Genomic DNA, 72,089 nt, shown 5'->3' with positions numbered 1-72,089 from the left:
GGCCTGGGTATGACTTGGCTGAATGTACGTCTGCCTATGGGAGTCCCATGTTCTATTCGACTGGAGTGGTCATTGTCACTTGAAGAAAGTGATGTGTTGGTATCCGTGAGGGAGGTTGATGTGGAATGATCTAAAGGAGAGAAGTCTAAAAGAAATAACAGAACTGTGACATGCCTGAAATGTAGCATTTGGTGCTTTCCCAGACACAGGTTAAAAATCATCATCAAATCAAACCTGATCCCACATTTCCAAACTGTTTTTGCAACTAGATACAGATCTTTCTTTAAAATATAAATTTTGATAATGCAATTTGTTATAGTAGCCAAGGCAGAGACATGACATCTCAAATGATATTTGTGAAGCAGAAAACCCCTGAACACTGATTACAACTAATTTTATACCGAGACATACCTTCCTCTGAAATTCCATCTTGTGTGGTTGGACTTGGACCAGGATCAAGCTGTATCTCAAGAACGATGTTTTCCTCCAGTGTCTGAGCTGGGTAGTTAGGGTTAATAGATTTCATGTGATCAGAATCAGGTTACAAAAAATAACTACACTTTCAAATATGATAAGAAGAAAATACAGTTAGATTATAAAGCAACACTTAACTCTTTAAAACACAGCTATTGTCAAGACATGAAATAGTATATAGACTTATGCCAGAGGTTCTTTTAACTGATTGGTTGATGATCATGTTCCAATGAATAAAGTAAGACACTCCCCACTTTTTACTGATGATGACTTAACCAAAATCTGATTTAACCAATATCAATGATTTATGGATGACAGAGAAATGTATGTACCTGCATCAGGAATTCTGTCATGTACTGTCAGGCATAAATCCGGACTGGCCTCTATCAGTTCAGAAAAGATGTCTTCCTCGACTAATGTGTTGGTTTCATCAAAAGCATCAAGTTCGGTAGCATCAGGAAGCCCAAACTTGTATTTGACTGTAAGATAACCATGAAAACAGATGTAAAATTGATACCCAAATTGAAAACCAAAATAGCCATCCTAAATACATAAATCCTTGTGTTTATTTGTTGTGAAGGCAACTTTGAGATGGCTACTCACCTTGAGCAATGAAATCCAAAAAGGTGAACCCTGACAGCAATCGGATGTCCTTCTTGGTATTCTGGTACTTCACCTTGAGCAACATTGCCACATCTTTAGACTGCACCTTGTAGAATATGTGGAGAAATATGACTGTTAAAAAGACTTCATCAGGTTTTAATTTTTGAGACTGAGATGGACGCATTGTGGTCCCTGGCCTGTAGCAGTGTTTCAGCCGCCACTCTCGGTTTGGGCCCGCCAGTCTTTCACAGTAAAAAAAAAACAAAAACAAAAAAAACTGCCGTCTCTCTCGCATGCAGTCGCACCACATGTGCACACACACATACATACACAGATATGGGTGCATGGAGAGGTCACGCTCGGCCGCTAGAAAACGGTAAATGCGATATATCACGCTAATTGTAGGGTTGAAATTACAGCCGAGTGAATGTTGTCCCTGCCTGATTAAACGGAGACGCCACCACCCCTCCCCCACATTGTTGCACAGTTTTACATTCGACAAAATACTCACCATCAACGTTAAGATTAATCCACCTCACCTTAATACATTTAAAAACATTTATTTTATCGTAATATTTAATATTTGGCCGGATACTTTGCCACTGGATAACTTGTTTCAAGCAACCACTCCTTGCCAGCTAACGTGAATGAATTAAATTAACAGCCTGCCTCAATCAGCGTCAATAAAAACTCAGTTGTTTTAAACCCCATGATTTTATCACAACTTCATACAGCGATTACCATCCAGTAGACGTAAATATATTAGGTTCTTACCTTCTTTAAGCCGTGTAACGTTCATCCACACAATCCACACAAAGTTTTTATTTTCTGTCGAGTGAAAAAGGCGGGCTGCGCACGTCCAAACCAGATGTTGTGATCAACTCCGCCAGGAGTGAGTGCAATTCAGTCACAGGTGTAAACATTTAACTCGCTTAATTGACAACGCTCGCAGAGCTTTATTACCACTACAAGTGTTAAAACAACACCAAAATCAACACCCACCGACTCAAATTTATTAACACTGAAAAAACAACACTACAGATTTTGCTGTGTACAATACATGACCATAATGATCCTATTGGTGTTATAAAATAAGGGTTACATTGAATAAGAATTACAGGGTGCCTCACAATTTGGTTGTCATGAGGAGCTTATTTTCTCTCATATTTTAAGGTTGAAAGGTATTTTTCAACATACAGACACACTGTAATCTTATACAGTGTGTCTAGAGGTTCACATCACTGCATCTGCTGGAATACAGATACCTCATACTCTTGTTAATTGGATCTTTATTCTATGAATCGCTATGCTATTAATCTGAACAGTCACTTACACCAGGTAGGGTCAGCGCTCTTGCCTTGTTGGATGGGAGAATGAAATTTGACATTGTCACAATCACATTGATAGTTGCTGACAGCTAAGATTACCTCATTGATTCTAGACTCAAGAACAGTCAGTGTTTATAGTTATCAGAATTATCTGACTCAATTGGCCAGATTTTGTCATCAACCTTTTAAAGCCATCTTTATGTAGCCTTAATATTATTATTTGTAATTATTTAGTACATTGTCTGTCAGGTCCTGTTAAGTTTAGTTTTTTCCACTTCCTGTTTTATTTTGTTTGGATTCCCTCACTTCCTGCTTGTGTTCTCAGTGTCTTTACTCCCTGTGTGTGTGATTGTTCATTGCCTTCACCTGTGTCTCATTATCCCCTGCTCCTGTGTGTATTTATACCCCTCCTCTCCCAGTGTGTCTTTGTCAGATCGTCTGCGTGTTTTGTCCCAGCGTTCCGGCTCTGTTTCCCTGTGTTTTGATCCCTCGTGTTATACTGAAGATTCCGATTCCTGGTTCCTGTCTTTTGCCTACTGATTTTGTACTTCTGCCTGGTTTGACTGACTTCCCGTGTACCGACCCCTTTTTGGAATAAACTGTCTACTGCTAAGCGTCTGCCTCAGCTCTGCTTTTTGGGTCCACTGCCTGTCTGCTCAGTTCGTGACAGTACGATCTGACCATAACATGGACCCCGCAGATGCTGACCCAGTTCGTGGTGCTCTGAGAGTCCAAGCTCAGCGCATTCAGATGCAGGACGAACAGTTGGCTTGGCTCCGACATGAACTGACTGAGACCAACAAGCGTCAGGAGACTCTTCTCTCTGATCTCACCACTCAAATGAGTCAATTGGCAGATCATGTACAGAACAGCAACACCGTGCCTTCAACTGGAGCTGATCCACCTACCTCACAGTCTCAGGTTCCAGAACCTCTGTCGTCTGTTTCTTCAGCTGAAAGCCCACACCTGCGTCTGTCCAGTCCCGAACGTTTTTCTGGAGAGTCAGGTGACTGTCGACCCTTTATCACCCAATGCGAACTTCACTTTGAGTTTCATGCTTCCTCTTTCCCCTCGGATAGGAGCAAAGTGGCGTTTATGATGTCCTATTTGACCGGCCGGGCCAAGGATTGGGCCGCTGCTGAGTGGAATCGTCGCTCAGCCATCTGTAACTCTCTTCCACTCTTCACTAACACTCTGACTCAGATTTTTCAGACTGTCACTCCTGGCCGTGAGGCTGCCAAGGCTCTTGTCGCTTTACGCCAGGGAAGGAGAAGTGTGACAGATTACGCCATCGATTTTCGTACATTAGCTACTGATAGTGGCTGGAATCAACTGGCTTTAGTTGATGCTTTTTTTAATGGACTTTCTGAACGTTTAAAAGATCACCTTACCCCTTTGGATCTGCCTTCCGAGCTGGAGGCCCTCATTGCTTTGGCATCCCGGATTGACAAGAGACTGCTCCAACGAGAAAGGATGAGGCCTCATCCTGTCTCTCCTCGCCAGGGATTCGTCTCCCCTGGGCCCTCGTCACCACATCAGGCATCTGCGTCGGTGACACCGGTCACTACTTCACGGGAGTCTGAGGAACCTATGCAGATTGGCCGCACTCAACTATCACCGGAGGAACGTCTCCGCAGGCGCAATGAGGGTCGTTGCATTTACTGTGCTCAGCTGGGTCACTTCCTCAATAACTGTCCTGTTCGTCGCCAAAGCTCATCACCCAGAAACGCCGTGCTGGTAAGTCCTCTCCTCAGTAAGCACGGGTCTCGCCGGCAGTATATTAATGTATCTATTTCTCATGCATCTCATTCTTTTTGTCAATCAGCGTTAGTGGATTCTGGTGCCGATGCTAGTTTCATGGACAAGACCCTGATAGACAAGCTTCAGCTTTCTCTCATAGCTTTAGATTCACCCATGCCCGCCACTGCTTTGGATGGGCGTCTCCTGTATGCAGTCACTCACCGCACTTCACCCGTTACACTCACCTTCACTGACTCACACACTGAGGATATCTCTTTTTACGTTTATGATGCACCACAACACCCAGTCTTGCTAGGTTATCCTTGGTTAGTTGAACATAACCCTCACATTGACTGGTCCACCAGCGAGATCATGTCTTGGGGAGAGAACTGCCAGTCACGCTGCCTGGCGGCTGTGAGGGAGCCCATTCAGGGTGGGATCTACACTTCACCGGAGGATGTGGATGAGGAGTATTCCAACCTGTCATCTGTCCCTGATTGTTACCTGAACCTTAAACAAGTGTTTAACAAGGCCAAAGCTACCTCTCTTCCTCCTCACCGCCCTTACGACTGCACTATTGAGCTTCTTCCTGGTTCCACACCCCCTCGAGGACGCCTTTACTCCCTCTCCACTCCTGAGCATCAGGCCATGGAGGACTACATTAACTCTGCTCTCAAATCAGGTATTATTAGACCGTCTTCCTCTCCTGCAGGGGCAGGATTTTTTTTTTTGTAGGTAAGAAGGATAAGACACTCCGTCCATGTATTGACTACAGAGGACTTAATGAAATAACTGTCAAGAACAGGTACCCTCTCCCCCTCATTTCCGCTGGGTTTGAACTTTTGCAGGGTGCCAAAGTATTCACCAAGCTGGATCTCCGCAATGCATATCATTTAGTCAGGATTAAGGAGGGGGACGAGTGGAAGACTGCATTTAACACTCCCACGGGACATTATGAGTACTTGGTAATGCCTTTTGGGTTGACTAATGCCCCTGCTGTGTTCCAAGCTCTGGTTAACGATGTGTTACGTGACTATCTAAACAAATTTGTGTTTGTATACCTGGATGACATTTTGATTTTTTCTGCTGATGTCGAGACCCATATTCAGCATGTTCGTAAAGTGTTAAAGAAGTTGCTTGATAACCATCTGTATGTCAAAGCTGAGAAATGTGAATTTCATGTGTCTACTGTTTCATTCCTCGGTCTGATAGTATCTGAGGGACAGGTCAGCATGGATCCTGTCAAGGTCCAAGCTGTTCAGGACTGGCCTACTCCTACTTCCAGGAAGGAGGTGCAGCGCTTCCTGGGGTTTGCTAATTTTTACAGGAGATTCATTAAGAACTTCAGTCAAGTTGCCTCACCCTTGCATGCTCTCACCTCTTCTAAGTTACAGTTCTCCTGGTCCCCAGAAGCAGATGCTGCATTCCACAGGCTGAAAGAGCGTTTTATCTCAGCCCCGGTTTTGGCTCTTCCTGACCGGTCCCTGCAGTTTGTGGTGGAGGTGGATGCTTCTGACTTAGGAGCAGGGGCCATTCTTTCCCAAAGGTCAGTGAGGGACCATAGACTACATCCCTGTGCTTTCCTCTCGCATAAGTTTTCTGTGGCAGAGAGGAATTATGATGTGGGGGACCGAGAGCTATTAGCCATCAAGATGGCTCTGGAGGAATGGAGACATTGGCTGGAAGGAGCCGAACAACCGTTTCTGATCTGGACCGATCATAAGAACCTAGAGTACTTGCGGTCGGCCAAACGATTAAACCCCAGGCAAGCAAGGTGGGCTCTCTTCTTCTCCAGATTCAATTTTTCATTATCATTCAGACCTGGTTCAAAGAACACTAAACCTGATGCTTTGTCAAGACTGTTTAAAGACTCTGGAGAGAGGTCCACAGAAACCACCATTATACCTGATTCATGTATCATTGGAGGAATAACCTGGGAGATTGAGGACAGAGTTGCAGCTGCCATTGAGGGAGTAGACATCCCTCCTGCAGTACCTGAAAATAGACTGTTTGTTACCCCTGATCTCAGGGGACCTGTTATTTCTTGGGCTCATAATTCTCTTGTCTCCTGTCATCCTGGTATCCGCAGAACTCTGGCCCGGATTCGAGAGAGGTTTTGGTGGCCCAACATGAGGAATGATGTTGCTGAATATGTGGCTGCTTGCCCTGTGTGTGAACGCAATAAGAGTAAGTCAGCACCCAGTGCCGGACTTCTCCAGCCGCTGCCTGTGCCACAGCGCCCCTGGTCTGACATCTCCCTCGACTTTGTGACTGGTCTGCCCCTGTCGGAGGGTAACACCACTGTGCTCACGGTAGTTGACAGATTTTCTAAAATGGTGAAATTCATACCACTACCTAAACTGCCCTCTGCCAAGGAAACGGCAGAGGTGCTAATGCATAATGTGTGTCGAGTCTTTGGGTTTCCTAGGGATGTCTTATCTGACCGGGGCCCGCAATTTGTGGCACAGTTCTGGAAGGCATTCTGTCACCTCCTGGGCGCCACTGTCAGTCTGACCTCAGGCTACCACCCTCAGTCCAATGGGCAGACAGAGCGGTTAAACCAGGAACTGGAGGCAGGACTCCGCTGTCTGACAGCACAGAACCCAACATCCTGGAGCAAGTCTATTGCATGGGTTGAATTTGCTCATAACACACTACCTTGCTCCTCCACGGGGATGTCCCCCTTTCAGTGTGTGTTTGGGTATCAACCTCCCTTATTTCTGGCCCTGGAGAAGGAGGTTAACGTTCCCTCTGCCATGGCCATGGTTCGTCGGTGCAGGAGGACGTGGCTGCGGGCTCGTCAGGCTCTTCTGAAATCCTCCCAGGTCTACAAGAGAAATGCTGACAGACGGAGAAGGCCGGCTCCCCACTACCATACCGGACAAAGAGTTTGGCTCTCTGCACAGGACCTCCCTCTCAGAGTGGAATCCCGTAAGTTGGCTCCTCGTTTTGTTGGACCATTTCCTGTATCCAAGGTTATTAATCAATCTGCTGTGAGACTGAAACTCCCCAGATCTCTTCGGGTACACCCCACCTTTCATGTGAGCAAGGTCCGGCCTGTGAAGAATAGTCCGCTGGTCCCTCCCACCAGACCCCCTCCTCCACCCAGGTTCGTCGACGGGGGCCCTGTTTATACGGTGAAGAAGCTGTTGGCTGTTCGCCGCAGGGGCCGGGGATTCCAGTATTTGGTCGACTGGGAGGGTTACGGGCCGGAGGAGAGGTCGTGGGTGTCCGCTGGTAACATCTTGGACTCTTCCCTCATCCGGGACTTCCATCGTGACCACCCTCATGACCCTGGGCCGTCGGGGGTCGGCCGTAGAGGGGGGGGTACTGTCAGGTCCTGTTAAGTTTAGTTTTTTCCACTTCCTGTTTTATTTTGTTTGGATTCCCTCACTTCCTGCTTGTGTTCTCAGTGTCTTTACTCCCTGTGTGTGTGATTGTTCATTGCCTTCACCTGTGTCTCATTATCCCCTGCTCCTGTGTGTATTTATACCCCTCCTCTCCCAGTGTGTCTTTGTCAGATCGTCTGCGTGTTTTGTTCCGGCTCTGTTTCCCTGTGTTTTGATCCCTCGTGTTATACTGAAGATTCCGATTCCTGGTTCCTGTCTTTTGCCTACTGATTTTGTACTTCTGCCTGGTTTGACTGACTTCCCGTGTACCGACCCCTTTTTGGAATAAACTGTCTACTGCTAAGCGTCTGCCTCAGCTCTGCTTTTTGGGTCCACTGCCTGTCTGCTCAGTTCGTGACATTGTCGGCTTTTTGGGCTGTTATTATTTCCTTGTGTATTACTGTAAGTTACATTCTTTAGCTTGTTTTTGTGAAAAATGATACAGTAGGGATGGGTACCAAGCCCTGGTATTGAACGGGCCCCGGGGCTAAATTATTCAAGACTGTAGTATCAATAATTGAATGAAATTTTTTTTAAAAATTGTTTTCTTTTGTGTTTTTTTTCTCCGCTAGATAAACCTTTTATTTCACCAACTCAAATATCCTTCTATGTATGTAAATTTTTGTTATTCTCACAGAAGACGAGAAATCTGTCTCTCTCTCTCTCTCTGCCTGCCTGCTGTTTGTGTGAGTGGAGGGCAGGGGGCAGGGCTGTTGTTCCAGTGATAAACACACACACCAGACAGTGCAGCGCACACACCAACTCAAGCTCGTAGCCTACCTTTAGAGTTAACTTTTTACTTTGTCCTTGTCCTCCACCCTCTACATCACTGATTTCTTACCCTTGGTAGTGTTTGTTGATAAAAACACAATGTATCACTGGGGAAGAGTAAGAAATATAATGTTACCTTAATCATCCCTCCTCCTGACACAGACCACCTTCAGTAGTCGCCCACCTTTTTTGTAAAAATCTTTGCATCCTGTAAGCCATTGATGGAGGTCATTAAAAGAAAAACAGTTGTACTTAAAAGATGTCGGAGATACTCTCCACTAACACAGTATTCCTGTCATTTTACACTAAGGCTCATTCTGTTAACAGAGTATGTCGCATTCTTTGACAGTTGTAGTGTAAACATTGAACTCACTAAATTTGACACAAAAAATTTTAATAGTTGGAATATGCCCAAGATCAAGTCATGACCCACAGTGACGTCACCCATTGGGGTGTCTTTTTGAAGCCTCCAGTTTGGAGTTAACTTTAATATTCTAGGTTAACTCTACCACTAGCTGTAATCTTAGTAGCTAACTGCATGTACATGTTGTATATCACGGCAGCTCCAACTTAGCACCATCATTTATTTACATTTGAGCATTTTGAACTGCAAATATTTTTTTCACCTCCTGTTATTGTCTACACACACTGTTTCATTATTTTTTCTGTTGGCTAATGTTAACTAGTCTGACTGACCCAGAAGTAATTTGCCAGTTGATGGATTCTTAACAGATGTGACACACACACACATCACATGAAAGCTTCTCTCCACAATAGTCCTGAGTTAGTCCAAACTCGTGCCAAGCACAGACCCATCCCTTTGACCAGCTTACCCTATCTCCTTGTGTTCATGTTGGACATGCTGTCTGCCCCAGCAGACTGCAGCATAAACAAGTATGCTGGCCACCACTGACTGATAAAACATATGCAGCATTGAACTGCAGACATCAAAGGACCCAAGCCTCCTGAGGAAAAAGAGCTGTGTTGGGACTCATTCAAGAGACCAGATGTTTCTTTGCTCCACAGACAAAGGAACTCACTTCCCCACAGTTCCTCACTGTTCACACCTGGGGATGACCCTCCCCCAGGGACCTCACTGACCAGTCAGTGTTGGTCAGTGTGTGACATGTGACTCCTAGGGTGTCACCAAACAAAACCAGATCTCCTTCTCCCTCTTCTCTCTCTCTTCAAGGGGCAACAAGGTCCTAGCCAAGGTCAGCCCTGCTGGCTGAGACAACAGCTCTCTTGCCAACCTGCTCACAGTAGCCTGCAAACTCTCTTCTCGGCTTGCTCAGGAGAGCAGCTCCTGCGCTCCCTTCTCGGCTCTTCAAGGAGCACCAAGGACCCAGCCCAGGTCAGCCTTGCTACCTGTGAAACCAGCTCTCTTGCCAGCTTGCTCACAGCAGACTGCAACTCGCTTCTCCTCGAACAGCAGCGACCTGCTTAGGACTAACGGAGAGTGAACCAAGTTCAGAATCAGCAGCTACAACACAAGGTCAGCCAGCTGATTTCCCAAGCAACAGGAGCCACAGCAGAGTTAGCATGGAACAACTAACTCTGTGAGGAGAATAAAGACAATTAGCCTATTAGCTTAGGCTGGTGACCCCAAGAACTTTAATTCATTTTAAAATTATTATTTGACTGGCTGACTGGTGAAGGGATATGTTATGTTTACTATTGTATGCATTGTATGATTAAAAGGCAAATCAGCCTTAAACTGATGATTATGATTGTTTATGAACATTGTGACATGTGAACATTGAACATTGTGACCCTGATTGCCGTTTGAGATTGCAGAATGACGTACAGGCACAGACAAAAAAGTACAAGTATCAGATCAGTTCAGGTCAGAGTGGTGTGAGGAGAGAAGAGAAGAAGAGAGTGACCCTGTTACACAGAGAATGTGTGTATAAGAATGAATGTCTGAAACAAGAAAGTACTGCATGCTGCTTAGACAGGTTAGACGAGAGCAGGGTGGTCCAGAGCTCTGTAAGCAATCTCAAACTTATATGCTTGACTATACTTTTAATAAATTAGACGTGTTGAACTTTATCTGTTGTCCTGCATACTTCATCAAACAAATGCGAGAGTCCTATTTGGTTATATATGGACCTGGACTCAACAATTTGGTGACCCCGACGTGATAGTGCAGTATATCAACCGTTTTCATTCACAGATATGAACTGTCTGTTAGAAAGAATGCCTGCACCCACATCCGGTGGGGGTCCATGGATGAGACAATTTTGCCAACTCACCATGGGTTACATACTAGCTATAGGAGATTGGAGAGCTCTTTTGGGGCAACAAGTTGGAGAACATTAAGGTCAACAGGTTGAAGCAATCAGCAGTATCGGTTTGTTACCTCCTGAGGCTCCATTTGCTAGACAAGCGACAGTAATAGGGTCTGCCATGAGAACGAAGTACCCTGTACCACAGGGGGCAGTGCACGCATTGGTGTTAAAAATAAAACAAGAGGAGGATGTCCCCTCATTTCTCATCAGGTGTAGAGGTCAATGGTTAGACATGACAGGTGTGCATCCTGATATAGATGCTCTTCAAACAGGCTTGTTCAGAAAGGCAGTGGTGAAAAGTATGCCAAAGGCTGTTAAATCGGCATTGGAGGCAAATCCTGACATCCCTGGGTGTGGCAGTGATAAGTGGGAGAAGCATGTGGCCCATCATCTTAATGCTCATAGACTAAAAATGGACATGGAAAAAGCTGAATCCACCACTAATCAGTCTCAGCTTGTAAAAATACAGCTAGATGCAGCACGTAAAAAGAATCAACACTGATAAAAAAAAAAAAACAACCTAAACAAATGGTACAGCAGTCTGGTGGAGTCGCAAACGACTCCCCTGACCTGTACCCAGTGCCTGATTAGGGCACCTCAACCGCATCATCATCATCAAATGGTCATGGCGGGAGGAAATGGTGGAGCTGGAGGTTACTGTGGTCGCGGTGGGGGTCCATGAGGTGGATATGGTAGAGGTCAGTGGAGACACCCGGGGTCTCAGGAGCCATGCTGGATATGTGGCCATTTGGGACATTGGTCCAGGGACTGTAGAGAACAGTCACAGAGGGGAAGATATCAGCAGGACAGAGGACAGTATCATCAGATTCCAAATGCCAGTGTAGCTCCGGGAGGACAGTTTCCCAACATGTACCCTCCTGAGTACTGACGGGGCCCAGAGACACGACACCTGTAGGGCTGGCAAATCCCTACATGGCTCTGAAAGTAAATTGCACTGAACTGCCTTTTCTTGTGGATACTGGTGCTAGATATTCCACTATTGTGGGGGATATGACATCAACCTCACTCTCTAATGACTCTGTGCACATTGTCGGATTCTCAGGGAAAAATGAAGCTCTGCCATTGACCCAGCCTCTGACGGTCCAAGTGGCCGGTCAAACCTTTCATCATCAGTTTGTGAATTCTCTGACCTGTCCTGTGAATCTCATGGGAAGAGATTTGCTAGTAAAGTGTGGTGCCTCTGTGTTGTGCAGTCCTGGCGGTCTGGTGGTTACATTTCCGAATGGGACTTCAACGAATTGTTCTTTACCATCTATGTCTACCACCTCGCATATGATGTTGGCGGCCGAAGTGACACTACAATCCACCATGTGGGCTGATATCTACTGGGGACTGCTATTCCCTGAGACCCCTAGTTCTGCGGGCATTCTTTCTGTGTTTACCGAGTGGCATCCTTGGTTGCAGGCTTTGGGCCCTTATGCTCCTCCCGTTGATCCTTACCATGTTACATTGTTTTATGATAGAGGTTGCGCTGAGGTGTACCAACAGGCTTTCTATTCTCAGATGGAAGGTCATAATTGGCATATTACCTCCCCTGAACTTCTAGTTGGACCAGAAGGCGTAGCCATCCTGGTCTCTTTGACCCCTGACCAGCATCAATGGTATGAAATGTCTGAGGAGGCTCTCCCGCATGTCACACTCCTGGTACATGCCGATCATCAGGCAAAGGACCTTGGTCCCATGTGTAAACGCCTGGCTGCTCTTTCTGATTGGCAGAGAACACAGATTCCCTCCCTGCAGTACAGTGCGTCAGCTAAAGCCTACAAAATAATACATCACCCCACAGATGTAGTTGCAGTGTTGTAGGCAGTCAGTAACTTTCCTCGGTCGAGTAATCTCGGCTACAGGAACATCCATTTCTGGTCCACACCACTCAGCTATTCTCAAACACCCCAAGCCTGTCACAGTAAAAAACATTCTCTCATTTCTGGGTCTTGCTGGATTCAGCAGACATTTTCTGCCTCAGTTTTGGAAACTCACCACACCTTTGCGCGCTATGGTCAATGCTCAGGGCATGTGTAACCTCAGTGCCCTGTTAACATGGACCACAGAATCTGAACAATCTTTCATTGCACTGAAAACTGCGCTCTCCCAAGCCGCTGATTTAGCAGTTCCTGACTACTCAGCCTCGTTCTTTTTGGATGTTTCTGTAAAAGCACACATGGCTGATGGCGTGCCTTTCCAGAAAAAAGGGGGAGGTAGGCAGGTATTGATGTATGCAAGCGCAACTCTGGACCCCACTGAAATCAGACATCCACCGTGCACAAGACATGCAGCGGGGGTTGCAAAACTGCTACAAAAAACAGCACAAATAGTCATGGGACACTCACTGACGGTACTGACAACACACAGCATAGTGGCTTTTGTTAACTCAGCCATTTTCACAATGACATTACTCAGACAGAGCAGGCTAGAAAAACTTCTAGGGGCAGCACACATCAGACACTCACATGAAGGCATCAACATAGCCGACAACATCACAGAAAGAACACCACATGCATGTGAAGAGAGAGTGTCTTAATTTGTACACAGATGGCTGAAACAGGCAGAGGGCAAAGTGGTCAACATCTACACAGATTCAGCTTATGTGGCAGGAGCTGTACATGTGGAGCTTGGTCAGTGGAAAAGAGCAGGGTTTAAAACAACGACAGGTTCCCCAATCAAACATGAAAAAGAGAAGCAGAACCTTGCAGAGGTATTGATGTTGCCCAAAGCGGTATCAGTGATCAAGTGCAAAGGAGATGATAAAGCAGACACATTTGTGGCAAAAGGCAACAATGAGGCAGACAGAGTGGCAAAAGCAGCAGCAGGGTACAAACCACAGTATAAGATGCTACAGGCAGGGCCAAGTGTAAAAGAAAACCTAACAGCATGTGATGTAAATATGTTAATAGATGAGCATATAATATAATCAGCTTTGCTATATGAGATCCGCCCTGGGTATCTCAAGGCTCTGGATGTTGTAGGGCTGTCTTGGTTGACACGCCTCTGCAACATTGCGTGGACATCGGGGGCGGTGCCTTTGGAGTGGCAAACCGGGGTGGTGGTCCCCATCTTTAAGAAGGGAGACCAGATGGTGTGTTCCAACTACCGTGGAATTCCTCAGCCTCCCTGGTAAGGTCTACGCCAGGGTACTGGAAAAGAGGGTCCGATCGATAGTTGAACCTCAGATCGAGGAGGAGCAATGTGGTTTTCGTCCTGGGCGTGGACCTGTGGACCAGCTCTTTACCCTCGCTAGGGTGCTGGAGGGAGCATGGGATTTTGCCAATCCAGTCCACATGTGTTTTGTGGATTTGGAGAAGGCTTACGACCGTGTTCCCAGGGGCACCCTGTGGGGGACGCTCCGGGAGTATGGGGTGGATGGCCCCTTGTTAGTGGCCATTAAATCCCTGTACCAAAGGAGTGTGAGTCTGGTTCGCGTAGCCGGCAGTAAGTCGGACCTGTTCCCGGTGAGGGTTGGACCCCGCCAGGGCTGCCCTTTGTCACCGGTTCTGTTGATAACTTTTATGGACAGAATTTCTAGGCGCAGCCGGGTGGTGGACGGGTTTGGTTTCGGTGGCGGGAGGATCTCGTCTCTGCTTTTTGCGGATGATGTGGTCCTCCTAGCTTCATCGAGCGCCGACCTTCAGCTCTCGCTTGGGCGGTTCGCGGCCGAGTGTGAAACGGCTGGGATGAAGATCAGCACCTCCAAGTCTGAGGCCATGGTTCTCAGCCGGAAACGGGTGGATTGCCCGCTTCAGGTCGGGGGGGAGGCTTTGCCTCAGGTGGAGGAGTTTAAGTATCTCGGAATCTTGTTCACGAGTGAGGGTAGGATGGAGCGGGAGATCGACAGGCGGATTGGGGCGGCGTCAGCAGTGATGCGGACGCTGAATCGGCCCGTTGTGGGGAAGAGGGAGCTAAGCCGGAAGGCGAAGCTCTCAATTTTCCGGTCGATCTACGTTCCGATCCTCACCTATGGTCATGAGCTTTGGGTAATGACCGAAAGAACGAGATCGCGAGTACAAGCGGCCGAAATGAGTTTCCTCCGCAGGGTGGCCGGGCTCAGCCTTAGAGATAGGGTGAGGAGCTCGGTCATCTGGGAGGGACTCGGAGTAGAGCCGCTGCTCCTCCATATCGAGAGGAGCCAGTTGAGGTGGTTCGGGCATCTAGTGAGGATGCCTCCTGGACGCCTCCCTGGGGAGGTGTTTCGGGCATGTCCCACCGGGAGGAGACCCCGGGGTCGACCAAGGACACGCTGGAGGGATTATATCTCTCGGCTGGCCTTGGAACGCCTCGGGATCCTCCCGGAGGAACTGGTGGAAGTGGCTTTGGGAGAGGGCCGTCTGGACCTCTCAGCTGAGGCTGCTGCCCCCGCGACCCGGATAAGCGGGAGACGACGAGACGAGACGAGAGCTTTGCTATAAAAAAAAGGGCAAGTTAGGCTAAAGAATAAAAGAAGGTCATAAGCTCTCTGTGTTGAGCGCAGGCACACCTCACATAGATACATAAGGTTAGGGAAAGAACAGAAGGGAAATCATCTAATCAAGCAACATCTGGGTTTTGCATTAATTAAATTGTTCAAATAAAATGTTTGGTTCTTGGAGGACCCTGGTGGGTCTCGCTGTGATTGCTTTTTCTATTGTGTTACCTTTGCTCTTATGTGAACGTGCAGGAAACCACGGAGACCAGGAACAGGTGCGTCGAAAGAGATCATATTCCAACAGAAAAGGTAAAGCATCACCCGACACATGCTTGAACACTTATGGAGGTATTGAATTCTTAATGACGAGATGGCCTCCCAAACAGGTATAAATTATCCTTTCAATGATATATTTGACAGTTGGTTTGGCAAATGGCGCAGTAGTCTCCTCAATTATTGCTGCTACTGGTATGCTTGTTTTGTGTGGTTGTTGTTGTGTTCCCTGTATCCATTCTCTTTGCATTAGACTCATCACCACCACAATTGAAGGGAAGGCTGCTCAGCCTCCGCCCTATCAGATGCTGCTCTTAGGAGCACCACAGGATGAGGACGAGGAGGTTGCCGCCCCCATGGCGGATAGTTTGAATTAAGTGTTTTCAGCTGTGTTTTTTGATTGATCTCAGAAGTGATCTGAGATCAAAAGGGGGACTGAAGGGATATGTTATGTTTACTACTGTATGCACTGTATTAAAAGGCAAATCAGCCTTAAACTGATGATTATGATTGTTTATGAACATTGTGACGTGAACATTGAACATTGTGACCCTGATTGCCGTTTGAGATTGCAGAATGACGTACAGGGACAGACAAGAAAGTACAAGTATGACATGTTTAGATAGCAGGTTCAGGTCAGAGTGGTGTGAGGAGAGAAGAGGCGGAGTGACCCTGTTACACAGAGAATGTGTGTATAAGAATGAATGTCTGAAACAAGAAAGTACTGCATGCTGCTTAGACACGCGACACGAGAGCAGGGTGGTCCAGAGCTCTGTAAGCAATCTCAAACTTATATGCTTGACTATACTTTTAATAAATTAGACGTGTTGAACTTTATCTGTTGTCCTGCATACTTCATCAATCGAATGCGCGAGTCCTGTTTGGTTATATATGGATCTGGACTCAACGCTGGCTGACTGGCTTCCTCTTGATCTCAGTGCACACACTTTTCTGCTTGCTCCCGCCTCCGTTTGCATTTTTTCTGCTGATATTCTTGTTTTTCTTCTTAGATAAAGTATGAGCAGCGGCTCCTGGGTACTTATAAATCACTGGGACTAATTTTTTGTAGATATTGTAGGCTATTTGCTATATTTCAACATTTTTATGATATTACATATCATATCGTATATATACAATACTACGTGAGTGAGGCCTAACAGCAGCACAAGCCTGTACTGCAGTGACTGGAAATGTGGCACTTAGGGAAAGGTTATTAGCAGCAAGATGCCTCCATTCTCCATGGATGACTACCACAGACTTCAACAGAAGATTGAAGTGCTGGAAACCAAGATTCACTGGTTAGAAGTGAACGTGGAAGTGAATGGACTATGTGGGAATGACACCACCTTACCATGGACTCAAAACAGTGGACAAGAGCATGCTAACATATGGCTAATTAACACCACCAAGACTACCAAGACACACGAGAGCTGTGAACTGGATTATAAATCTACAACTGGTAGTCCTCCCTGGAATTATCTTGGAGCAAAGCCTAAGAGTAAATCATTTCCCAGGGAAATGGGAGGACGTGTAACAGGCAGAGCCCAGCTCCCTGAGATTTGTGATGCAACTGGCTGGCCTGCATTACCATCCAGGCAGAGCACCTCTCTTCAACCAATGTTCTTAGTAGGACACAGCCGTGGACAGCTGTGAAAGGGAGAACTGACAAAAAACCTCCCCAACAACCGATTGTGCAACTGGAGAACAGATCTGGATAACCTCTCGTCTTCACATAGCAGCACATCTTTTATAGCACATCTTCTACAGCACAGTCACCCAAAATCTGAGTTTGAGGCGCGGGCGTTAGCTTTCCCTGTAGCCTTTTACTTTCTGATTCAGTCTAAGGACCTCTCTTGGATCTCAGTCAATGAGCTTATAGATAATTTCAGTTCTAAAATTACAAATGTCATTGATGCCATTGCACCCACTAAGGTGAAGGTTGTCTGATAAGAAAAGATCTCCATGGAGAAATGCCACACTGGTCAGAATGGAAAAAAGAGAGTGTGGAAAAGCTGAACGCAGGTGGGGAAAAACAAATATCCAGGTTCATCATGACATCTATAAAGAGACACTTCACATTTATAATTTGGAACTGAGAAATGCAAGGCAGTCCTTTTTCTCTGATATCATTGCCAAAAACAATAATAATGCATGTGCCTTATTTTGGTACTGTCAACAGGCTCACAAATCCTCCTGTATCAGTAGCCCCTGAACTTCTACCCACCAGGGCCTGCAATGAATTTGCCTCCTTCTTGACTGAAAAAATTCAGAAAATTAGACAAGCAGTCAGTGCCTCCATATCTGGTACAGGATATGTTTTGTCCCTGTGTCCAGTTAAGATCAATTTGAATAGTATGACACAATTCCATCCGAGCATCCACAAAAAACCTGGAGGACATTATACATCTGAAATCCTCCTCTTGCTGTCTTGATATTCTGCCTACAGGCTTTTTCAAAACTGTTTCAAACTGCATGGCCTCAGATCTTCTACAGTTTGAATCCTACTTAAAGGACAGGGATTTCTTTGTGTCCTTAGGTAATTGCACATTTGAGCAGACAGAAATCACATGCAGAGTTCCCCAAGGCTCCATTCTGGGGCCTCTTCTGTTCAATATCTTCATGCTCCCACCAACTCAGATTATGGAAAACAACAAAATATGGTACCACAGTTATGCAGATGACACACAAATTTACATAACCATATCACCAGGGGACTATGGTCCAATACAAGCACTGAGTAACTGCATTTAACAAATCAATGATTGGATGTGCCAGAATTTTCTTCAATTAAACAAAGACAAAACTGAAGTGATTGTTTTTGGAGCCAATGTCAGCACTCAGCTCCAATCGATAATGTTAAAAACTACAAACCAAGCCAGAAATCTTGGTGTAACCATGGACTCAGACCTGACTTTCAACAGCCGCATTAAGACAATTACAAAGTCAGCCTACTATCACCTTAAGAACATATCAAGAATTATAGGACTTATGTCCCAGCAGGATTTGGAAAAACTTGTCCATGCATTTATCTTCAGTAGACTTGACTACTGTAATGGTGTCTTGACAGGTCTCCCTTTTTGTCTACATGTGCAATAATTTAACTTTATAAGCCAAGTCAAGACCTACTGAAGCAAAACAACAGAAGTGCCTCAGAGTAATTTTGTAACTTTTAATTATTATCAAGTTTTCCTTTTTGAAGATTTTTGACAGTTGAGTAAAGTCAGTAGAGTCATCTGATCAACGCCAGTCTCCTCTAATGTTATCCAGCCAAAGTGAAGTGCCTTAGAATTTATTTAGCATCAACCCGCAAGAGACACCAGCAGATAACACATCTAACCACGACTGCCTGCAGAGAAAGCTACCAGAAATCAAGAGTGCCCGAGACAGAAAGTCCTCTGAAAGTCCTCTATTATTTTCATTTTATGATTATTATACCTTGCATTTACTCTGTAAATAGTAGTTTAGTTAATACACTTGTAGCGTTAAGCCATATTTTAGGATTTACTCTTGTTGAAATGGGGCACCAGTCCTCTAGGAGGACAACAATGAATTACTTCATTGCCAAATTTATCAATCTCATATCGGAAGCCATGACTTCTCAATTCAATGGATCTCCAGTCTCTACGTCAAAAGAATACAACAGGACAACAACTGGGTGTAAATAAAGGAGTTTATTTAACTAAAGTACTATCTACAGAGTAAATGCAAGGTGCAATAATCATAAAGATGAAAATAATAATGAAATGAGCAGTGTGATGAGTTGGCAATGGTGGGAGAGAATATGTTATGGCTATACACTATGGCTATACAGCTAATGATACTACATCTACGAATTAGGTTTGATGATTAAATATTGCTATATTTCGACATCAACCCAGTCATGAGCAGAGTGTTAAGACCGGCCTACTGTGAGTTGTGCTGTAGCTGGAGACCCTCGGTTGGAACCCAGGTGGCTGTGGTTGCCGTGGTAACCCTGGAGACGCAGGATCTAGGTGGATTCTCCTGGAGGCCGTGTCCCATTATCACGATGAGGGATTCTGCCAGGAGACTTTCTATTTTGGGCACTCTTGATTTCTGGTCGGCTTCTCTGCAGGCGGTCGTGCAGATGTGTCTCTGCTGGTGTCTCTTGCGGGTTGATGCGGAATAAACTCTAATGCTCTTCACTTTGGTTGGATAACTTGCCTGCAAGCAACTTGACTGCATTGACCAGATGACTCTAAAGTTGTCAAAATCTTCAAAATGGAAAACTTGATGATGATTAAAAGTTACAAAATTACTCTGAGGCACTTCTGTTGCTTTGGTTCAGTTGGTCTTGACTTGGCTTATAAAAATAAAAGATCGCGCATGTAGACAAAAATCATGTTACTTGCAGCTTGTGGCGAAGAAAAATAAAAGACGCGAAAAGTGCAAAAATGACTAAGAGAGTTTGTGGCGAGCCGCTTAGAGCTAAGAGTTTACATGGCTACAGAGCCGGGCTTTGAGCCGGGACTCTGAGCTTTGAGCAAAGATCTCAGCTTCTAGTTTCTGCATCGTTTCTCGCTTCTTGCATCTTCTTGTCATCTGGGTTTCTCTGACTTTTCTTTCTCTTCTGGACTGTGAACTCTGAACTGATTTTCGGGGCTTCTGACCATCTGACCTGACTTAGGCAATGTGTGAATTGTTCACGACTGTTTAATCCCCTGGGGGCTGCCGCATGTTTCATGGGCACCACCCATCTTCTCCTGTGTTTCCACTTGGAGAAGAGAGTAATTTTCCACTGAACTTTAGAATAATTTAAATCTAGAGTTTACTTATAAACTTGCACATCCTTCTTCCACCATGACCACAAAATGAAATAACATAAAACTACTTGCACTAATAATAGCCGAGAGGAGTAATAGGAGTGTTGATTTCATATTACATCCTTCAAACCTGGAATTAATTATGATACAAGTGGTTAATTGATCAAAAAACAATATAAACATTTCCCAAAACTAATGGTCTATCCATATGGATTACACAGCAGTTCTTCGACTGTAATAATAATAATAATATGGACATTCTGGATGTCATGTAGTGTGTTACCTTGTGTGAAGGATGCTGACAGTATGGTCACATGAAGAACATTGTATTAAAATCTACATGTTACATTTCCAACATTCTATGGGATAGAAGTTTGGGGTTGAACTATTACATAGGAACATCTCATGAGTTAGAGAACAGTTAGATATTTAATTTTACATTCTTCCACAGATCTGTGTCTGTGAAGAGAGTTCTGCTGGTCACTACCCAGGATTGGAATGTGGGTTGTAGTTTATGACTCTTATCTAGAGAGGGACAGAGGAAGGGAGGTTGGGGTGTGTGTGCGTGTGTGTGTGTGTGTGTGTGTGTGTGTTCATGCATGGCACAGACAGGCCAGGATTCACACCTTAGTGTTAATCAGTCCTTTTGTTGTTACTTGTCCTATACAAGAAACAATCAAATATCTTAAGACAAAGTCTTATTGTTACAAACTGGAGATTTTGCCTATATTCTCCAGTTGTCTGGTGTCCATTGGTTGATCCTCTGGAGCTGACCCTTTGACCTTTGGTCTGGTTCTGTGTCGTTTGGACATGCTGAAAGCATGGTCTGTTTGTGAGATAAGGGTCCATGGTCTCTGTTTCGTATCAATTTGATAGTTTGATGGTGGGAAGAGTCGCAAAGTGTCAATTGTGGGTCAGTACTCTGCATGTCCTTATAATGAACTTCCTTAATGGCTTGTGACTGATGCCAGGCCACGTATGTACGCTACACACTTCTTTATTTACACCCAGTTGTTGCCATGTTATTTTCTAGAGACTGACGATCCGTTGAATCGAGAAGTCATGGCTTCTGATATGAGATTGATAAATTTATCAATGAAGTAATTCATTGTTGTCCACCCAGAGTATTGGTGCCCCCTTTCAACGAGAGCAAATTCTAAATTATGGTGTTAATACTACAGCAGGAAACAGGAACCTTTTGAGGAATTATGCATGTTTTGGCTGCAGGAACCAGGGATTAAATTTAGTTCCAGGGTAACTGATTGACCCCCAAAAAGGTACCTGGTCAGGGGTGATAGATAGATACTTTATTTATCTCCTAAGGGAAATTCATGTGTCCATTAGCTCATTGTTGATAATAATAGTAATAATAATAATAATAATAATAACAGTTGATTATAAATAAACAATAATAATTAGATTAGTCCACTTCCTTTGGCTGAGGTGTTGTATAGCCTGTACGGAGTGGGAACAAAGTATCTCCTGAACCTCTCTGTTCTGCAGCGCAGTGAGATGAGACGTTTGCTTCACCTGTAGCTGCTCTGTCCTGCCAGAATGTTGTGGAGAGGATTGTTGTTATTGTCCAAGATAGCCTCCATCTTACATTGCATGTGTCTCTCCACAATTGTCCTGAGTGAGTTCTGAGTCCTGCCAAGCACAGACCCAGCCTTTTTGACCAGCTTGTCCAGTGTCTTTGTGTTCATTTCTGACATGCTGCTGCCCCAGCAGACTGCAGTATTAAAGAGTACACTGGTCACCACTGACTGATAAAACATGTGCAGCATTTTACTGCAGATTTCAAAGGACCTGAGCTTCCTGAGGAAAAAGAGCCGGCTCTGCTCCTTCAGGTAGATGGCATCTGTTATAAGGAAGATATGCAGTGAAATTATAATAGATAACAAACAAAAGTGAATAAATTGTTCAAGAATCGAGAGAGAATTGTCACCTCAATTTTCATTTTAAGAGAAGGTGACTCAGTTTAATCAGTAATTGAGCAGCCCTAACAAAGTGGTGGTAAATGTCATGACATTTCTAGTTTTTATTTTTATTTTGTAACTTAGTGGAATATGCAGGTACTTTACCAAAACTTTTTACTTCACACTTCACAGTGATTTTTTTTCACATTATTCTGCTCATTTAAAATCTATATGAAGCACTGTAAGCTTTTTTTTTGTGTATGTGTGAGTAATTTTTTTTAGAGACCATGAAAAGGAGCGAACCTCTGTTAACAAGTTCTGGAGTGAGACGGAGAGCTTGCATTGCTCTAGAAAAACAACTGAATGATATTGCAGAAAGTTTTCTGTTAAACTCAGAGCAAACAAACAAAGATGACATACATTCCACTACCAATGACATAGAAAGCCGCAATGACTGCAGACTCTCTCAGACAGCTCACCATTTAGATGCCCTTTGCACAGATGACAGTGGAAGAGTGGCTGAAAGACCAAATGTTTCTGAGTCTGACTCTGCATCGGAGTCTGAGTTTGTTGATCAGCCAATCAGCCTTGTTGAAAGCCGAGCCAACTGGTCTGTAAAGTTCATTATTTCATTAGTAGCCCTCACAGCCCTCCTTAGTTTGTTAAGCGTCTACCACCCAGAACTGCCCAAGGATGCTCAAACCATCCTTAAAACAAACACTGAATATAAAATCCAACAAAAAATATGGTGGTTCGTATCATTCAGAGATATCCAGACAGCAAAAACCCTGACCCAACTAATCGAGAATGTTGCAGATTGCTTTACTTTTAGATTACAGATAAATATTGATGGCTTGACATTGTTCAAGAGCACAAATGTACAGTTATGGCCGATTTTAGGACTTTTGCTATGTGTCCCAATGAAAGAATCTGTTGTTACTGGCTTTTTTTGTGGTACAAAAAAACCAAATGCCCCTGATGAATTTTTGAGAGACTTTACCCATGAATTAAAACAGCTGTGGAGGTGATGAGGACCATCACGATGATGGATGACATGGATTTTCTGGTTTAGATGGGGCGTGGTAACTAGATTTCTTCTAGATTACATGTACCTTGCATGTTTAGGTGTCACTTGTAGACTGTTAAATATGTGACTTGAGGGGCCCTTTGAAATTTTGCTTGTCCTCCAATCTTGAGATGATTTCTCAAAGTCTAATTCAGATGCACACTGTTGGAATAATTGTATATATATATAGTTATCTCATATTTGATAAATGAACTTTTCTGCCTTGCTGTTTAGATCATATATGTGGTTAGTCTGTACCTTGCCCTTAACATGAACTTGCTCTGATTTATTGAAGTTAGTATGTGTGTAACGTAAACGTGTCTTTAACATGTTTTACTACCCTAACTATATATGTAGTTGTTTTCAGAATGAAGTGTCTTACAGGATGCAGGTGATGGAGAGGACCACAGGCGGACACGAGCGTTGTACAGAACAGACTGGGATCAGTCTGTTCTACTTCTATACCATGAAATAAACATTTATACCATGTATCACAATCAACCCCATATCATATTCACACATCATATTAATTCATTATGTTCATTGATTATGATCACTCATTGTATTATGTTATTCGTTGTATTACCTTTGACATACTTTATGTTACACTGGTATGACCTTCAGGCCTTTGAGATAAACAATGTCTTGCTGCTGGAGGAGTGTTTGGAATTCTTTGTGTGATAATAAAAAGAGAGGAGACGGTGGAGTTTGCTCAGAGCGGGTTTGGAGATTGTAACTGAGCAAATCTCTGTCCGTTCTCCTCGCGAGTAAGAAATAACGCCCTTGTCTTTCTCTTCTGTGTTTCAGTATTAAATGTCTTAGGTGGTGTAAACCTGACACACACATATATACCAGTGGAGTTTTCAAGGAAGCCAAGGTCTGTGAGAGAACTAGACCAATGGAAAGCAACTGAACTAGGACAGTTACTCTTGTACAGGGGTTCTGTAGCTCTGGCACCATATTTGGATTCTAAGGTAGATAACAAATATGTTATTTTATAGCCGTATGTCCATACTTGTTAGGCCGCAGTTGCGCTCTTTGTCCTGTAATTATGCAAACACACTGCTCAAAACATTTTTCAGTCATTTTGGAGAGCTTTATGGCAAAGATGTGTTAGTATATAGCGTGCATGGCTTAGTCCACCTCTCAGCATTTGCCCAACTGCATGGTTGTTTGGACTCTATCTTTGCTTTCCATATAAAAATTTCCTCCGTGAATTATAGAGGTTTGTGAGAAAGCCTGAATTTCCACTTGCACAGATAATTAGATATTAAAATATGAATATGAATATGAATTTTCTTACCTTACATTTCCATGCAATTCATTTGCCTTGCACTCTGCCGAAAAAAAGGATGTGATGTCACATTTGTGATATCATGTAAAAAATAAGATATTCATCAGAGCAACTACAACTTTAACAATGTATAAGAGTGATGCTACAGTTTGTACTCGGGTGTGTGATAATGTCCTGTAAATGATGTGGAAAAATGATGGAATAATATCTTAATTTCCAAACATCAAACAGCCAGGTTACTATTGGCTGACTGAACACATTTGCTCAGAACAAAAGGATGAACTCTGACCTGCAATTCTGCCAGAGCTGGATGGAGATTGCACTGAAACAGGGAACATATGCTTGTGTATGTTTATCGTTTAGGCTTTAATAGAAGTGAATGGGAAGAGGAGCAAATATTTGTTTGTTTTGCAATGACTAAAAGCGCATAACTCAAACAATTAGCTCTAGTTGCATTCAAAGACAGAATAAGAACATGCGTTCCTATTGTTTATTAACTATGCATGTATATGTTTGTCATTCAAGAGGAAAACAAGCATAACATAACATACAACTATCGTTGTTCAGGCAGATGACTTCTAATCAATTTCCACTCCTGTGTTTTGAATGTAGGTCATGAGGCTGCCCTTTTGTTGTTTCTGTTAATGTAAAACTAAAGTACACAAAAGAACCCCAGTATGTGAATTTATTAATGTGATAATACCATACTTATGATGTGCAAGTTTAAGATCACTATAAAAAGTGCAATGTTTTAAATTATTCCTTCTTTCTTGTACTATTTGGTCTTAATATGAGATGTGAACCTAATACAGACCCTAAGGAAAGCTGTGCTGCCTTTTATGGTATTGATTAGTTCTCTTTCTGCCCTCCAATCAGAATTTGAACTTTGGGACAACCTCCCAGGCTTTTCTGTGTTTGTGTACCTCAGGTACTCAGCAGGGCCTCCTTGTCCCTCCCTGAGGGACAGGGAGGGCCTTTATAAAAGATTTGGTTTAAGGTGTTTTTGTATTAGTCAAGACTGAGAGTGCTAAAGAAAAGAGAAAACTATTTTTTATGGCCCATGATGGGTTATAGGAAGCTGTGTCTGTTACTGCTGCTGAGCAGCTACACATTGGCTCGTAAGTAGGAATCCATTTTGATTCAAAGTATTAGGATAAAATTTGAGTCTTAAAAGCATTTTTTTTAAATTGTTTGTCATTTAGAGTATATATATATATATATATATATATATATATATAATAAGTGTGTTACTGATAACAATAAGCATAACTCTGTCGCATGCTGTTCTGCTAGTGAGCCATGACAGTGTGAAAATGAGCCAGTATGAATAATACCAGGAGCCTGAATGAAAATGGAATATTTTCACCTCTGTGTGTTTATTGGTTTGTTTATTTGTCAGCAACGTTATGCAAAATGTCTACTGATTTGCACCAAACTTGGTGGAAGGATGGGGCATGGGCCAGGGAAGGCCCCATTCAATTTGGGGTCAGATCCAGATCATTTACTATGATTTTGAATCTTGAATGAGTCTGGTCATTTGACATTGGCCATGGTGGAGATCTGTGCTCTCTAAGTGCCTTTGTAGTTTAACTAATTACACACGTATACTGTTCCATTAGTATTCTGAACTATTTTGGTTTGAAAAAAAACATCTTCCATTTTTAAAAGGTGTGATAGTTCTAGGGTTTTGCAGTTCTGCATTTTGGCTCACTAACATGGCTTACAGGGGCAAGTAAATATAACAGAGCCATCATTAATGATAAAAATAATAACTTCTTTTCCTTCTCTGATGAGTCAAAATTTGTCAGAGGAAATGATCAGATATTAGTTATGTCTATATTTACTGGATGTTTTAAGTTCATTACAAATATGTTTGACTCAATTTTTGAATCGAGTCAACAATATAAAAAAGAAAATATTAAATGTCAAAGTTTGTGTGTACAGAGCATACATTGTGTGTGAACATTTATAGATATTTGTGCAAATGTATTTTATAGAACAGCATGCCACATTATAATGACTCAGGTATTGCTCAGTTTTCAGTTTAGCAATCATATTTCCATTAAATGTGTTATAAAACTGTCCATCAGCATTCATTCAGTAAGAGACAAACAGCAAAGAATAACAGCAAAAGACACTGGGGGAAAAAATAGAAAATAAAGGGGAAAGTAATGTAATTATAATGCCATAGCAGGAACACTCAAAACTTCTAAAGGCAATCACATAGTTTTTTGCTTTTTAATAAATAATTTATATTGACCTTATATATATATGATCTTCCAGTCTTTTTGTTTTTCAGAGGATGGCACTGACACTAATGAACAAACTTCAGCATGTCTGTGTAAGTTGATGTCTTATTTAACAAAACCCAACAACTCAAAATCAGGTTTTTTTATTAGTAGTCTATTAGTAGTCTGTTTTTTTTTCTTTCTTTTTTTTTTTTGTTTCCAAATATAAAATGATAAATAAAATCTGGACTTTGTGAGTTACAACAAGGGTTTTGACACTGTGTGTACTTGGTAAAAGCTGAGTGTGTGTGTACATAGGATAGATAGAAGAGGGTAAAGATACGTTGTTGCAAACAGATACATTGACCTGTCACAGATCGATGGTGGCTGTGCTAAACTGATGAACACAGTACCTGTTTTCTGGAGATTGCAGCAGAAGCTGATGAACTCTTGCTTGTTTATGATTAAGTACAATAGCTGCTGTTCACTGATGAGAACATGATTTAGCTGCAACTGGGTCCAAAGGTCTGCTGCCAAAGTGATGATGTGGAACAGAGCATTCCTAAAGGTTTACAGTAATATGACCTCACCTTTAAGGGCAGTTAGCTTGAAATGATTTAATCAGCATTTAGAGAATTGTACGAAAGTGACAAAGATCTTAGAGTCAGGAAGCTTGTATAATCCATCATGGGTCAGAGAAAAGGTTTTGCTCTGTTTATAGAGAGAGTCAATATAACCATGTTATAATTTTCTTCTTGCAGTGGCATCCAAATTCAAGGCCTATAAGAAGTATGTGTACCAGTATACCACAGAAACCAGAAATGGTATGGTGGGCACTGCCAACCTGGGGAATGGCCCCAAAGTTTCTTGTCAGGTACATGACTGTTATGTGTCCACTGACGAAGTTCACTTGATAACAGAATGTTCTTATTTGAGCTCCCTCTCCATTAACCCTGTGTCTCTGTCACATATCTGTAGGTAGAGATCGAAATTCCCCAAACATGCAGATTCATCATGCATACCAGGGACTGTGTTCTCAGTGAGGTGTCCATCATGGATCCCGAAGACCAGCCGATCTACAGGCATTCCCCCAGCTCTCATGCCTTCCAGTCCGCCATGGAAAAGTTAGTGCAAAACATTCTTTACATGATCTGATACATACTTTTGTAAGTTAAGATGTAAATAAGGGAACAGCAGGAACAGATGTTTGTACTGTTGGTTGTTGATTGTTATAGTGAAAATATGTTGGACCTTCGGTTGTTTATCAATTTATTGTCATAAATGAGGAAGATATTAATATTAAAAATATTGATATCAAATGATAACGTCAAATTAATTAAAGTCTTCAGGGGCAGAATAGCCAATATTGATTCAGGCTCAAATTATTAATATTAATCTGGAACTCTAATAAATACTTAAATTGATAACTATAGCCAAAATGTACAAATCAACAGTAAGTAAAAGTTGAAGGATCAAAGTTCTACTGAGTAGAAGCTGGCAATGTTCACACTTGTGCAACATTAAACCCAATAGTAGTTATACTTAAAGACATTTATTTACAATGTAACAAAGTAAAACACAAGATATCCAATCTAAAGTATATACAGGTGTGTGTGTGTGTGTGTGTGTGTGTGTGTGTGTGTTTGGGTTGTGTGTGTGGGGACCATGGATGTATTATAAGAACTGGATACTGGATCCAAAAATGGTGCCCGTTCATTTCTATAGAAATTGCTCGCTCGGCGCATAGACTGAAAAAGTTTCAGGCTTCCTGGTTACTTCCATGTCACTCCCATCGTGCCTCTGGGCTATGAGATCGAGCAAACAATGTTCTGGATGTGGCGCTGGGCGTTCATAAATGCTATGCTAGTGGACTTCATGGAGGAGTAATAAGACTTCTACAGGACTTGCTCGGGGCTTGAAATCATTCATTTATACAAATGACAACAACAACAAACAATGAAGATAATGTTCTGAATAGTAAGATGGCATTAAACCTACAATTGTTAATATCACAGAAAATTCGTGTTGACAGTGTTTCAGTTAAAAGCTTTAGAGCTTAAAATCACTTTCAATTCAAAACAAAAATTCATAATTGGACAAAAATATTTAGTTTGATCTGTTTTTTGAGCATTTTTAATATGAAATTGATTTACAATTTTTTAAGATTTTATTTTAATGATAATGAATGCCATTGAACATTTAGCATACTGTATACTGAACACACAATGACGGCATGGGGAACAAGAGAGACGATGATCCAGGACCCTCAGCAAATCTGACCTCAGCCTTGAGTATTTTTCTGCTTCCTTAATACAATCATGTGGTTCTCCATCCTCTGCAGTTGGCAAATTTTCAGCCAGGTTTACTGTAACACATCTTGCCACCGTAACATCTTCCTGCTCTAATAGCCTATGATAATCCCTAAGCCTCGGCATCGTTAACGTATACTTGCCATAGTTTTCAAGATTTCTGAGGCTGTGGTGAGTAAGAATTGTTACTGGGTATCTCATCGTAACAGATGATGCTTTATCATACATCAGAGAAATTCAAACCATTGCTCTGTAGCACAGGGGCAGTCCTAGCTCAACTTCAGAATAGGCAGTGGAGTAGTATGAAAGGGGTTGAGGACTCATTCCTGTACCTGTTGGCTGAAAAAGAACTGCGCATGCATATTTACCTCCAGTCAAGGTAGACACATACAGCAGAAAGTTCTTAGAATAATCTGGAAGTGCTAGTGCTGGAGCCTCCTGTAATCTTTGTTTAACCGTTTCAAAGGCCAAAAGGCCTTCCTGTGTCCATTTTAGCATTACAAATAACCTCACGTGTCATTCGAACAGCCTAAGGTTGCCCATATCCTTGAGCAGAAATCATAATTTTAAGAAATCGCTGATCTTCACTCCTCCAAATAGATAGATTTTCATCTATTGGCACAAACTCAGCTTCCCCTGCTTCCACCATCATTTCTCCTATATGCTTCTGCTCAAATTCCTCAGACACATACAAAGTCACATGCGGCACACTCTCTCTGATGGCATGTTCTCTACTCACATAATCATTCATGTCAACCATCATGGCTGCTCCTTGTGGCCCCAGGATTATGCAACCTGAAGTGAGTTCAACTTTCTTTGGTTGATGATTCAACCAATCTGCAGAATTTGATTGGGTGGCATTCTTAAAATATTTCAATGTACAATGCAGCGGATTTTCTGGAAGCTTTGCATCAGGCATGTTTGCCACAATGAACTTCTCCCACAACTTGACAGGTTCTAAAAATTCAGCACTAATTTTTCCAGTCCAAAACACTGAAGAGGCTTCAACTTCTGTTGTCATCAATAACTGCCGAGCAGTATCATTTGGCGTTTCTATCAAACAACCGTCTGATGTACACTTTATTGTACAATTTAATTTACATAAAGCATCTCTTCCCAAGAGTGCAATTGGTGTGTGCTCTGATACAAGTATAAGCATTGTAGTTTTTTGATTTTTGTAACGGAGCTCAATTGGTTCTGTAAGAGGTATCAGCTGTTTTATTCCCTCAAACCCGATTGTCCATATTAATTGACCAGACATGGGGAGGTGCATAGCATCTTCAGGCTTAATACAAGTGAAAGCTGCTCCGCTATCTACCATCACTTCCAATGGTCTATCATTCACTTTCACTACTATTTTTGAATCTTGCTCCGGCCCTGATACTACCAGCTGACACCCCACTTTCAGGTTTTCTGGGCACCCCTAGAATCCCAGCTCCAGACCCCTAAAAGGGTTTGCCGGTCCCCAAGCCATCATTGGCTGACCACTGAATCCTCCTCTCGGGTTCCCTCTCAGATTTCCTCACAGTCTATTACATTCCTTAGCAAAATGGCCAGGCTGCCCACAGTTATAACATACTTCTAAATTTTGTTGGAAGTTTGGATTAAAATTTCCTCGTCCTTCCAAAATTTCCTCTTCCCCTTCCTCTCCATGCTTGCTGTTGTCCATAAACTGGCTGTGGGTTGAATGCAACAGGAACTACTGAACAAGGCTGCTGTATTTGAAATTGATTCGGCTGTAGCTGTGGCTGTATTTGTGGCTGTGGTTGTGGTGCAAATTGATTTGGTTCAATCTGATTCTGTATGAGTAGAGCTTGTTTCTTCTCTTTCTTTTTGTTATCTATCAGTTGAATTTGGTTAAGTTTTCTGAGGGTCATGTTCCTTTTTTCTATATAGCTCAACTTGATGAGCTATATGGCCAGTGTAAACCCCCTTTGTCATACTCCCAAGACCAACTTCTTCTGCCAGCTTGCTCCACACTGGGAGGGGTAGCCCCTTCTGTATTTTACTTCGCAGAATTGATTGTTCCATTTGACGTTCATCTGGATCATTACCTGTAATATTTCTCCATGTTTGAAGAGCCCTTGAAACATAAGCTCTTGGATTTCCATCTTGTCACAGTGGTTCAATGAGGACATTGTCAGGGTGCACATTTGTGTGAAAGGTGTCTCTTAAAGACCTCCACATTCGACCTCTATTTGCTGCAAACAGCTCAGAGTCATTTACAGAGGTCGCCACAAATCGGTTGAGTCCTGCTCTCTGGAGGATTTCCTCCATAGCTGGTACCCCTAAGATGTTTGCTAGGAGTCTCTTAATGTCTCCCATGGCAAGTTGTGTCCCCAACATAATTTCTTCTAACTTTGAGATCCACGGATGTGCTCCGTTTTGGAGAATAGGTAATTTCTCAAGGGTGTCCGTCATATCCGTGTTCTGCCAAGGTTTATATTCAAAATTCTGGCCACGGATTATCACTGGAAGCATTTTATCAGATTTATGTTTTGTTTTTGAACGCAGAAAATAGCCTTCTACTTCCTTTTCTGATTTCTTTGAATCTTTTTTTCTTCAGCTCTTTCTTTTTTATTTCCAGCTGCTGTAGTTGCTCTTCTAATTTTTGTTTACTATATGGTGAAGGGCATGCATCCAGTTTTGTAAGACATCGTTGAATGTCTACATTAATATCATACTACTATCATCTTTAACCTGCTTCTTCTTTCCCTCTCTAACCTGCTTTTTTTCACCCTCTTTGGCTCCCTTTTTAACTGCTCTAGCCAGGAGTCGCCTGACTGTCTGGCCATATCCTCCTATAGCTTTTTCAAAGTCACTCAGATCTTCATCTGAATCCTTTCCCTTAGATCTTAACTTTCCCTTAGAGCCAACATGTAACGTTTTCTTTTTACTCTTAGTCATTGGGTACATCTTGATCGTTGTCTCTGCCTGTCCTCCTTCTATCACTTGATCGTCATCATCTCTAATACTATACCTACCTTCCTGACTCATTAGTGGAAGCTGAGAATAAAACTCCCTAAGCTCCACCTCCTTCTCATAAGGTGGGGGCTTTTGTATTGGAGCTGTATGTGAAAAAGGCCAATCAATTTCTGCCCACAACTTTTCCGTTTTCTCTTCAACTTTTTCTCCCTGTTCCTTCATAGCCTCCCCCATTTCTGTCCCTCTTGTTCAAACAACTGGAGCATGGCAAGTTCCATTTGTTTCTTTTGTTTACCTTTCTCCCCCTTTTTCCCTTTCTGCCCTGTTACATGATATGTAGACACGAGCACCTGCATTGTTTTGATCAAGTCTGGATTAAAGGTCCCTACCACTGGCCATGGTTGATCAATTGACCAGTACTTAGACCATTTTTTAGACATCTCTGCTACACCTTTAATTAGAGGATTGTTCTTCTGAACAGCCTCAACGGGAGTAATGACTTTTGGAATTTTTGACATTGTGATATTTTATATATTTTCTCTAATTTATTTATTTATTTAATTTTTCTAAGCCACAGCCAACAAAAACAGATGAATGAAGTTACCACCCTCAAAAGAGCCAAAGAAAGTACTATGGGTAGATATCTACAACAGCAAGTCCACACGCAAGATTCACCAACATCCAAGATTTACATATAAGCCAAGTGCAAATTCTTTTTCTAATCAGATGATCAGTCGGTTGCCAAGCTCCCTCCAACTACAACACACATATATAATATATGTAAATAGATATGGTAGACAAATGTACTATCAAGTATGGATGTATGCACAAAGGTACAAATACATTTGTCAGCAGCAGTTTGTGGATAAAATCGTACTGGCCTTATTTCTACTGGATTCAGATACAAGCGTTGCAGCCTCAATCCATGTGATGCAGACCACATGTCCTCTTGACTCCAGACTCACCCCTTGACCTTTTGGTTCCTCCCGACAGCACAAACTCGGAAGAGAGCAAACATTTTACTTATTTATTCCCAGAGGGCTAGTGAATACTACTAGTCACTAGTATTTGACTAATATATTTTCTAGACCCTGGTCTAGTATTCTAAAATTTCAATCTAACAAACCCTAAGTCTCCCTTCCTCTATCTTAGAGAATCATTATTATATAAATTTATCATTTAATGAATACTTTCTCAGATTTTATCAAAGAATCTCTCTTACATATCTAGTCTTTCTGGGGCTCATTCTATTAACAAATTTATTTTTCAAAAGTCTCTCAAACAGGAGCTCATAGAATTTTACAAAAAAGTCTCCAAAAAAGCTCATATATTTATCAAAAAGTCCTTTTCTTTAAGGCTCATGGAATTTTAAAACATCCTTAAACAGGCTCATGAAGTTATAAAACGTCCTTAAACAGGCTCATGAAATTATAAAACGTCCTTAAACAGGCTCATGAATTGAGAGAAAGGGTATTTACACTTTCTTATATACTTAATACACTAATGTTTACAGGCAAGTATTTATCATTATCATTTAATCTAATCTCCTGTTCTCAAATTCTATTACCTCTTATGCTTTACTCAACATAAGATCTATCATATACAGATAAACAACCGACATATAGTGCTTAAAGTCTCTCTTTGCAGAGAGGCAGAAAGCACAGAGAAAAAAAGGGAGGGGGAGAATCCCTCTCCAACTTATCAATACACTGACATTAACTTGTATACACACAATAAAACAAAGAATAAAACACAAACAACAATCTATTCGAAAGTCGACTTATTTATACTGTCCTAAATAAGCATGCTTTTGCCGCCCCCTTATCTCTTTTAATCTAAATTTCTGCTACCTGAGAAAGACAGCACTTTCAATACAAGCAGCATCATACCTGACCCGTCGGTCATCGTAAGAGTGGGCACTTTCTAACTGAAGTAATCTGCTTCTCCAGCCCCCCTTTTTGAGGACTGACCTGAAATTCTACCTAGAAAATAACAGTTTTTTTGGCCGATCTAAAACCGCCTCCCTGAGGGCTTTCATCCAAATTAGTGGCTTCCTTAACTCTTATTCTTTTCCTTATTCCTTTCTTTTTCGGCAGACTTATTCCTTTAGCCTGCCATTTCCTCTAACTCAGTAGGTATATTCATTTTCCTTTTTCAGCAGACTTTTTCCTCATAGCCTGCCTTTTCCTCTAACTCAGTAGGTATATTCATTTTCCTTTTTGAGCAGACTTATTCCTTATAGCCTGCCTTTTCCTCTAACTCAGTAGGTATATTCATTTACCTTTTTCAGCAGACTTTTTCCTTATAGCCTGCCTTTTCCTCTAACTCAGTAGGTATATTCTTTTCCGTTTTCAGCAGACTAATTCTAGCAGACTTATTAGAACAAACTTATTTCCTTTAGTCTGCCCTTTTCCTCTACTTCCCCCTTTTTGCGTTCCCAGCAACGCAAATAAAAACCCCAAATTTAGAAAGATTTAGAACGGTAGACAGCTACTCATACCAGCACTATAAAAACCCTACAAAGATTCTTTTAAACGGTGTAGCCTACCAGCGACCCTACAGCAGCAGCTCTAATCGAGCAAACCAGCGCACAATATTGTGAAAAACTCACCCTTTAAAGAAGCGTCGATTGATGCGGGAGTTTGTCCGTTGGAGCCGCCTGCTGACGCTGGACAGGCCACAAACACGTCCAAGTTCGTGATGCCAAAATTGTGGTATCTTGAGGTGTTGATGTGAAGAAGTGATCTGTCTTTACTTGTAGTCAAAAATAAGTTTATTTACAAGAAAGAAACAGTGTCAAAAATGCAGAATCCTGGAGCATCTCTGCCAATGTGAGATCTCCTCTCTACTGTCTCACAAACCCCTATATTTATATGTTTCAACCCTCCTTTGGGGTTTGCCCTTTCAAATAGAAGGAGCCTTCACCCAAAGATTGATTACATATGTGACCTTTGGTCTTTTACCTTTTTGGGTCAACAGAGACCCCCATATCCTGAGTCTCTCGTATCGTATTTAACAGAAAACCGATGTATAAACAGTTTTTCCCCTTAATGCACGTTTCTTAACCTCAACTTATAATGGATGGTTCAAGGAAACCTTTGACAAAGTCTTAGTTGAAACCCTTCTTAAACTCTGGGGTACAACATACATAAAGGAAGAACATGCAACAATTTAGACTATTAAGATAAAAAGAAATGAAGTGGATAATACACTACAAAAACAAAGACTCACCTTTATGTCATTAATTCAGTTTTCCATCTAACTTTTGTACATCCATACGGCGTTCGCATAAACCTATCAAGCATCCTCATTCCCAAGACACAGCTCAACCGCGCGAAGAGTGCACATACACAGCTGTGACGTCATTCAGAAATCCCGTCATTCAGGGATTTGTCTGTGCTTTGGAAAGTTTTTACAAAGATTAAAAGTGCATGGCTTAAAAATATGCAATACAAAGATTAATAATTGACTGTATTTACATTAATAATTGACTGTGTTTACAGCTGGAGGTGTCCTGTCAACAGTCTTACAGATAGGAATGTAACGATATCAGAAATTTTTTTGTCGGTACCAATACCAGTGAAATTCCACGATATTTCAAAACCACGGTTAAAAAAAACAAACAAAAAAAACACACACACAATAAATTCCATGTACTTTCTCTTTCACTCCTTTATTGAAAAATACAAAGAAAAAAAACAAAAAACAAAGAGAAGTGGCATTTGGCCTAGAATTTAAAATAAACAATACTGTGCTAAAATATAAACAATCTACTTTTTATTGCACAGCTTTTCAGCTATAGTGCCCTGAGACAAAAAAATTAAATAGAATAATAATAAAATGAAACAACTGTTGACATAGCAAAAAAGAACAGTGGCATGTAGCCTTCAAGTATTTAAAGCAAACAATACTTTGCTAAAATATAAGCAGTAAAATTTTAATTGCACAGCATTTCAACTTTCAACTTTCCCGTTTACAAACAGGCTTTTGCGGGTCTATAATCAACCTCTCATCATCCACCTCGAAAGCAAAATATTCTATACCATAATCTAAGGGTTTTTTCTTTTTCGACATCCAAGGTGCTGCAACTGGACCAAGTTGTGTGCCTGAGCTTGTTGCCATCTTCCAATTGTTATTGCAGCTAGACTGCAACCTAGTAGTGACACGTCGTATGGTATGAGAGGAACGTAGCTCTCGCTCTGAACCTAACCAGACACTGAACCGTCCACACACTCCAACATACAACTACGTTACCGGGAGCGACAGTTATGGTTGACACTCATCAATGACTGACCTTGTCGACAATCAAAAAATACATGTGTGCACGTTCATTGCTGAACAAGATCTGTCCTTCACAATTTATTTGTTTACAACCCAAAAGAATGAAGAAATAAGTGATAGTGGCTTTCTTGATTTCACTTTAAGCTTCAGTTTACCAGTTTTTAAGCACTTCAGTGTTTCTGTATTTTTTTATCTTCAATATTTATTTATTTCATTATTATCTGTTTTTCAGAAGGAAGCACTTAAACATTGCCATAGTATTGCAGTATTGTTTACAGTTGTCTTTTACATTGCACATACTTTTATAGAGAATAGAGAAAAATGGCCCAAAGCACATATTGCACATGTGCAAATCTTTCTTTTTTCCAAATTATAATTATCCAGACATTTTTAGCAAAATTGCTTGCACTTTAGAGCTGTTGACCCCCACCAACCTCAACATTTCAGGCTAAGGATTTTTTGTTTTTTACTTTAAGCCCTGAATCCCTTATAAACTCAATTTGATCCACTGCCACAACCCTCCAGCCTTTTTGCCAAGATTTTGGTGTCTGTATTTATTAGACTGATAGGATGCATATTCTCACATTTAGTATTAGTTTTGCCTGGTTTTGGAAGCAGGGTAATCAAAGCCTCTCTCACTGAAGTGGATAGATTATTATTATTATTACAAGATTCCAAGTAAGTCTCATAAATGATCAATTTATCTTTAAAATGTTTATATAAGTCAATTGGGAGGCAATCTGGGCCTGCTCTTTTTACAACCTGCAATGCACCTATAGATTCTGATACCTCAGATATATATAGTGACTTATCCAGATTTTTGTTATTTTCCTCGGAAATCTTGGGATTTGTTTGTTTAAAAATTCAGTTTGCGGGGCGTCGTGTGGCGTGGTGGTTTAGGCGGGCGCCCCATGTGTGGAGGCTACAGTCCTTGCTGCAGTCGGCCCCGGTTTGAGTCCCGCATCGGACGGCCTTTGCTGCATGTCATTCCCCCTCTCTGCCTCCCCATTTCCTGTCTCTCTACTGTCCTGTCAAATAAAGGCATAAAAAGCCCAAAACATATATATATATAAAAAAAATAAAAAAAAATTCAGTTTGGATATCATTACTAATAGCATACTCAGATCTGTAAAAGTTTTTAAATGCTATATTTATTTCGATTGGATTTTTGGATTACATTAGATTAGATTAACTTTATTTATCCCACAACTGGGAAATTAATTTACCACAGCAGAAAATAAACATCTATAGAATAAACATCTATGGAAATATACAACAAAAATATACCAAATATACACTAATAAATACAATATACACAATACACACGATATGTACATGAAAAAGTGCAAGTTTGCACATAGTCAGGAAGAGCAGGAGTTGTGGAGTCTGACAGCTGCTAGAATGAAGGACGTTGTGATCTGAGCGTCCCAGCAGGGGGAGGGGGGATGAGGTGTATGCATTTCTGATATTAGCATACAACAAGTCCAAAGTTGTATTGTCCCTGGTGTGACAATCCACATACTGGGTGAAGGTAGGATTAGCAGAGGACAGGGACGTGTGGTTGAAGTCCCCAGAGATGAGGAGGAGGGAATGGGGTTGCTGGTTTAGGAGTTGAGAGACAACACTATGGATCTGGTCTGTGGCTGCAGAGGCGACGGCCGAGGGGGGGATACAGTCACCGCAATGACATGTGAAAACTCTCTTGGGAGATAGTATGGCCGCATGCTAACCGCTAGCAGCTCCAAGTCTCTAGTGCAGAGTTGTTCCTTGACACTGATGTGTCCAGGGTGGCACCATCTCTCATTATCGAACACAACCCCTCCTCCCTTCTTCTTCTTACCGCACTCCGTGGTTTTACTGTCCGCCCGTACCAGTTGAAATCCGTCCAGTGTGACATGTGAGTCGGGAGAAAGTTCACTCAGCCACGTCTCCGTGAAGCACATGATGCTACACTCGCGAAACCTTCCTTGAAGCCGGGTTAGCGCAGTAAGCTCTTCCGTCTTGTTTGGGAGTGATCTTACGTTCCCCATGACGACAGGCGGTAAACATGGTTTATACCATTTTTTCCGCTGTCTGCGCTTCACTCCAGCTCTACAGCCTCTCCTCCTTCTCCGGATCTCCGCAGGGATCTCTGGCTTCCCAGCATAGTGGAGGGGTGTGTGGGATATAGCTAACAGCTGGTCCCGAGTGTAAACAATGGGTTCGTGGTAGAATGAGTCTCCCGACGTTGCATCAAAAAATTCAAAAAATATTAAGAGGCAAAAACACGACTGTAAAAGTATAAACACCCATAGCTGCACTTGCTTAAAGTGTCGGTGTAGTACTAGAAGAAATCACACTAAGTAGTAAAAGGAAAAAAAAATCACACTAAAGAGTAAAAAAGAGTAAAAAAGAGTAAAAGAGTACAGAGCTGCTGTGGCACGCTGCCACTCATGTGGCGCCATCGCAACACAATGATCAACTATAGTATTGTATATATTATATATATTTATATTATATTATGTATATATTTTTGTATATAGTTTGTATCTTCAATGTTAATTATTAATTGCCCTCTTTGTTTTCTGTTGTTTGATATACCAAGCAAGGAGTCTCCGTGGCTTTTCCCCTTGATCATAGTAAGTTTTTATGAGCCTCAGTGCAGCAGCTTCATCAGTTAACTTATTATGCTGAGTTCCAAGTAGCAGTATTTGTTTGGACTATTCTTTCTTTGAAAGAATAGTGTCTCCATATATTCAATAAATTCAGCTTGTTTATAAAGTAATGTAAGGCTTTCCTAGATCTCATGTGTTATCACCCCAAAAGATCTATCCTGTCTTGGATCCAGGACACAGTTAAAGACCAGTGCATTGTCTGAGGCTATGAGGAGATCATTAGTCATTAACCAGAGCTGTTTCTGTGCTATAATGGACTCAACTCCCTGATCTTCAAGCAGACCATTCCTATCCAAATAATCACATAACTGGTTAGCAACCACTTTTTCAAGGATTTTAGAAACAAGAGGGGAGGTCAGATATGGGTCTGTAATAGGCTAAAATATCTATATCAAGACAAGGCTTTAAGTAGAGGTTCAATTATCCATCCATCCATTATCTTCCGCTTATCCGGCATTGGGTCGTAATGGCAACAGGCTAAGCAGGAGGTTCCAGACATCCCTATATCTGGCAATGCTTTCCAGTTTCTCCTGGGGGACCCAGAGGCGTTCCAAGGCCAGGTGGGATATTTAATCCCTCCAGCAAGTTCTGGGTCTACCTGTCTCCTCCCAATCAGACATGCCTGGAAAACCTTCAAAGGGAGGCACCCAGGAGGCATCCTTATCAGATGCCCAAAGCACCTCAGCTGGCTTTTTCTCCCTCCAGATGTCCAGGCTCCTTAGCCCAGCCACCCCACAGAGGAAACCCATTTCATCCACTTGCATCTGCGATCTTAATCTTTTGGTCACTACCAAGAGCTCATGACCATAGGTGAGGGTTAGAACGAAGATTGACTGGCAAATCGAGAGCTTTGCCTTCTGGCTTCAGCTTCCTCTTCACCGCAAGGGTCTGGTACAACATCCGCATTACTGCTGATGCCGCACCAACCCACCTGTCATCGCCCGCTCCATCTTACTCTCACTAGTGACAAGACCCTGAGATAATTGAACTCCGTCACCCTTGGGCAGTAACTAAACCCCAACCGAAGAGGTGACATTCCATGTCCCTAAAACCAGTCAACGACACCGAGATTCAGTATGCGTAGGTTCTCGCAATGCCTAGGGCCTGTCGCCTTGTCGGCATTGCAGCCGACCCTGAAATCCGTCCCTGCGGGTGGTGATATTGCAAGGTGGAGGCTCTTTAGCTGTGCCCTACCATGCCCCATGGGTCAATGCCTGACCATCAGAAGCTCGTCGCCAACTACTGCAACCTTAAAGGCCTGTGGTACACAACCTGTTAAAATAAGATACGTTGATCAGATCTGATATAGAAGTGTTGGCTAAAGAAAAATATCTTTGGACAACCTCATTGGAACAGAGTCTAGAAGACAAGTTGTTGGTTTAGATGAAGAAACTGTTCAGAGAAATCTACAGGAGAGAAGCAGTCTAAATATAAACCAGTTACAGTTGACTCTGAGGCTACTGTATTGGACAGTACATTAGAGTCAGCTGTGGGGAGGAGATGGTGATTCTTTTCTCTAATAGTTATAATTTTATTTCTAAAGAAGCTCATAAAAGTCACTACTACTGAGGGTTAAAGGAATAGACGGCTCAGCAGAGCTATGACTGTATGTCTGGCTACAGTGCTGAATAGAAACCTGGGCTTGTTCTACTAATGATGAATAACAGGAGGTTCTGACATTATGGAAAGCTTTTCTGTATGTTATAGACTATCTTTCCAATGCCTTGTGAAATTCTTACAGATTAGTGGAATGCCACTTCCCTTCAAGCTTTCATGAAATCTGCTTTAGAGTATGGGTTTCTGAGTTGTACCAAAGAACCTCCTCAGACCCATTTCCTTCTTTCTCAGAGGGCCAAGTATACAATTCATTATACATATAAAATGTATATTATTATATACAATTATATAGATATTGAATATAACACTGCTCAAAAAATAAAGGGAAACCCAACTATATACCCTATATAACACAGATCTGATAGTTCCAATATGAATAAAGCAAATTTAAGTGAACTTGGTGTTTTTAATTCTAGTTTGAATTATGAATTTTAAAGATACAGAACAAAAATAAAGCTGATTTAGAGCAATGCATCTTCAGTTAAAAATGAATGTCACAGAAATTTGATATGATAAAGTGTTTATAGGAGGGACAGTGATTAGACTTAACAAATATTTCCAGTGATATTTTGGCACTAGCAGAACCTGGCTGTTCAAAAGTAGGACCTGTTCAGACTGCCAATATTTGAACTGAATATAAATTCTTCTTGCGTAAACATACTGTGAGCCTTTACTGAGTTAAATGGCTGATCATGTTTACTGCAAAATATCGCTCAGTGGTTTGTCTTTTCTTTATGCAGGAACCCTCTGAAGTTCACTGTAGAGGACATCACCAGTGTCCATCTTTACCCTGAGACAGATGAGCCAGTCAACATCCTAAACATTAAGAGAGGAATTGTGTCAACACTCATAGTGCCAGTCATGGAGGATGAACAGAACAGCCTAATGGTTAGTATTCTCACAACTGAGAGAGGCTTCTCCAGAAAGGCAGCAGAAAAGGTACGACTACAGCTACAGCATGAGGGTGTGAGGATGAAGATGAGTTGTATTAGATGTAAATTGATGATCCCTTGTGGGCAAACTGGGTTGTTGCAACAAATGAGGATACAATATAGTGCATCAGAGGTATGAATAGAGAAAATGCAGAATAATGAGGATAATATGAGAAGTCAAAAGATAAAATGGCAGATAATGAGTGTTAAATTCTGCTAAAAGGGCAGTCTGCTTAGGAATCCACTTGTACTTCCATGTAGCATTGTCTGCTGTATTATAAGGATAATGTTCTTGAGGTAATTCCCTCTGTTTTTCAGAGCACAGTGCACGGCCAGTGTTTAACAGACCACCTGGTGAATGGGAAGAATATCGCCACAGATGTGACTCTGTCCAGAGATCTGTCTCAGTGTGACCAGTTCTACAGAAGGGAATCAGCCTACAGCCCCCTAGCCCTGCTCCAAACACTGGTGAAACATTATTGCATGCCTCCATAGCCTCTGACTGGAGAGTGTCTTTAATATTATGTGATGAAGGCTTGAGTAAAATATGATGCCCTCTCATAATAAAAGGGTTTACTTTGCGACCCATCATTCTCATTAATTTATATAGTGTAATAATGGCCTTTAGCACTTTAAGGTACATTTTGCTTAAGATTTGTTTTCCCCTGAAATTATTTGTGTTATAATGCATCTTTTAGATGATCTGACTTTTCAATTGTAAACCTTTGGCATTTAAGGTGTATTTTGTGTTTATTTTATCCTTTATATTTATTGGTATTTTATCTATTTTTTATTTATTTATGATTACATTAGAATCAAAGCAAGTTGTTTACATTTGCTGTAATGGCAATAAAATTAATTCTACTCAACTATTACAACTGTAATGATATTTCATTATACTGGTATGGTATTTGGATTCTTTCCTTCCGTGTGATGTGCCAGTCATTACATCTAAAGTGGGTTACATTATGTAAAAATACTTTCATTTTGGTGCATCAATTATCTTGCCAAAAATTAAAATGAAATGAAGGCATTTAAGTCTTCTCTTAAGTCTAATTTGCACTCCATCCTATGATTTAATTTAAGAACATTAACATTGTGGATTTTTATTTTCAGCATTACCCCATGTCAAAGCTAATTACAAGCACTCAAGACTGCAACTACCAGTTTGATAACAATGGAAAGCACATCATGGCAGCAATGTGCACAGAAAAACACATCTACAAACCCTTCTCCCATGAGTAAGTCATCATTTGGGTGCATACAGTATAGTGCACTGTTAAGCCTTGTGCATCACTGTCTAATCTGCCTTGCAGGGACAATGGAATATCATCAGTGGTGACCCAGGAGCTCAGCTTTCAAAGCTCCAAAAGGACCAACAACAGAGTGTTTGGTAGGTGATTATAGCATGTCTGCAGTGCCTAATGTATGGTTATAGTCTACACCTTTTTAAGGCAAAAAATTTATGTAAATATGTGTGTACTCAGATGTGAACCATAGTAAGAGCAAGCCACTCCACTTTGAAGACCCTGACAATAAAGCTCCAGTTCAGACGAAGGACACGGTTCTGAGCTCCCTACGGGACCTTGTGGCTTTGGCAGGCACAGACAGGGGTCAGAAGAGAACCAGCCTTTTCCACAAGCTGGTGTCCAGCCTGCGTGTCCTGAGGAATGAGACTTTAAGCCAGACCGTTACTGAAATGATAGATACGTCAGGCTGGCTCACTTACCAGGCCCTGTTGCAGTGTGGAACCCCAGAGTGCACCAGCGCCATCCTCCAGGCTATCAGAACAATCGATGGGGGGTCACTACAGGTTGATGCTCTAGTGTATGGGCTGAGTCTATGGGCTAACCCTGATGCAGTACGTGTCAGAGATATGCTCAGCATGGCTCAGTATAAACAGAGCAAGGCAATCATGTATGCTCTGGCCAACACAGTCAAGAAGTAAGTAAAATTATGATAGTTGTGGCACACACTATTTTTTTAACTATTACCAAAGGCATCACTTTGTGTTGAAAAGTGGTGGGGACATAAAGGCGACGAATTACAGACAGGTGACGAATTAATTGAAAAACCAACATAAAGCGACTTACCTGCACAGCTTCAGTGCTCCTTGGCGCACATTGGAACATGAACCTTTCATATTCCATTAATTGGTGTTTTGATGATGGCGGTCTAGAGTGCTGTCTTAACACTTTCAGTCCAAAATTATACACAGGTGTTCAACTGAGTTGAGCTCTGGTGACTGCGAAGGCCATTGGCCAAAATTATTCACATCACTTTCATACTCAAACCATTCAGTGACCCCTCATGACCTGTGGATGGGAGCATTGTTGTCCTGGAAGTGACCCTTCATGCTTTTAAAAAGTGATGAGGACAAAAATGGCCATTTCAAAAAGTGGTGTGGTGATATGTCTCCAGTGCCCTCAGTGTAAATGACACCTATGCCTTTATTATTATATAGAGGGCGAGCAGAGGGTCTCTAAATAAATTGAACCGTAACACTTCCGCTTACACTTTCAAGGGTTTAGGGTAATAAGGTTAGATGGGCATTACACCCTTACGAACCCAACAGGTTGTCAGACAACGCCACTTTGGGAATTTCACCCAAAGAATTATTTACCTTTCAGATATCACCATTAAGACACACAGGTTCAGTTACTCAAGGGGCAAGAGACATGGTTCCAAGTTGTTACAGAATAGGTGAACTTTATTACAATGATATTCGTTTAATAATTACCATTCATATCAAAAAGGGGAAGGGAGCCTAATCAGGGGCTGATGCCTACTGGTGTGAAAGGAGCTAGTGAGGGCAGGAGGACCCAACCAAAAGAAAATATTTTTAAAAAGTGGTGAGGCAGACAAACCACGGCACAAGCCGCGAAACAGCACCACCAAGCAGCACACAGCAGCAGCAAGGTGCAAAGCAGCCTCGTGGAGAATAACAATAAATAGCAGCAGCGGCCCCAATCAGCTGGTGGTGACATCATGAGATACACCACCGGTGAACTCAGCCAGCTGATGGGCGTTACCCGTATGCAGAGTCAGAAACATGCACAGGGAGAGGGAGGGAGAGAGAAACCCGGCATCTACCTGTGACCACACTAGCATTAGCCACTGGATTTCAGTCAGTATAACGCAGAGAGAGAAGACACTTACCACCGCAAAACAAGACCAGGCATGACACTGGAGCACGTTGCACACTGTCACTGCTCTGCAGTGAAACACAAATGCTTTAAGCATGACGAGACCACATAACAGGTGAACTGAAGCACTAGCGCATTGCATTACCTGTGAGGGCAAACACCTCCAACCCGGAAGTGACGCGTCAGGGGGGAATGCAAAGGAAGACAGTGGGGAGGACTGCCGCATTTATATCCAGCCACCCCAATGATTAGTCTCCAGCTGTGCCCAATCAAATGCAGCAACAATGCAAAGAAAATAACCACATTTCTATTTTCCTACATTCATAAAGTAAACAGGGCATAAAACTACTTTTTGGCCAGCTTTATGATTTCTACAGGTTACGACTAGATGAAAACACTCTCAAATGCAACACACAATCCAAACCAAAGCATCTGATTATACTGTATCATCTCTGTCACTTGTCCACAGGTTTCATAAAGGAGAGGTTACTCCAGTGGTCACAGATGTGTCAAAGTTCATGGAAACACTCTTAAATGACTGCTCAGGAGAAAGCCTTGATTACGACTCTGACTTGCCCATTTACCCTGAAGAGATGTCCTTCCTTGTACTGAGGGTACTGATAATCATGCAAACATCTTACATACTGTAGTTTTGGCGTCACTGACAAGTCAGTTCTTATCAGAGAATCTGGCTCAGGGTTACAATGCCCCAAATTAATACTTTTTTCTAACCTCCAGGTTGTTGGTGTCATGGGTCCAGCCATGCAAGTGGTCAGCCCCAGTTTGATTTCCTCTATTTTAAGGTGCGCTCAGAAAACAGACATTCCGTTATCTAACCAAAAGGCAGCTATACAGGCCTTTAGGTTGATGGACATTAATGATGAGGTACAGTAACACAAACACTTTTTTTTTTTACAGATTCATGGTTGCATGATGATGAACACAGCATGTGTTGTAGGATTTAATTGTTTGACTTTTTAAAAAAATGAAGATAGAGACAAGCACAGAGAAAAAGAGCATCAGAGATTTGAAATAAACAACTGAAAATGAAATACTGTAAAGATTTGTACTATGCACATTATCTCATTTACATGCTCTTAGCACTGGCTACAACAAGCCAAATCAGTTATGTATCATTTGGTCACCACAGGTAAGAAATGTTCTCATGGAGGTGTACCAGGATACTCAGAGCTCCCTGGAGAAACGTATTGCAGCATATCTGATTTTAATGAAGAGCCCACATCAAACCCTGGTTCAAGACATTGTGAACAATTTGGAGAATGTGAGGAATGAGCAGCTCAAGAGCTTTGTGATCTCTCATCTGAACAACATCCGCAATTTTGATAAGCCACAAATGTACAAGTGAGTAATCTGCTAGCGGCAATTTAATGTTATGTGTACAATAAATGAATAGTTAACAGTCCCCAAATAGAGGTAAATTTTATCCATTCTTAGCACATTCAAATGTCTACTTTTGTGATTAAATAGAAAATCTATGACATAAATACCCATCAAGCACCAAACTACAGACAGATAAAGCTGGGAACTAGCTGATGAAGAAACGAACAATTAACACATGAAGAGCCAGATATTTTTCTATGGAGTTGGTGGACATCAAAACAGAGCTAAAAGTAAACTTAATATGTATTAGGTTATGACATGAATGAGTACAAGCGAATTATAATGTTGCTCTGTCTCTGCTAGACATGCCATAGCAATTCTATAAGTTGATAACATGTAAGCATTGTGGGTTTCTTCAGCCCCTGAGTGACCAAAAGTCAATTAAAGCAGATTTAAAGATAATCTCTTTAGCATGTATAATATTTCCCTTTAATATTAGGGATTTAAACTGAAGCCAAAGTAAGCATGTCTAATGAGTAAAAATATTAAAAATTAAAATAATTTTGATTTGAGAAAGACAATAGAAATATTGTTTTTTGGCAGTGCACATCTTAATGAAACTTTCTTTTTTCTCCTTCCTAAAGACTCAGGGAGCACATTGAGTTGGCCTTGAAAAAAGCAAAAGGGGTCTTTGAAGGCATGTCACAAAACTACAAAATAAACTCTCCCATGGGCTCAGTACAGAGCAACATCATCTTCGATGGCAGGGACACCTTACCTAAGGAGGTGATGCTGGAGACCACACTAAAGGTTTTTGACTACAACTACGACATCTTTGAGGTATGTTTTAAAGAACATATTTTTAAATGTGGTGAAGACACTTAAATTAGTTTTGTAAAAACTTTCAAAAGTTCAAAATCTCCTCTGTCAAGGTCAGCGTTGAGGGAAGAGGATTTGAACCGACAATCGATGCTCTTTTTGGGGAGAGAGGTTTCTTCCCTGACTCCATCTCAAGAGTTATGTACTGGGCAGGGGACAAAGCCCAGATGCTCAGAGATGTTTTGAACAGAATTGCCCCTGACAGAGACAGAATGAAAAGAGAGGTGAAATGATTTTTGGACACACCATGCATATTTTTGCCTGTTTATGCCATTTTACTCAACATTAAAGCTGTTATGAAATTACATGGAAATTCTATTATTTCTGAACAGTATGGTGGGTTCATTGCTTTTGGACAACAATAAAATGAAACATATATCTCTTTAGGTCCCACAGGATCTTCTTAAAGATATCACAAACAGTGCCCGGAAGCTCATGGATGATGTGCATTTCTCTCAAGCCCCTGAGGCCATTGCCTATCTTCGGCTTCTAGGAAATGAGATTGGATACTTGAAGACCAGCGAAATGAGAAAGATGGCTGACACTCTGTCAATGTACTACCGTGTTTTCATCAAGATGCTACCTGTGAAGGTTAGATTGATTATTTCCTGGCATGAACTTTGAAAAAAGGGTATGAATTCTCAAATATATTTCATCAAGGTACTTAAGTTTGAAAATAAAAACTTTTTTATATTGGTTACATGACTAAAAATAAGACTGAGGTGTATTGACTTAATTCCAGGCCTCAGTGTCATGGGTTTATTGAATAAACCCTCCTCCCTTTATTTGAGATTTTAAAAACAGGTCTCTTTCATAACTCTGATAGTTTCTGGGAACCTCTAACTCATCTGATTGTTCTGGGTAACCTGCTCAGAATAAGCTATATAGTTTATAATGTATGTAGCAGGTAGATTACTCTAACTTTGGTCGGGTTAACTAACCACAGCTCAATGTTGTGTACACAGAGAGTCACAGCAGTGCGTTGAGCTGAATGCTAATGTCAGCATGCTAACATGATCACAATAACAATGTTCATCAATGAGCATCTTAAAATTATGTGGGGACCATAAATGTTTGTATCAGAAATGAAAAAAGCCTCTGAAACTGACTGAAACACACCACTTGCTTGGATAAAAATAAGAATTAAGAGGGATAAACAGAATTTATCCCTTCTTCTTCTTCTTAAAAAACCAAAATTTGACAGTGGACTTCCATGACATCACTAAGCACGGTTTAAAGAGATCTGTAACTCAAATGAAAGATATATCCATACAACAATGTTTGTTTTCGTTCCAACAGGCCCTTTTATCATTGATTTCTAGCACTGAAAATGAAGTGTTCGCCCACTATATCTTCATTGAGAGTGCCTTCTCTCTGCCCACTGCCTCTGGCCTCCCTCTGAAGTTCTCACTGGCTGGTGTGTTTGCACCTGGTGCCAAAGGAGGCCTGATTCACTCAGGTCCAAACATAAAGGTAAGTTAGCTTCCCTTCATTATAGTTTACATGTAAAATAAACCTCTAATTTTATTTGTATGTCACTTCTGATTTGCTGTTTACAGCTATTCTGTTGTATCCTTGTGCTTGCAGACTGACCTCTCCTTCATGCCATCAGTTGGGCTAGAATTCATCACTCAAATGGGTGTGCACATTCCAGCCTTTGTGGAGGCTGGGCTTGAGATGCACACTAATATGTACCATGAGAGTTCCATCAATGCTAAGATCACCATGAACAGACACCAGTTGAGACTGTCAATACCTGCTCCTAAGTCAAACACTCAGTTGCTCAGCGTTAGGTCAGTGACAGCAGTTTCAAATGACACAAAAGTCTTTCAGTGGTTGTTAGTTTCATGTTGTTCTCTCTGAGTATCCATAACTCTCATTTTTCCTCTTGAAATATAGCAACAAGTTGCTGTCAGTGTTCTCTGGTCAAACAAAAATAGTGCCGTCCCTGGTGGAGGACCACACTGACTCAGCTGGCTGTCAGCCCCTATTCAGTGGTCTTAAATTGTGCACAATATTGCGTAACTCCAATGCCACTTCCATTTACCAGGCCCCATATTACCCCCTGACTGGAGAAACCAGGTTAGAGAAACCTACATTAACAAATCTGACTTGAAACTCATTGGTGTGGTATTTCTGATTTGAGTTTTTTGATTTAAGTGTTTTCTATTTGGGTAGCTGATATGTAGGCTAAATAGTTCATGTGAGCTGATATTTTAATCCCCTTTATGGTGTTCTCAATGATTTAAACTAATCAGATAGATAACAGATTTAAAAAGGGAGCCAGATTTAATGAAACCTGTGTTTGTCACTTAGGTTTGCAGTGGAAATCCAGCCCACAGGGGAAATTTCAGAGTACACTGCCACCATCACTGATGAAACTCTCAGAGAGGGTAAAAAGGGTCGTCATAAAGTGCAGTCTCTGAAGCTAACTCTAAAGGCAGAAGGTACTCTTTATCTTATAAGAGTTTTGTGTGTGTCTTTGTGTGTGTCTTTGTGTGCATGTACATGTGTTTTGGCCAGCCTATAACCACATCTTTACTTAACCTTAACCATACCATAGCTGCCGTATTAAAAACACATTTTAAAAATATTGACACTGTATGTAAAAATAATTGTCACTGAACATAATCCTGGGTTTTGCATAATTGTCCCAGGTTGGTAGAAGCATGTACTTGAACTGTAATGGCCAAGATTGGATGAATATGTACCATGAAATTAGGCCCTTTTATTTATCCCTGCATCCTTTTATTTGTGATAAGGGTATATGAAGTGCATATGAGACCTATTATCTATATAAGGGTACCTGGCTTAATATATCTTGAAGCCACCTGTTCCAGGAGATAAACAACAACTAAAGAGTTAAATATCTTCTGTTACCAGGTGATAATTCAACAGAGGCCACTGCATCTCTGAAATACAACCACAATAAGAACATTTTTACCGCCGAGGTTGCCATTCCTGACTATGATGTGGAAGCAGGCATCAAGCTGGCTTTAACTGACAGTGATGCTAAAGGAAAGAAGATGCGAGGTATCACCATTGACGTCACCAACAGGAACATCCCACAGCTGAGTCTTGTTGGACGCACAAGGTACGTAGAAACACACTTTGTAGCTTGTACACAAACCTTAAATCCTTTCTAATGATAGATAATGCTGATGCCTGGATACTATGTCTTTTTAGCAGGGAACGAGTGGATGAAAATCATCCTGCGAAATGAAAATAATTAACAAATCCTTTTTTTGAATGTAGACTTGAAATAATGAAGGATGCCATGCTACAACTCCAGATGGCTATTCCCTCTCTGAAAACTGATGCATCTGTCACTGTGACCCTTAAGAAAGATGAGGATGTGTCCATGGACTTAGAGACTGTGATCAACCTCCCTGAGACATCCTACCAACAGAGAGCCTCACTCAAATACGGTAACTGTCAGCCATCAGTAACATCTTCAACAGAGAAAAGAGATTTGAAACATTCATTCATTATTTTTGGGTGCTTTTGGACTTCTTTACAGATGATGACAAGTTTGAGCTGGAACTGAAATCAGAGCTGAATTCTGAATTTCAGAAACTGATCCCAGATGGACAGAATTATCATGGGCAGCTGCACCAGCTCATCGATGATGTCCTGGACCAGAAAGTGGCAAAGACTGATATGAAACTCCGTCACATAGTCACCAAAGGAATTGAGGTAGTGCTTGGACATTTGATGCTGTATTTGTTACCTTTATCAGGAACGCAGCCCATGGGCCACTCTTGAGGACAAGGCCCTGTACAACTTTTTTCACATATACTGTATTATTCCCCAACACCTGGAAACACACTTTGATGTTGCAAAATTAATTTCTATGACATAAATCACCATAAAAACATTTCTAGATCCAGGTGTAGATTAAAGCCTTCTAAACATTCTCTGCTGGTAAATTAATACATTTAGATGGGAGGTACACACAATCTGAGTGCTTTCAAGCTTAAAAGTTTTTGTTTATAGTGAGATTTAATTTGTCTTCATGTCACCCTGAAGGCAGGTAATATATGGCTGGACAAATTAACAACACACATCCCCTATCTTGCAAACCTCCAAAGCAAGAGGAGCATGTCAGATCTCACCCTGCCAGCTCTGCCTGAGAAACTGTTTCTGCACTCGTAAGTATTTAATATGGAGTTTAAGAACATAATTTGCTTTCAGGCTGCTTTCATAAACCCTGATTCAACCTTTCAGCTATATTGATTGTTCTGTCCTCTGCTTCTCTGTCTATGTATAAACTCTATATAATTCCAGACACCTTCTTTGCCTCTTCAAATCACTTTGGGTTTCAGCCATACTTTACCAACTGGATTAAATGTTTTATAATTCAACCACTGCTTCCGTTTTAACCAATGTTGTCATATCAAAACCATTTCCATTACAGAGGCACTCAAAATGGATGCCATAATCACCACTACTGTTTGCACTTTTCATTGAACCCCTGGCAGCTTCAATTAGACAATGTGACCACATCACAGGAATCCAATCAAATCCCTTCACCACAAAATCAGTTTATATGCCAATGCCATTCTGTTATACATCACAAACCCCTCATTCTCACCTTGTTTACATTTACATTACTCTGACCTCTCCACATTTCATATACCCTCCCAGCACAAACCATTTGCAATATCATTAACCATTGCAAAATACTGCAGACCATACTACTAAACTGGAAAGACAGACCTAAAATATCCACAATCCACTGGCTCAATCTGCTAACAGATCATTCAAATCTAGAAAAACTCAAAGCTTCTCTGAAAAAAAAAAAACAAATCCTATGAAAACACCTGGTCACCCTTTTTACAATACCTCCAACGTTGATTCCTCTTATGTTACACAACCACTTACTCCTCACCAGTGCATATCTCTGCCACTCTTTTATATCTAACTGATGACAATACAGAAAATGTAGATGTTTGAATATGTACATATGATTTTGTTACCTGTGTGCACGTACATATACAGACTTATACTATTATATCGTTATACATATTATATATTATATTTTACATTAATTTGAACTCGGTGGGGGAGAGGCCGGGCTGGACCAGCTGGATGGGGCGTATGGGGATCCCCCCACCTAGCCTCTCTGTCTGCTGTGTGGGCCCCTGATCGTGGCACTGGGTGGTTGGGCTGGGGGCCCCTTGCCTGCCCCTCTGGTGCCCTGGTGCTCGTGTGCAGACTCTCCCTCATCCTATCTACTTGATTAAGATTTCATGATTATCATATTATTATTATCATAATATGTTATTATTATTACTATTGTTATGCTGTCTGTATATATGCATGCACATGTGCATTGCTCCTAATACCACATTTTTACAATTATTACATATCATTGTTATCATTACAATTATCATCAATATATAATTGCTATTATTACTAACTATTATTATTATCAATATCATTGCTATCATGACTATCTATTATTATTATTACTGTTATTATTATTGTATACATTCAACTTTTATTAGAACATTCGCGCGCACACACACACACACACACACACACAAATCTCATATACACTTTGTCTGTTATATTTTATGGTCACAATGTCTTCTATGTCACTTTCTGCTTGTCAGTTAGTGTTTTTTCAACAATAAAATGAATAAATAACATAATTCCAGACACAGAGTCCAAAGTTGGAATGATATTGATCATGCTTTTTTTTTTTTTACCTTAATAGTGACAGCGTGTTCCGATACCAGTTCAACAAAGATAAGATGGCCATCTCTCTGCCTCTTCCACTTGGTGGCAAAAAGTTGGAAGAACTGAACATCTCAACCACTTTATCTATTCCCTACATAAATTTACCAGAGATAGGCTTATATTTCCCTGCCAAAAATTATCCTCTACCATCTATCACTATACCACCTTCTTTGGACTTCAATATACCTCTTCTCGGTCTGGCTGAAGCATCCACCAAGATCAACAGTAACTTCTACCATTGGGAAGGCTCCATCTCTGGGGGCAACAACACTTTTGATTTTCCCAGCTACATTGTGCAGTACAAGGCCATGGCTCAATCACCTCTCAACCTATTGGCATACAAGCTTGAAGGTAAATGTGTTCTTGAAATTCTTACAAGTTAGCAAATCATGATGTGGGCTTTTGTTATGTTCACGAAGAGAATGGGGTATGACAGTTAAGATTTTTAAGTATTTGTACATATTTAGTTCCTGATAGTTGTTTCGGAGCACATAGCAAGAGTTCTAGCAAGAGCTTTTAATGAGGTGCAGCAACTAACAAGTCAACATAAAGCATGTGTTCAGAGCTTATTCTTCATCTTTGCCTGTGCTATTACAGATACTAATAATGCTATAATTTCTTTTTGTCTGTCAAGGAACTGCAATGATGTCAGGAAATGCTGATGATAATCTCAAGTATCTTCTGAACAGTTCCTTCAGCCATAGCTTCATTGACACAAGCTTCAGTGTCTTAGAAACATTAAGGGTAACAGACAAACTGAATGCAAAAGCCAATTATAAGCTTGAAGCCTCTAGTCCAGTAGGCCTGCAGGCCTCGATCTATTACTCTGCCCAGTCAACGTCCACCCTAAATTCAAATGAAGTCTCAGGAGATGGCACTATGAATGGATTGTTTAATATAGGTTCATTCTACACCAATACCTCTTTCACCCATAGTTACAATCTACATCCACTAGATCAAGTGGGAAGAGGAGAGTCCACCCTGCACTTTGACTCACCATTCATCCAAGTTCACAACATGATCCATGGAGTTTATACAAACTCTGAGTTGAACATTGTGTCCAAAACCAATGCCCAGAGAGACATCCTCAAGCATGTAGCAGAGCTCAAATATAAAGATGCAAAACTGACTCTAAAATGCCATGCTATAGCCACAGGCATGGGCAAAGCACTCAATAACAAAGTTGAGCTTGGTGTCTCCAGCCATATGGCCATCCTCACAATTGAGTCACAAGCAGATGATGATGCAAACAGGGCATACTCACTTATAACAGGATCCCTGGATTCAAATGGGCTTGAGCTAAACTCTGAGGCTTCCCTTACCTTTGATACAGGTCGTGGATTGCACAAAGCTTCTGTAATGGTTGGCAGAAATGGTCTGACCACAAGTGGAATCAACAGTATTTTGTGCAGCTCTGTAACAGTGGAGAATATCTTCAATGGCGCCATTGACAACAATGGTGCATCTATGTCCTCCATGACCAAAGCGATAGCTGAAGAGAGCCGAGGAGAGCTGAACATTGAGGGTAAAGTCACAGCTGCAGAAGCCTCTTTGTATGGTGTCTTCAAGGGCCATGCATATAATGCAACCACAAGAAACAACATAAACATTGCACTGAACCACAGAGCTCTGACCTTTACTAGTAATACCATGGGAACACTGAAGCAGATGAAAACAGAAAATAGCCACACACTTACACTCACTCTGTGGACCCTAGCTCTCCACTCCAAAACTAACAACTTCATCTGTGAAGATATTTACTACAAGCAAGATACCAATGTTGATATGAAGCCATTTGTTATGTCACTTTATATGACAAATGACCTCAAATTCCATGATATCAGTTTGAACAATAACGGTCATATGACGCTTAAGCCACTTAAGGTGGATCTTAGTGGGAGCATGAAGGTAGCTTATGGAGAAGAACATGTGTATGAACACATCATACATACCTATGAACTCACCTACGATGATATGGCTGGTACAATGAAATACAACATGTCTGGAGATGTATTTGGCGCCAAGCTAAGTCACAACTGTGAACTTCAGTTTGCTGGACTTTCCTCCACAACAAACTGTGAAGCACAACTAAAGTCTGAGCCTCTTCATTTTGATAGCACCATTCGCACCATGGCACTGCCTTTCAGCTTCACTATTGATGCTCTTGTCAATAGTGAGGGAGAAGTCAATCTATGCGGGAAGCACAAAGGACAGCTGTACAACAAGTTGTTGGTCAAAGCTGAGCCGCTGGCTTTTGCGTACTCACATGACAGCCGGGTATCAACCACACATAAGCTTCCAAGTTGGGAGGCTTCCATTAATGTAGACAACAAATGTGATGGCCTCCTGGCACCAAGTGACCAACATCTGACCTGGACAGTAAGATCTATACTGAACGACCATGCTTATAACCAAGACATCCATACTTACAATAATCCTGAGAAGATTGGATTTGAGTTTTCAGGAGCAATCTTAACAGACATTTTCAGCAAATTAAGCAAAGAATGGAGATCAGTACCAGAATTACAAGAATTCAGTATGGCTGGTTTCCTCAAGTATGATAAGAACAGTGACTCTCATATCATTAAGATCCCATTCATTGAGAGCCTTCCTGCTGCTTTTGAGGAACTCAGGAACACACTTGTAAAAGCCTTAGAATCACTCCAACAGTCCATCAACAATTTAGATATTAATAAGCAAATCGCTGACTTTAGAACCAAGTTAGATTTTCTACAAGTGCAGGTAAGCAACTTCATGCAAGACATAGACTTGGAGAACAACGTGAATCAACTAAAAGCAAAATTTGATTATTTGATTGGTGAGTTTGCTGTAACAATTGATGATTTGGAGCTTGTGATGAACAACTTGAGCAAGAACTTGGAAAATATAGTGATGGATGTTGCAACCAAAATTAGAGACATCATCCTTACAATCAAAAAATATCTTAAGGCAGGACACCTTACCGTCAAGATAACAAATATACTTTCAAAGACGGGAAATCAGCTTCGGGCCTTTGATGAGAAATATGAAATCAAGCAGTCATTTGTGAAAGCACTTCATGTCATTGAGGACATCATCAGACAGATTCACTTACAGAAGTTCACAGAATGCAGTACAGCATGGTTGTGTGAGCTTGATTCTAAATATAGAATATTGGACAAAATCAGAGACAACTTGTCTTTAATAAAACAGGCCATTGAGAACTTTGACATTGACATATTTTTCAACGACGTAAAGGATTACCTTCTCTCATTTGATTTAGCCATTCATGTTGAGCAGCTATCATATAAAATCCCCTCTTTGGAGATAGCAAAAGTGATAGAATCTATGAATGATGTCATTGTCAATTGGATTGATGAATATGAAATTCCCAACAAACTTAATGCTGTGTATTCCTACAATAAGGATCTACTTTTGAAATACAAGCTTGATGATAAACTTAAAGAATTAATGGATCAGATAATTATTCTCATTAAGGAATTAAAAATTGAAGAGACTGTGCAGTCAGTGGTAGGTGCACTGCAATCAATCAACTTTGAATTTTTTTATGGTAAAACTATGCAATTTCTGCACAGTGTGACAAACCAGCTCAAAGGAACTGACTTTAAGAAAAGTATTGATGACCTTAATGAACAAATTTCTTCAATGTTGAAGTTAATGAAGGAATTTGACTACAGTAAATTTGTAGATAGGACCAATGAGAATATTGCTGAACTAACAAACTATATTAATAAGCAGATTAAGTCATATGAAATAGTGCAAAAAATTGAGGCTGTTAGAGATTTTTTTAGAGAGATCCAAAGCTCCATCATCACATATTTAGATGAGCTCAAAAACACAAAGGTGGCAGATGCTCTAAAGAAACTGAAAAATGTGATCGACACTACGTTTTACAATGACATTAAGATGAAAGTGCAGGATATCCTTGAGGACATAAGACAAAGAATCATCGACATGGATATCAGAAATGAAATCCACATTCACATCCAAAGAGCAATTGAATCCTACAGTAATATGGTGGCCTACATTTCTGTGCAATTTAACCGATTGATACAGACAATTAGAAAAGTGGTGAAGGACAGCAAGATTATCACCCAGATGAAGCAAACTGTTGATGGAGCTCTCGGTGCACTGAAAAGACCGGATATCAAAGTTGGCACTTTTACCGTACCTTTCACTGACCTTGTCATTGCAGCATTTAGCGTCAACCTGAACAAACTGCAGGAGATCAGCATCCCAGCTCGAATTTCAGTCCCTGAGTTCACCATTTTCTACTTCTACACAATTCCTGCCTTTACCATAGACTTTGATGAGATCAAAGCAAAGATAGTTGCAATCATAGATGACATCAAAGAATTTAAGATCAAAATGCCGGACCCGGAGGAAATCTTTGGTGACCTAAAAGTTCTCTACCTTTCAGAACTACCAGATCTCACCTTCCCAGAAATAACTCTTTCAGAAATAACATTTCCGGCCATCAACATCCCCAAATTAAATCTGAAAGAGTTTAGAATCACAGTGCTTCCAATTCCAGAGATCAAATTGCCTGAGGTTCCCAATGACATTTGTATCCCAATTTTTGGTAAATTCCATGGAGAATTTAGAATCAACTTCCCACAGTACACCCTTGTAACCGCAGGGAAGATTGAGAACTCAACATCAACACAAAAAAACCCACAGTTTACAGCCACCATTGTTTCTCATGTCCAATCACCTTTTGAGCCCCTTAAATACACCTTTGAAGCCATGGCTCAGTTGGGAGCTCCCAGAATGAAGAAGTTGCTATTCACAGGAACAGTGAAAGCTGAACATATGGCCTTCTCCATTGATCATGAAGGATTTTTAACACTGACAGGCTCTTCTGTTGAGGCTTCTGCCAAGACAACTACCAAGGCCACAACCCAAATGTACACAGCACACTTGGACAACAATATGGCACTTACACTAAAGGGTAAAATCTCTGCATCCATAGACACAGCCTACAATCACAATTTGGACATTGCATCAATTGAAACTTCAAGTCAGGCATCAATGAAACAGAATATAGCAGCCACAATGGAATCTGGAACAATTACTGTTACTGGTCAAACTACTGGTAATGGAAAGTGGTCCATAAAAGACTACTCTGATGGAGGTACACACACAAGCAATGTGGATTTCAACCTCAATCTTAGCACTGCCAAGTTAATTTTTGTTGGAGAATCAGACTGTCAGGCTTTGAAATTGAAGCAAACACTGACTGCTGAATCAGTGATCTTAAGCCATATTACTGTTGAGGCAAGATGTGAAACTGAAGTTCCATCCATCAAGAAGAGTGTTATGATTTTAAATGGGCAGACACGTATTGGGGACTTGAAAGTTGCACTGACAGCTTCTCATGATGCTGAATTCAGTGGAAGTCTGATTGGCTCCATGTCAAACTCTTTGGAATTCATGGCGCATCCATTTGAGATTGTGCTCAATGTTAAGAACCAAGTAAACTCAAAGATTTTCCTCCCCCTGAAACTCACTGGTAAGGTGGATCTCCTAAATGATTATGGAGTCTCACTGAACTCTGAGAAGCAACATGCATGTTGGTTTGCTTTGGCAAGATTCAACCAGTACAAATACAATCACAACTTCACAGCCGCAAACAATGAAATGGACATCTTCTTTCACACATCAGCTAATGTAGAGGCTAATCTGGACTTTCTGACTGTTCCTGTCTCTTTCCCAGAGATAACTGTACCTTATATTGAAATGAAAACACCTGCTGTCAGACATATCTCTCTATGGGAGCAGGCTGGACTCAAAACCTTGCTTACCACTCCTCAACAATCATTTGATATGTATCTGAAGCTTCATTACTATAAAAATCCTGATATGCACAACAATGAATTACACCTTGAACTGATCTACAATGCAATCAGTGGCAATGCTAACATAATCCAGGATCATTTTGAACAATATAGAGACAGAGTAGTGGCACTAATAAAGGATTCGTACAACCAAGCAAAGTCACAGTATATCAAACACAATACTGACACTTCTAGCTTGCCTCCTAGAATCTTCACTGTCCCTGGATACAAAATACCAATACTGAATATTGACATTTCTGCTTTCAGGGCTGAGATGCCAGCTTTTAGCTATTTTGTTCCTAAAGAGGTCAGTACACCAAGGTTCAAAGTTCCAGCACTTGGTTTCTCCGTGCCATCCTATACCCTTGTGGTACCATCTTTCCAATTACCCGTCATCCATGTTCCAGAAACTTTAAGTGAAATAAAGCTGCCCAATTTAACACTACCAGCCATTCAGAACAACATTGTGATTCCAGCCATGGGTAACTTAACTTGTGACTTCTCCTTCAAATCCACTGTGATTACCTTAAGTGCTAATGCTGGCCTTTACAACCAGTCTGACATTGTGGCTCGGTTTGGTGCTTCCTCAACATCTGTGTTTGACATTTTAAATGCAGAAATTGATGGCACCACTAGTTTGACAAGGAAGAGAGGAATAAAACTGGCTACCACTGTGTCCGTGGAGCATAACAATGTGGAAGCAAACCATAAATCTGCTGTTAGCATCAACAAAAGGAGCATGGAAAGTTCTGTATCTAACACTGCAAAAGTCAGTCTACCGTTCCTCAGTCTAGAATTGAATCAGGAGCTCATCGGAAATACCAAGACCAAGCTAAATGTTGTTTCCAAGAAAAAGATAAAATACATGTTTAACATTCCTCTGATTGAGTCTGTAGGCAAAGGAAACCTTGATATAAACATGGCACTGGAAGCACTTTCCCATGTGTCACTGGAGACCTCTACCCAAGGAAAGTCAGATATAATTATAATGGGAGGTTGTCACTTTTCTGGAGATCTAGAGAATGAGGCCAGTTTCTACCTTAATGCCAATCTCCTGCGTTCAACTGTCAGGACTTTCTTAAACTCAAACATTACCAAACAAGAGAAACAAAAACGAAGCTCAAACAATAAAATCCTTCAGTTTGACTTGAATAAGAACTTGGATCTTGAGGTTTCCTTGCGGCGTATCTTTGCAACAGTTCATTACACGAGCAATAACAATATTGATTCAGCATCTTTCAACACAAATGGAAGGCACTTTATTAAAGGAGAACTAGATTTTGTTCCTTTAACAACCTTCAAGACTACATTGAACATTGATGGAAGTCAGCCAAGTAGTTTGGGTCACGCTGGACTCATTCAGAGCATCAACCTTGCAATCACCTCAGATAAGCAGTCTATCACATGGAGTGGTAAGGAACAACTGGCATCTCTCATCCATGCTTGTGATTTGTTCATGTCCAACGATGAATCTCAAGTATGCATGGATTTGACTGGATCAGTGGAGGGCCACCTAGCCTTCTTGAAGGCTGTTAGGCTTCCTGTATATCAGAAGACCCTGTGGGATGTGTTCAAGTTTGATCAGGTCACAAACATGGACAACTTACAATTCCTTAACATATCTTACAGCATTCTGTACACAAAGGCCATGGATGGCCAGCAGTATGCAATACCATCTAAACTATTTGAAAATGGAATAACGTTTAGCATCCCTGAAATTTCCATTGCCATGCCTTCTTGGATAGAGGAAATTCCACATTTCATAAGGAACATGGACATGCGATTTGAAAATGTTGATGTTCCTGATCATCTCACTCTTCCCCCTGTAATCTCTATTCCAGCCTTTAATTTGCCATTTACCAACTTGCATGTGGAACCCTTTATGTTGGAATAATTGTATATATAGTTATCTCATATTTGATAATAGAACATTTCTGCCTTGCTGTTCAGATCATATATGTGGTTAGTCTGTACCTTGCCCTTAACATGAACACGCTCTGATTTATTGAAGTAAGTGTGTGTCTTATCTTTAACGTGTCTTTAACATGTTTTACTGCCCTAACCATATATGTAGTTGTTTTCGTAATGAAGTGTTTTACAGGATGCAGGTGGTGGAGAGGACCACAGGCTGGCAAGAGCGTTGTACAGAACAGACTGGGATCAGTCTGTTCTACTTCTATACCATGAAATAAACATTTATACCATGTATCACAATCACCCCATATCATATTCACACATCATATTCATTCATTATGTTCATTGATTATATTCACTCATTGTATTATGTTATCCTTTGTATTACTTTGTATTACCTTTGACATCCTTTATGTTACACTTGGTATGACCTTCAGGCCTTTAAGATAAGCAATGTCTTGCTGCTGGAAGAATGTTTGGAATGCCTTGTGTGATAATAAAAAGAGAGGAGACGATGGAGTTTGCTCAGAGCGGGTTTGGAGATTGTAACTGAGCAAATCTCTGTCCGTTCTCCTCGCGAGTAAGAAATAACGCCCTTGTCTTTCTCTTCTGTGTTTCAGTATTAAATGTCTTAGGTGGTATAAACCTGACACTTTACAATTGATCCAAAGAACCTTCACATCCCTAAAGTGATCACAACCAAAGCCTATGACATTATGCTGCCTGGTTTGCCAATAATGTCAGTGCCGAGTTATGATATTAATACAGAGTATCTACAGGGGAAAATGTCATTCCTTTCATTCAAGATGCCACAGTATGAAATCACAGTTTCATCTTTCACACCGCCAAAAACTTTTACTATTAGAGAGCACACCATCAGTCTTAATGAAAACACAAGCCAGATTTTGAACTTTGAACTTCCAACCAGCCTCCTTTCAGAGCAAACATTTGAAATCCCTGAAATGGCCCTACATCTGCCTTTTGGTGTGTTTATCCCAGTTTTTGGTGCCCTCAGTGCCATTCTTAATGTCTCCTCCCCTATTTATAACGTGTCAACAACTGCCAACCTGGAGAAAAAGGACTCTAGCCTCGTGACTACGCTGAATTCCATCTGCACTTCTACCATGATCTTCTTGGAATATGACCTCTCTGGTAAGACTGGCCCACACTCTATTTGATAAGACAATTTTCTGTAAATTACTAAATCCATGCAAAGTTATATATAATATTTTATTTTGCATATGTCCTCAGCCAGTGCGACCCTTGGATTTGATAATGGAGTAATCAATCTAAATGGGAAATGCAACTTGATAAATAATGATGTAAATGTCAACTTGCAACATGGTTTGGCACAAAACCTGAGGTAAGTGTATACAGTATAGTTGTTGATAAGATTGGAAATCTAGGTTTATTTGCTTTATTAAACCTCTGTGAAAGCCAATTTCCAACTGTAAGAGAAAGACAAGGTTGTGAAAAAGGAGAAAGAAAAGGTGAAAAGTGTGTAACTACTCAGTATTATGAAATAACTACAGACCATCGTGCAATGGGATCACACTAGCTGAAACACCTGTCTACATGCTGACGTTCCAACCCATGACTACTCAGTTGTCATTACTGTATTTTCATACAATGTATTTTATTCAATGTTTTGTTTTTTTTGTTATGTTTTTTTACCCAACATGCTAATTTTCTGCCTATTTCAGCAGTTCTCAAAAGAGTTCTCATTTATGGGTTGACCAAATGTTCACTAGAAACTACTACCTGTTTCTCTGTTTTACAGGGAGTCTAATCATACTCTTACTGCTGACATCACCAGCCAAAAATTTACTGATGTGAGCTTCCGCTTTGCTTCCCACAAATATGGCATCACTGCAACTATGTCTTCTCCATCAACTGGTTTCCTTGGCTTGCATTTTCAGCAAAGATCTCCATCACAGCTGTATGGAAAACTGTTCAATCACTACCTGGTAACTCATTAGGCTCTTTAATTTGCATATTGTTGTCAACAGCAAACATTTTCTCCCAGAGGCCAAGAGAAGCCAAGCTTCCCCTGTTTTTCAGACTGTAGTTGTCATTTTGATAAAAAACATTCAGAATCTGTAAATATTCTGTGCTGGTGTGATGTGTGGTGAAACTACAGTGGCTGTGAGCTATAAACACCATTTGTAGGATAATGTCATGTCTCGAGGAGGCCAGGTCGGAGTTGGCATCCCTTGATGAAAAATAAAAGAATGATTAACCGATCAGATGAGGCTATGAGCAAATCTGTAGTGTGCATTAAGCTGGCATTTAGTTGGGAGTAAATAAGATGTTTAGGGTGTGTGTGTGCGATAGAGAGAAAGAGAGACAGCGAGAGAGAAAGATCGTGTGTAGGTCAACCCAAGTGAAGGTTAGAATATGACACACATGTTACTGTTTGAGGATAGTGTTCTATTAAACAACAATGAACACAGATTTTTGTGTTTGTCATACTGTGTTAAGATTTCCGTACATATGAGAAAATATTTGTAGCAAAGGGGGAGATTTGTCTTGTAATGAAAAAGTAATGAGGCATTGATTGATACACGAGTTGTTGTAATTTCAACATTACTACTTCTTTTGCAATTGCTTCGTCTTGTTTATGTTCAAATCACTGAATAGCTGTGATGCACAAGGTTATATTATCAACCCAGCAAAGAGGAAAACTATCACATAGCCCCATTCCCAAATGCCCCCACAATCTCCAGGTCTACATCTGACAGCTACAGTTACAGGTGACCTTTCAGACTTTTCACTACTTACAAAAACACATAATCTTATAAAATAAAGACTTGGCTTGTGACGCCTTTAAAAAAGGGGTAGTTTGGGACCTTCAACCAATAAAATTACAGTGTTTGCAGAACAACATGAAACAACAAAATGCCTGTTTGATCTGATCCCTTTCCAAACTCCTATGATGACACCATGTAATTGCACACTCTGCAGCACTGCATAATCATAAGTATCTGAATGAATGTCTTAGGGGAAATAATAGTTGGTTTATTGTTGGTTTATTTTATCATCCATATCCATGAATGTCACATCCTCATTGCCACCTCCCATGATTGCTTTCAATCGTGTATCACAGACACCCATAGAGCACAGGTTTCCAACTGGTCACTTCAACTGGTATTTTCACTCCTTAGCGCCTTATATCTAACTCATCACTCGCTTTAAGTATAGGCTACCCAGGGGAAGGGGCGCCAATGAGGAGGAGGAAATATTTTGTAATTGATCTATACACATTAGAGTCAGTCGTGTCATGTGCCTGATGCTGACAAGAGACGACTGACTGACTGCAGTTTTGCACTTTTTTTGACCGCACTTGCTCACAACACGATGTAAGAATCACATAATGAAATTAATAGGATGCTGGATATTCAACAGACTTTCAGCTCATAAGACCTCTAGGCAACTGGTGGTTGCTGTCTGAATATGACAACAAGCGCTAACCTACCTTACCATGATAACATTAAGTTAATTTTTTAACACCTACATGCTGACTTGCATGAGCATTAACATAAAAAAATAAAATGAAACCATTTTGCAAAATCATTTCCATTGAGCTCACACAACTTAACACTGGATATTAGTACTTTATTAAAAAATATATTTTTCATATTATGTGAAGGTGAACAATCATAACACATAAAGTTATCTAACTAACACATTCATATGAGTCTCTGTCAAACAATATTACAGATTGTGAAATGTCCAATACATACACAGACTGGGACTTCCTTGAGTTCCAAGGATTCAGAAGTCATTTGATTAATTGATTGAAAATTATGATGTGTTGATGTTGTATTCTGTATTTTTCAATTTGTTTTCTTTTTTGTGAACCTGTACCCTTCCAACTCGGCCCCTGTGTTGTCTTCAGGGAAACCAGGGCCCTCATCATCATCATCATCATCTTCTTCATCTTCCGCTGTAACACCTCGCAAGCCCATTTTGAGTTTGGCATTAGTAAAAGTAATAAGGATTTACTTATGCTGACATTTATATTATCAATATGTATAGAGACCAGTTCATTGTCCGAGGCCATGAGGAGATTATTAGTAACTTTAACCACAGGTGATTTCTTTTTAAAAACACTTTTACTTGTGAAATGTGAAATATTTGATGACAAACCATTCCGTATTTTCATTCCACTGTACAGAACAGTACACTGCCTCGCATTAGTGTTTGAGACTGGAAGTAAAAAATAACCTCTTGATGCCTTCCTCGTATTGAATGTTTGTGTAGCATGTGATACGCTCTCTGAGGGAGAGGTCCACCTGAGCCAGTAGCTACTCCTTCTCACAGGTGGATTCTGGTTGTTAATGGCAGAGACTTTCTGAGCTCAATTGTTTTTACAATTTATTTGGGCTTAAAGTGCTCACTGTTTTTTCTGTACTGTTACAGATCAGCAAGAAGCTATCAGGTGTTGCCATGGGAGACCAAATCCTCATCAGTGTTCTGACTGCTCAGGAGGCAACTGACCTCATGCACAGGTACAGTAATGCTGGTGTGGTTCCACCTCAGCTACTTTATGTAAACACTGACTATTGTCAGGACGGCAGAGGACATACACAACGCAAAGAAAGATTTGGTGGGTGGGAATCTGGTCGTCAAACTGTCATGCTGTATTTTTGCAGTGAGACAGTGGGGATGTTGCTTGCTACTGAAAGCCAAGAAGGAACAGCTGAAATGGGAAGGTCTCCCTCGCGTCACTAAAAAACTAGTGGACCAGCAGATCACCAAGAAGGAACTGTAGAGGGTCGGGCAGCAGACCATCATGATTGAACCCTCTCAATGAGCTAACGGTAAAGGGCAGAGATTTTTTTGGTGTTTCTCTCTTGGACCAGGAGAGGCATGTTATATGCATCCAGGACAAACCAGGTGTGCTCCTCAACACACAGACTGGCACCACCTCCAAGAACCAACATTGTCCTGCCAAACTACAGGTGTGTCAGAGGGTCAACATCACTTCAGTCATTCCTCATGCATCTAGACAGGTTCGTCCCAGGTCAGTATGAATAATTTTTCATCAGCAAAATTAAATATTTACAAAGGCATTGAACATATGTACATGCCCATATTTAATAATATCCCTAGCGCCACCTCATGACAACATGTGACATTATGTTTTACTGTTTAATTTACTGCTCCTAGCAGGGTGACCTGGCCCTCCTTATCAGGGTCAGAAAATACTTGGTACATCCTGATGATGCTTTATTGTTAAAATCAAGAGTTTTTATTCAAGGGTGTGGCACTAGTAGCGAGGTGAAACAGGAAGTTGCCGTAACTCAACTATCCATTCTTCAATCTGCCCCAAATTTCAAATGTTTGATGATTTGCATACTAATATGAAGTCAAAGTCACAACACTACCTACTGATAACAGAAAATACCCCTTGACTGACACTCATCATTTGATTTACATGACATTTTCGGGTCTACACTTAATATACAGGAACATGTCGTGAGCTTGTTGCGTGGTCTCTCACTACACACAGTGGTAACAATTAAGAATGCATGGAAAGCATACTACCTCTTCTTTGCTGCCACACAGTCTGTGCAGGAAATGTTAGCCAGTGAGTGTGGTGTTCGGCAGTAACAAGGATACATGGCTACATGGTACACCCCGGACAGGCAGTTTTGTTTTTATCTGTTGGTAATACACTCTCCTGATTGACACTAATTAATCCCCTGCTGTTTGTGCTTCCAGTATGACAATGTGCCAAAGGTGAATCTCCCTCAAGGCATAATGGAGAATCTGGCTTCTGTTGGAATAGTCTAAGCAAATTAATGCAAACAAAGTGTACACATTTATGAGCCTTTGTTTGTATCTTCAAACACACTTTTATTGTAATCGAATACATCTGTCTGATTTTATTTACAGTTTGTAGGAATGGAGAGGTGGTGTATGGGCTTCCAGCAGAGAGATTCCCTCCTTCCTCCTTGTTTCTGCTGCTCTACCACTTAATACACCTGTGCCAAAGTAAGTCGGACTGACAGGCTCATGATCTGTGGCAGTGGTCACCAACTGGAAGACCATAACAATGACTCATGATCAAATCAGAGTCACCTTATATTTCATTTCTTGCAGCTGTTTGTTTAGTATTTGTTTTTGTTTACAAAATCCCAGCCGACTTTGTTGGTTGTTTCTAAAATGCTTCTCTCCACAGTTTTACTCAGTGGTGATACTCATATTCTGTTTTCTCTGTTTCCCATAGAAAGAGAAAGTGTGAGGACTAGCAGGATGAAAATTGCGCCTTTTTGCTGTTCAGGAAGGAGCAGAGGCTAAATGTTGTTGCTAAGCTGAACATCAGCGACAGCAGTAGTAAATTCTGTCCTTGGATAGAGGGTCAGTTTCTTTGCTCTGTATGTTTGAGACACTAAGTGTCACACAAACCTCACCACGGTTTGGTTAAAGTTTTCTGCAGTCACGCACCAATAGTAGTCCTACAGCAACAATGATGTACACGATGCTCACGTACAACTCAGATATTTACATCATTACACTAGATGATGCAACAAGTTGCCATTTGTGCTCTAATACTGCCATCTAGTGGAACTTAGACAAACACACCACATTAAATTAATATGTAAATTAAGATATTGAAGTTACATTTTTCTCAACAAGTAATAATAATAATAATAATACATTTTATTTAAAGGCGCCTTTCTTGGCACTCAAGGACACCGTACACAGTAGGAATGCGCGATATAAACGATATACGATATAAACGATAAAACAATGGCCTACGATAGAGATTTGAATTATATCCCCTATCACGATAACGCATGTTGATCACGCAATCACAAGGCATACTGGGTGTACCTTAATGGCGATCCACTCACACTTTTTTTTCTCATAAAAAATAACCTCACGATCGGAGAGATACACTAAATGATGTTATTCATTCTGTAATGTAGATATAATAAAACCCCAAACTTATGTCTTACTTAATAACATAAAACGAAATTCAATATAGACTGATCTGTTTATTTAAATACATTTATATTTATTTAGATTGTGTTATATATACTTATAACATGTTGCAGCCCCAGAGGAAACGCTGTTGTTCAGTCCAGTAAAAACATGAAGCTTCATTTTACATTCAGAAAAACTAATGTTGCGGCTGCAGTTGTTAATTTCATCTATGAAACCAACATTTATCTTCCAAAAGGGATTATATTACCCAGCGGTAAATTTCAGGCCAGTTCATTAGATCGTTTTGTCCCCGGGATGATGGCGGAGGTTCACCGAGCCGGTGATCATGTCCATAGTCCGGCTGCTTATAAGCAGCTGCTCCCGGTCTGTGGATCCCACATCTCTCATCTCCGAAAACGTCGGACAAAATTTCATTAAATATCCAAAGTGGTTCAAAGAGCTGCAGGTCTGTTCATCGGATCGCTTTCCCTCCGGCATGACGAGGGAGGTAGACCCCGGCTATCATCTTCGTACTCCGGCTGCTAGCTGCTCCCGGTCAGCCATGTACCCGTCTGCAGGTGTTTCGTGTTAACTGGTGCCTTTTTCACATTACATTACGTTACACGAGATGAATGAGTCCTTTGAATGCAATTTAACTTGCATACACGATTAGATATTACACATATTATTAAATAAGACCAGTTTTAAATGTGCAACATTTATGTTTACAGAATACTGTATGATTACAGTGGGGCACAATAAATGTTGTATGTCTACATACTGTGTTCTATGTTTTCTTTTTTAAATATATTTAGCAGTTTAGTTTTCCTCAGGGTCTATGTAACCTGTTCTGAAATTATTCTATTATATAATCTATGTATCGTGATACATATCGTTATCGCAAGAGGCTGCTGTGTATATCGTGATATGGATTTTTGGCCATATTGCCCATCCCTAGTACACAGTTACACAAATTGAGATTAAAACACATTAAAAATTAATTAATTAATTAACAACAATAAAAATGAAATATAAAAATAAAAACAATACAAAAGTGACAGAGCAATTGGCATCAGTTGGAAAAGGCAGTTTTAAACAGATGAGTTTTGAGTTGTGTTTTGAAATGGGGGAATGAATCGATATTTCTGAGTTGGGGTGGTAGTAGATTCCAGAGACGGGGAGCAGAGCAGCTGAATGCTCTACTCCCCATGGTGGTGAGACGGGCGGAGGGGACAGACAGGTGTGTGGAGGAAGAGGATCTGAGGGAGAGGGAGGTTGTGGGAATATGAAGGAGGTCGGACAGATATGGGGGGGCGAGGTTGTGGATGGCCTTAAATGTTAATAGAAGGACTTTGAAATGAATACGGAACTGAACCGGTAGCCAGTGGAGCTGTTGGAGGACAGGAGTGATGTGGTGGATGGAGGGGGTACGAGTAATGATACGGGCAGCTGTGTTCTGGACCAATTGAAGTTTATGGAGGGATTTAAGAGGGAGGCCGAAGAGGAGAGAGTTACAGTAATCCAGACGGGAAGTGACGAGGCTGTGGACAAGGATGGCGGCAGTGTGGGGGGTAAGGGAGGGGTGGAGGCGATTAATGTTTCGTAGGTGGAAGTAGGCAGACCGGGTAATGTTACTGATGTGGGATTGAAAGGATAGTGTGCTGTCAAGGATGACACCCAGACTCTTAACCTGGGGGGAGGGTGAAACGGAGGAGTTATCAATAGTGAGAGAAAAACTGTTAGTTTTGGATAAAGTAGATTTGGTGCCAATGAGGAGAACCTCGGTTTTGTTACTGTTTAATTTAAGGAAGTTTAGAGTGAACCAGGCTTTTATTTCAGTGATGCAATCAGTTAGGGAGGTGGGCTGGAGAGTGGATGAGGGTTTAGTGGAGAGGTAGAGCTGGGTGTCATCAGCGTAACAGTGGAAGTCAATGTTAAATTTGCGGAAAATATTGCCGAGGGGAAGGAGGTAGATGATGAAGAGGAGGGGCCCTAGGACAGAGCCCTGGGCCACACCGGAAGTGACGGGGGAGGGGATGGATTTAAAGGACTTGAGTTAAATGAACTGAGTGCGGCCAGAGTGGTAAGATGTGAACCAGTCTAATGGAGTGTGGGTGATGCCAATGGAAGACAGCCTGTTGAGGAGAGTGGTGTGACAGATGGTTTCAAAGGCTGCGCTCAGGTCGAGGAGGATGAGGATGGTGAGGAGTCCAGAATCAGCTGCCATCAGGAGGTCGTTGGTGATTTTCAGTGCTGTGGAGTGGACGGAAACCGGACTGGAACTGTTCATACAGGTTATTGTGGGATAGGTGAGAATGGAGTTGGGAAGCAACAGTTTTTTCGAGGATTTTGGAGATGAAGGGTAGATTGGAGATAGGACGGAAGTTGTTGAAGTTGGAGGGGTCGGCGCCAGGTTTTTTCAGAATTGGAGTAATGGCAGCAGTTTTGAAAGATGTAGGGACAGTTCCATTGGTGAGAGAGGAGTGGATGATGGCAGAAATGAGGGGGACCAGAGAGGGAAGGCAGGCTTTAACAAGTTGTGTGGGGAGGGGGTCCAGTTGACAAGTGGATGGCTTGGATTTCTGAATGAGTTCTTTGATTTCTGAGAGAGTGGGGAGCAGGAAGGATGTGAATGAGTGTGTGGATGGGTGAAAGTTGGCTGAGATGCTGAGGTGAGGATTTGGACCTAGGTGCTGGTGGATATTCTTGATTTTTGCAGTGAAAAAAGACATAATGGAGTTGCAGAAGGAGGTTGTGTATAAGTGAGGGGGGAGAGAGTCCTTGGGTTGGGTGATATTGTTGAGCAGGGAGAACAGTTGCTTGGAGTTTCCTTTATTTACATCGATGATACTGGCGTAGTAGTGGATTTTGGTGGTGGCAATGGAGTCCTTATAATGTAAAATATGGTTATTGTACATTTCTTTGTGGATAGTTAGACCAGTTTTTCGATGGAGTCGTTCAAGTTGCCGACCTTTGGCTTTCATAAGACGAAGATCATGGGGGGAAACAAGGGGCGGAGACGGAAAAAGACACAGATCTGTTTTTTAACGGAGCAAGAGAATTAAGAATATTATGAAGTCCAGTATTGTAGTGAGAAACCAGATCATCAGGGGTGGACAAGTTGTGGATGTCAGGGAGGCAGAAGGATTGGATACTTGATGTGAGAGTGGCAGGGTTGATGTTCTTTATATTCCGGAATGAAATGAGGCGTGGTGTTTTAGAAATGGAAAGAGTGAGTTTCACTGTAAATGAGAGGAGAAGTGGTCAGTTATGGGGAGTTCATCAGCTGTAAGTTCAAGGGGGGTGACACCAGAGCAGCAGATTAAATCCAGAATGTGTCCTTTGGAGTGTGTGGGAATAGTGGTATGCTGCTGACATCCAAAACTCTCTAAACAGGATGTGAAGTCTTTGGTGAGAGGTAGATTGATTATGTCCATGTGGATATTGAAATCACCCAGCAGTATTATATTTGGTGAGAGAGAGGATAAATGGGAGAGGAAAGCAGCAAAGTCATTTAAAAAGTCACTATTCGGTTTGGGGGGGACGGTAGACAGTAGCAATGATGGTTGGAGTGGGACCAAACAGCTCGCAGACAGTGGATTCAAACGAGCTGGAGACGGGCACAGACACCGGCGAGACTTTCCACTTGTCGCGGTAAATTATCGCGAGACCTCCTCCCCGACCGGAGCCACGGGATTGACAGACGTAAACAAATCCACTAGGAGTGGATTCAATCAGCTGGGAGAAGTCGTTGGGCTGTTGCCATGTCTCGGTTAAACAAAGAAAGTCCAGCTTACGGTCTGTGATGATGTCCTGGATGAGATCTCCCTTGCTTGTCAGTGAGCGGATGTTTAGCAGAGCGAAGTTGAGTGAGGTGTGGTTGCAGCTGGTGGTGGTGTTGGCCGAGGAGGCCAGGCGGGTCAACACACTGTGGTCGACAACCCGGCCGGTGGAGCGTGGAGGGCGTCGAGAGCTGGACCAGATGGACTTTATTGTTGTTGAGCTGTTATAGTGGAAATTCCGGCGGGACCCTCGGTGAATGTATCTCCGGCGGGGCTGGAAGGTGATGTCCGGGTGAAGGTGGAGTGCCTCAGGCGCAGGTCTAGGCAGGTGACAGCGCAGCCGGAGCAGGTCAGCGGCCGAGTACTGGAGCATCACCAGCACTGGCAGGTGGACGGGCAGTAGAAAGAGCCAGACACATACGGACAAGATGTATGTCCTACCGTCTCAGGCAGTGTTCACCAGATAAACGTCAAGTGAGGCTCAAGCCGGAACAGAACAGGTGAGCTAACGGTAGGCTAGTTAAGACTCACACAGACATAGTGCCAGTAAATCGTAGAAATATTCCAAATGAAGGCAATTAAAAGGTCCGATTAGGACTTCTGAAAAGTTGAAAAAAAAAAATATTAAAAGTTAAAAAGTTAGGTTACCGGCGAGCAGCGGCAGCAAGTTTCCAGCGTTCACTCTTGTTGCCATAACAATAAAGTTAAATAAAATAAAGTAGTAGTCTACACACACACACACACACACACACACACACACACTATGAATCAGCAGTATGAACATGTATACACTTGGCTCTGAATCACAGTGGTACAGACAAGTGGTGCAGAGTGGAGCAGGGTGACAGCTGAGGGGAAGAAGCAGATCCTTGCTAGCTCTGGAACAAAGATTCCACTTTCAAACAGTCACTTTGTCTTTACTTGTAAAAGTGAATCATAGAATTTCACTCACCTTGACCCTGTACACTCCCTGCCATTGGTGTTGGTGGGACAGTCGGAGGCAGTGTCTGTACTGACTCAGGTCCTGATGAAGACAGAGGGATGCTGAAATCTCCCCAGAAATGTAAAGGCTTAGTGAACTTTCAATCCTGCCTGATCTGGTAACAGTAAGGTAAAGTGGTTACAATAAGGTGAACCCATCGATGTGTGTTCACTGGATCCATACAATCTCAATGTACAGTCATAATAAAATAAGCGTAAAGTTACTGACCTAACTA

General features: G+C 41.3%; 1 protein-coding gene and 1 long non-coding RNA gene across 2 annotated transcripts; both read left to right on the top strand.

Annotated features, from left to right (window-relative positions):
* The first annotated feature begins 25,327 nt into the window (after nt 1–25,327).
* On the top strand, nt 25,328–62,621 carry apoba (apolipoprotein Ba). Its single transcript, XM_056394456.1, has 28 exons — nt 25,328–25,464; nt 26,646–26,687; nt 27,336–27,448; nt 27,553–27,698; nt 41,101–41,248; nt 41,611–41,760; nt 42,409–42,533; nt 42,609–42,685; nt 42,780–43,236; nt 44,908–45,052; nt 45,177–45,323; nt 45,589–45,800; nt 46,424–46,619; nt 46,712–46,882; nt 47,046–47,249; nt 47,958–48,131; nt 48,246–48,451; nt 48,558–48,740; nt 48,975–49,105; nt 49,542–49,752; nt 49,914–50,086; nt 50,179–50,354; nt 50,688–50,809; nt 52,381–52,754; nt 53,038–60,118; nt 60,807–61,306; nt 61,406–61,517; nt 61,935–62,621. The coding sequence occupies exons 1-28, from the start codon at nt 25,407–25,409 to the stop codon at nt 62,131–62,133; spliced, it is 12,033 nt and encodes a 4,010-aa protein (XP_056250431.1). The 5' UTR covers nt 25,328–25,406; the 3' UTR covers nt 62,134–62,621.
* A 2,207-nt stretch (nt 62,622–64,828) lies between these two features.
* LOC130180397 (uncharacterized) lies at nt 64,829–67,838 on the top strand. The gene is made up of 3 exons (XR_008829399.1): nt 64,829–65,180; nt 66,056–66,154; nt 66,390–67,838. It is a non-coding gene; the product is annotated as an uncharacterized LOC130180397 (long non-coding RNA).
* The last annotated feature ends 4,251 nt before the right edge of the window (nt 67,839–72,089 follow it).

This window comes from Seriola aureovittata, chromosome 13 (genome assembly GCF_021018895.1).
Source record: "Seriola aureovittata isolate HTS-2021-v1 ecotype China chromosome 13, ASM2101889v1, whole genome shotgun sequence".
Classification (NCBI taxonomy): Eukaryota; Metazoa; Chordata; class Actinopteri; order Carangiformes; family Carangidae; genus Seriola; species Seriola aureovittata.
The sequence above is the reverse complement of the archived record's forward strand: the minus strand, read 5'-3'. Positions and strand labels throughout refer to the sequence as shown.

Coding starts and splice junctions, on each gene's coding strand:
- apoba (XM_056394456.1), top strand. CDS start 25,407: ATGATGGGTTATAGGAAGCTGTGTCTGTTACTGCTGCTGAGCAGCTAC. Junction 25,465..26,645: donor GAGCAGCTACACATTGGCTC/GTAAGTAGGAAT, acceptor TTTGTTTTTCAG/AGGATGGCACTGACACTAAT. Junction 42,686..42,779: donor GACCAACAACAGAGTGTTTG/GTAGGTGATTAT, acceptor GTGTGTACTCAG/ATGTGAACCATAGTAAGAGC.